Here is a 71,754-nt window from a genome sequence, read left to right as displayed (position 1 = left end):
TGAATTTGAGTTCTCTGAGGTTTGTTGAATTTCTGGAAGAAGGAAGCCTGTCAAAGAGAAGCAGCATTATGATATGCAATCAGCCCTGTGCCCTGTAATTCAATGCTATTCTTTTCTCTAATTCAACATTTAGAGTAGATTTCTCTCTACCCAGGGACATGCAAAACTCCTTCTCTCACCTTATGTATTTATTGGCTCGATTACAGAGGCCAGCTCGGTAAGTAAAAAGGAATAGCATCTTTAATCAGAGACCCTGATTTTCAAACAATTTCTGCCATTGCTGTGTGACCAGAACATTTTCTACAGCTGCTTGAGCCCATTTCTGGCTATGAAATCAGGATAACAAATTCTCTCAAGCATCTACTAAGGATTAAATGAGATGAATGTAGCAAATCTCTTAGACTGGGGCAGAAAAACATGAATATGAAACATGAAGCGGGGTGTACTATAAAAATCACACCAAAAGGCAGGGAGCCACCAGCCAGCATTAGGTTCAAGCAGTTCAGATACTCCTAAGCTTAAATCGTTTGTTATTCTGATTTCTCTAACAAGTTTCCAGTCATGAAGTGATAGAACCCTCAACCAGAAGTTTAAAAAGAGGTCATTTGTTATGTATGGAATATCCCTTTTTTTTGAGTTATTTGTGTGTGTGTGAGTGTGTGTGTGTTCATTGAGTGCACATGACACAGAGCGTTTGTGGAAATCAGAGGACAACCTTCAGGTTGTCCTCACCTCCCACCTTGTTTCCCTGGATTTCATTGTTCATTTTCTGAGTTTGGGGGAAAAGCTCCTTATCTCGGCCTCCTCTCCTCACACAGGCACACTGGATTACAGAAGCCGGTCACAGTTTCCAGCCTTTACACGGGGACTGGGGATCGGAGCTAAGGCAGCAAGACTTGTGTGGCAAGCATTTTATCGACTTCGCCATCTGAAAGCAAAGCCTGAGGCTGGAGTTTCTGTACAAGTGATATAGTTGGGAGATGTGCTAAGTCAAATTTTAAAAATGATTTCCAAATATTTCTTTTTTAATGTATTGATAAATACTTATTACTTTTTCTCTTTATTATTTAGCTTTTCCATTTTTGACATCTTTCCTGCAGATACGTAATGTATCTTGATCTTAGTCCCCACAAGTACCCTTTTATATTCCCCTAAATCCCTGTTTTCCACAAAGACACATCTCTATAAGAGCCCCAGTAAAACAGTATAGATTCTATATTTCCATTCAGAAGACAGTATACATAACAGGGCTATACATATCAGTTTATATTCCAAAACAATTCTTAGAAAGGTCTCCAGGATGAAATGGCTTCCCTCCTTCAAGTATCCATTAAACTTCAAAGAGGTCAGAGTGTACAACCTCATCTGAAATTATCTATTTCAATGGAATAGACAGGCGCCAAGTCCTTAGCCATCTCTATGGCCTGCCCCTTAGCCTCACATCTGGCTGGCGGAGAGATGGCCACAGTTGGGAGGGGACATGAAAACACCAGGTAGCTTTTTTTTTAAAAATTATTTATTTATTTATTTGAGAGTGACAGTCACAGAGAGAAAGACAGATAGAGGGAGAGAGAGAGAATGGGCACGCCATGGCTTCCAGCCTCTGCAAACGAACTCCAGATGCGTGCGCCCCCCTGTGCATCTGGCTAACGTGGGACCTGGGGAACCGAGCCTCGAACCGGGGTCCTTAGGCTTCACAGGCAAGCGCTTAACCACTAAGCCATCTCTCCAGCCCGGGTAGCTTGTTTTTTAAACTTCTATCACACTGTGTTCATTATAGTATAAAGGGTTTATTTATTACGTGACCCTTCAGGAATGTGATCATGTTTCTGTCCCATTAATTCCATCTCCTCTCCCCCATTCCTTAAGGACCATCATCTTTCAAGGCAATCCTTTCCCTGTTTTGTTGTTTTGCTCCTTTTGTCTTCCTCTGTCCTCCATGTTAAAATGTTGATAGGCTTAGAACCATGCTGGTCTTGTGGGGGTGTTGATAACCACTTTGGGGTCATGGATGCACCAACTTATGTCCCCAAAACAGGACTCCCCAAGATTTCTAACCCCAGTTTGAGGAACTGTGACAATGATGAGATGGCATGATTGGATTTATGCTGATACACATGGAAAGAAAAACTCCGTTGGTTTTGAGTTGGTCCGAAGGGTAAGATTATTCAGGCTGGTTTAATCTAATACCAAACCCTTAATGGCAGAAGGATTTCTGTAGCTGGTGCAGAGATGTCAGAGAGAGTCCCAGCATGGTGTTGACAGGCCACCACAGGCTTGAGAAGGGAGAAGGGCAGAGACCAGAGGCGTGGAGAGGAGGGTGGTGGCATGTATGTGACAGGGAGGCAGGAGGAGGGACTACTTGGGAGAAGGAAGGGGACCAGAACGGGACGGAGAGAGTAGGAGAAGGGGAAGAACTGGAGAACGAGGTACTGGGGGGAAAGAACAGGGAGGGAAGTGGGGGAGGGGAAACATAAGAACAATTTCATAAGGAAGCCCATAATTGTATATGAAAACTTGAAGACATGAATTTTTTTAAATTTTATTTATTTTCAGAGAGAGAGAGAGAGAAAGAGGGAGAATGTGCACACCAGGGCTTCCACCCACTGCAAACAACTCATGCACAGCTTCATGCATCTGACTCTACATGGGAATTAGGGAATTGAGTCCAGATTGTTAGACTTTGTAGGTGACTGCCTTAGCTGCTGAGCTCTCTCTCCAGCCCAAGAAATTCATTTTTTTTTTTTTTTTAAAGAGAAAGAACCCTAGGATAGTTTCCAAAAGCAGCACTCATCCCTAGCTGAGAGCCCAGCTTCGAGGACCTGCTGGAACGGGTGGCACAGGCCTGGGATCCTCCCGACTTGAGAGGCTGAAGCAGAATTTCAGGTTCAAGACTTGCCTGGGCAATTTAGTGAGATTCTGACTCAAAATATTAAAAAGGGCTGGGCGTGGTGGAGCACACCTTTAATCCCAGCACTCGGGATGCAGAGGTAGGTGGATTGCCAAGAGTTCGAGGCCACCCTGACACTATATAGTGAATTCCAGGTCAGCCTGAGCTGCAGTGAGACCCTAACAGGAAAACCAGAGATGTAGATCAGTGACAGGACACTTTCCAAGCACGTGCAAGGCCTTAAATTCAATCCCAAACATGGCAAAATAAATTGATCGATTAATTAAATTAAATTATACTTCAAGGATTTCAATCCTACAACTGCAGGAAAATAGATTCTACCACCAATAACCCGGATGAGGTCAGAAGCAGGTTATTTTCCAAAGTCTCCAGATAAGTACCCAGCCTGGCGGACAACTTGATTGCAGCCTTGTGAGATCCAACGCAGAGCGTTCTCTCAGTGCCTCCCCATCTCTGATCTGTGGGGTACGTGATGTGCTTACTACAGGCAATAGAGGTGTGTGTTCCTGGTAAGTGGCAATAAATCGGACCTCAGGAAGCAGGAGTGACGGAGTGGAGGGGGAGGAAGGAGAGAGGAAGCCGGTGTAGGCGTGATCTCAGGAGCATCATGGCTCTACCCTCCTGCAGCGTCCTGTCCTGTACGCAAACCCAGGATCACCGGTCTAAAACCACAAGACCACGACATCTACCTGCTGTTTGGATGTGTGTGGGGGTAGGCGAGTGGGGGGAGTGCGAGCTTCCTTAGGGGATCAAAATTACCTTTGTTTTTAGGCTGTACTTGGAGTGTAGTCTAAAGCAGGGGAGCGGAGCTCTGTGACTAAAGGCTGAAAGACAGAAGCTCTCTGCGGTAGAAATCTGGCCCTTTGAAGTCAGTGGGAGGCCTGGAGAGATGGCTCAGTGGTTAAGTGTGCTTCCTGCACAGTCACGAGGGCCTGAGCCTGCCTGTCTAGAACCTATGTAAACAGCTGGCCATGACCACGCACGCCTATAACCCCTGTGCTGTGGGGAAGTGGAGACTGGAGACGGAGGATCCCCAGGGCTCCTGCCCAGCAAACTCCAGAGTCAATAAAAGACTCCAGTGCAGGAACAGTCTTGTGGGACATGGAGGGGGACACCGATGCTTTTCCTGCTGCAGCAGACAAGCGCATGCGGTGCTGCATCAGCAGATACACGTGCATGCACCACACCACACCACACCACACCACATTGGTGTGTTTGGTTTTTGAGGCAACGTCTCTCACTGAAGCTGGAGCTCATTGATTCAGCTGGGCTAACTGGTCAGCGAGCCCCAGGAACCCAGGGGTCTTCCTGTTTCCTTTTGGCCAGCAGCGGGATTGCAGATGACCACCAACCACTGCACCCGGAGTTTACGTGGGTGCTGGGAATCTGAACTCTCCTCTCCAGAAACATCTACAAGACGAGCCAGCACAGCAAGCCCTTCACCAAGCCACCACTTCCCTAGCCCCAGCTTCTTGTATTTCTCAAGACTTGCTTTATGACTTCAAATGCAATATGCTTTATAAAAGTTCCACATAAAAATATTTTTTAAAAAATGGGCTGGAGAGATGGCTTAGTGGTTAAGTGCTTGCCTGTGAAGCCTAAGGGCCCCGGTTCGAGGCTCGATTCCCCAGGACCCACGTTAGCCAGATGCACAAGGGGGCGCATGGGTCTGGAGTTCATTTGCAGTGGCTGGAAGCCCTGGCGCACCCATTCTCTCTCTATCTGTCTCTCTCCTCTCCCTCTCTCTCTGTCACTCTCAAATAAACAAATAAAAATGAACAAAAATATTAAAAAACAAAGTTCCACATGGCGGTGAAAAGAATTGGCTTGGCCACTTTGGGATGTAATATGTTGTAAATATCCGCTAAGTATGTTTGACTTATAGAAAACAGAGAAGTATGTAACAGAGAGCCTTCCTGCTGTTCTCTGCTGTCCCCATGGCTCTCAAATGAGTGACCTTAAACAATCCTCTTTTTAAATTTTTAAAAATTGATTTATTTGCTTGTGTGCATGTGTGGGAATGGGTGCATGTCACACATGTACCACTTTGCATTCAGCATTGTGTGGGTGCCGGGGAATTGAACCCGACTGACAGACAGACTTGTAAGCAAGTCCCTTTAACACTAAGCTGTCTCCCCAGGCTCCTAAAAAGAAGCCTGTGTTCCTTCACAGTCAAATCCAAGCTAGTGTAATTGTAGCCAGGTCTCGTCATTTGCCCACCTTACCTTAAAACAGCACCTCTGCCATTTTCCAATACCAAATCAGGAAATTAAAACCAGCTTCAGTTTCCTTTGGCTTCTGCACTCTAAATGTTTTCTGTGTGCACCATATTGAAGTGCCTCACAATTTGCTATTTTTAGTATGTTATGTATATTCTTTCTCCCTGTGGGAAGTACAATATTGTCACCGACCCCTTGGCTCCCGCAAGAAAGCCCCGCGTGGTTAGACTGCATGCTGGAGCCAAAGGAAAAGCACAGAAGAATCTTTACCCTGCGCCCTGCCTTTCATCCAGAGAAAAGAAACAAGACACGTACTTACCAATACAGAGAAAAAGGCAATGGAGAGCAGAAATGTCACTAGCTGAGCTCCAGCCAAAACTGGTTTGCTAAATGAGGGCACAAGTGGGTGAGGTCAAGAAACTGACGTGAGTGGGTGACGGGAGGCAGTGGGAGACAGCTGTCAGGCTGGGTGCATGGACATACCGACAGGTGACTGAAGCAGAGGGTGCCAGGCTTGGAAGAATGGGCGTGGGCAGGACTGGACCCCACAGGCATTGACAAGGCTGTTGTGGGCAAGCAGGATTCAGGAAGCCCTGTGTATTTTGTTGCTTCAAGATCTGGGTCCTAGCATCAGGTTGAGTCGGTGCAGGTAGAATCAGGAAAAAACCAATCCAATCCCTTACCCTACGTCCCAATAATCAGTGTCTACTTAGACTCCCAGTTCTATTCTTGTAACCACAGCATTTGTTTTTTAGGTGTTGAACTTTAAAAAAAAAAAAATGTTGTTAGCTAGACATGGTGGCGCACGCCTTTAATCCCAGCACTTGGGAGGCAGAGGTAGGAGGATCGCTGTGAGTTCGAGGCCACCCTGAGACTCCATAGTTAATTCCAGGTCAGCCTGGGCTAGAGTGAGACCCTACCTCGAAAAACAACAACAAAATGCTGTTTATTGATGGATTGATTTATGACAGGGAAAGAGACTGGGCGTGCCAGAGCCTTTTGCCACTGCAAGTGAACTCTAGACACATGCGCCACTTTGTGCACCTGGCTTTACAGGAGTCCTGGGGAAGCGAACCCAGGTCGTCAAGATTTTCAAGTAAGTGCCTTTAACAGCTGCGACATCTCTCTAGCCCCAAATGATGAACTTTTAAATCAGTCCTCAGGACTGAGTGGGTAAATAAGTTGGCTTTGAGGAAATTTGCTGATTTGCCACGCAGATACATGTCTGGAGAAGAGCTGAGTGAAGTCAACTCTGCTTCCAAACAAACATACGAAGAAAAATGTGTGACAGTAGGTAATTTAGCATAATGTAGCCACCACAGAAATGGGGTGCTTGCATAAGCTCTGAAGAAACAATTTTCTCACTAAAGATCAGTCAGTCCAAGCGGCTCGCAAAGGCAGAAGCAGAAGATAGAGAATGGCCCCACCTGCTGGTAGTCTTCTGGTAATTTTCATTTTCCCTCAAATAGAGATTATGTAATGTAATTTTTTTATTTTAAGAATAACAGTTGAGCATGTTTTCGAATGAAGAATAATGAAAGAATTCATAGCAAAAGCATAGGCTGCATTCCCATTCTTTTCTTCCTCTTCCTATCGACTTCTCACAGTAAACTTTTTCACCTTCTAGGTATTTTCACATATTTTATTCTTTTCACATCATTCGGTTAAAGCCTTAAACTGATATTCGACCATCAGTTTTAGATAGTATCTGTCGATCTCATGCTCCTGTAAATGACTACTTAGCTTTTCTTCATCCCTCCACCTATGAGATTAGGTACCCACTTTATAAACTTTAAGTCAGGCTAGGATCTACATTGCTGCATTATGATATTTCAGCATTACATGACCCTAAGCCTCTTAAAGTGACATCATTTTGATGTCTTGTGCTTTTTGCGTTTCCTGAATTGCTTCTTGCTTTCACTTGTGTAATTTCCTATCAATTTTGTCTCATCCATTTCCCTTGGTGCTCTCATGTTCCTGTGTGCCGGGTCTCTCTAAATGTTCATGCACATTGGATCTCCATCAGGGACATGCTTTCCTGGAGTCCTGGAAGCCTTCCTCTGGCTGCTCAAGTGGGAAAGTGTTCTTGGGCCACCTCAACATCTGCCACCCAGGTGCTATTCTGGGTCCCTCTCCACCCCATCTTGGAGAGTCTCTCCTGAGCCCCATATTTTCCTCCTCCTCCTCCAGCACATGCTGTAATATCTTTCTAAGAAAAGTCGCACAGCTTCTCCAGAGACAAACACACCTATTTCTGACAAGGCAACTGTCCTTCCTAAATCAGAACTGGAAAAGTGGTTTGGAGTATCTCCGTTCTGCATATGAAAGGAAACATGCTATGGTTGTTTTTCTGAGACTGGCTTATTTCACTCAAAATAATGATTTCTAGTTGTATTCATTTTTCTACGAAAGATACAACCCCCTCCTCCCACCAGAATGTGTCCTGAAACTCTCATGACCTAGGGGTGGTAGTAAATGGTACAGCTTCAAAAAACTGTTTGGCAGCTTCTATTCTATTTCTAAACGTCACATGGATACCCTTCAGTCATACACACAAACATATGCTCCAAAATACATGGCTACTGGGCCTGAGAAATGGCTTATCAGTTAAGGTGCTTGCCTGCAAAGCCTAAGGTCCCAGGTTCAATCCCTCAGTGCCCACATAAAGCCAGATGCACAAGGTGGCATATGCATCTAGAGTTCGTTTGTAGTGACTAGAGGACCTGGTGTACCCATTCTCTCTTTATCTGCCTCTCTCTCTATCTCTCTCTCAAATAAATGAACAAAATACTTTTAAAAATATATGGCTTCCCACAACATCCCCAAATTGAGCCTATCCAGAAGCATACAGCAGTAGCCAAGGCAAACTGTGATCTGCTCATCACATTGAACATTGCACTGGGCTTGTCAGTGAGTCCATCTGCTCCCATTCAGCTTTTGTAAATTAGTGTCCATGGGATTCAGTCATGGGCATCCATTTACATGTCATCTCTGGCTGCTGTGCACTCTGATGGAAGAGTTAAACAATTGTACCAAAGACTGAGGTCTAGACTCTGGAAAACTATGTTTTCTCACTATTTAGACATTTATAAGTTTTCTATGAATACAACATGAATGAATTTTACCAATCAAAATGTGGGAGAAGAATGATTATAAAAAATTTCAGAGGGCTGGGGAAATTGCTTAGTGGTTAAGGCGTTTGCCTACAAAGCCTAAGGACCCTGGTTCGATTCCCCAGGACCCACATAAACCAGATGCACAAGGGAGTGCATGTAGTTTGTTTGCAATGGGTAGAGGCCCTGGTGTGCCCATTCTCTCTTTCTGTCTATCTGCCTCTCTCTCTCTCAAATAAATAAATAAAATATTTAAAAAACAAACAAACAAAAGATTTCAGAAGACTGCAAATAGACTGCGGTGTTAACTGTGCAAGTGATGGACAGCTTTTGGATAAGAGAGTTTTATAGGACATGCAGAAGTCATCAGTGATCCTGATATGATGTGACCATTGAATATAGGACTGGAATAAACTTGCTATATACCCATAGTTTATACAACTTTTAGTATTACATTTTATGTTTACTTTAAGAAAACTCTCATATGTTAGACTGGGGCAATAAAATATTTTCTGAAGTTTAGGAACATCAGAGAGTGTACGAGAGCAAGAAGTTGCATTAGATAAACATTAATTAAACAAAGAATTTAGGTTTCCCAAGAAGGGATGTCTTTCTTCTATGTGATTTTTTTTCTTATACATGTCATGTTAGGTGTATAAATCTATTATGAGAAAAGAACATTCAGAAGCTTTGTAATTCTTTTCTTTTTTGTTTATTTTTATTTATTTATTTGAGAGCAACAGACAGAGTGAGAAATAGGCAGAGAGAGAGAATGGGCACGCCAGGGTCTCCAGCCACAGCAAATGAACTCCAGATGCATGCATGACTTGGAGCATCTGGCTTATGTGGGTCCTGGGGAGTCAAGCCTCAAACTGGGGTCCGTAGGCTTCACAGGCAAATGCTTAACCACTAAGCCATCTCTCCAGCCCAGCTTTGTAATTCTTTGAGGTTATTAAAATAACATAAATGAATTAGCAGCCCAAGGTACTTTCATTATATTCTAAATAATATCCCAGCATCTAAAACTCCCTAAGTTACTGTCACAGAGAACCTCAGTACATCTGTAATAATGTAATCATTCTTTCCTGAAAAAGAAACAGTGGGTCTGTGAGCTACAAGCAAGACTTTATAAATGCTCACACAAAATGTATCCAAGAGTGAGGTGGATATAGTTCTCAGGGTTACAGCATTATAGTTTAACTCCATGGGTAATCTTAGCAAATAGTATTCCTAAATCATCAACAAAAAGAAGAAAATATTAATCCTGAGTTTTTTGTTTTCCTTCCTTGCTTATACCCAACTTCTCCTATTCTGCTTTTTAAAGATTCCCTTAATAACTTTTCCTCTGAACTGTCTCTTAATAATTCCACAGTTTTCGTATCTTCACCGTGTGAGGTTGCATTTATGTATGTAGCCTTTTTTGAGTAAAAAAAAATTTTTTTTTCATGTCACATTATTGTATCTCATGAGTTAGGTAGGCATCATTCATTCACTCATCCAAGGAGAAACAGTCCTAGGTCTAAAAAGAGAAGTGCTTTTACCTGAGAATCAGGTCATAGTCTGGCAAAACTTGAGGAAGTTCCTTGAGGAGAGAGAGCGTACAGCTGGGACTATGCCATTGTGCTTAGTTGTGTGACCCTCTTACTTCTACACCAGAGCCTCACGGGTCCCTCCTTATCTGGATAAACTCCAGCCAGGTATTATGCATGGATAGTGTTGCCACCTGCAACCTAGAAATGCCTTGTAAAATATTTCATGCTCTCTGCTTCTCTTTGTCTCTCTCTCTCCCCTCACAACTAAATAAAAAGATTTTAAAGATAATAAACAGAGCTGGGTGTGGTTGCACGCGCCCTTAATCCCAGCACTCGGGAGGCCGAGGTAGGAGGATCGCCAAGAGTTCAAGACCACCCTGAGACTACATAGTGAATTCCAGGTCAGCCTGGACCAGAGTGAGACCCTACCTCATAAAAAACCCAATAATAATAATAATAATAATAATAAACAGATATAACTGAGGGATGGAAAGGAGTTTGTAGTCTACATGTCAGAAGATTCTGGGATTAGATAGGTTCTAGAAAGAACCCAAGGGGCACTTTATGAGACATCATGTCAATATGTGTTTACACCATCCAATGGTGTTTGGATTAACATGAAATGGACACACAACACATAAAGTTTGACTGACAGGATGGTCAGGGGTTCCCTGGAGAGAGAGCCCGAACTGACTGTAGTCACTGCTTTCACTGAAGATTCATCGATTGAAAACTACGGGGAGGTTGGGCCGCGCCGAAACAATGTTGGAATTACCAGCACATGACGGGTCACGAGCGGACTGACCCGCGTGCGTCCTCACAGACCACGAGTTTGCTCAGTTCAGATCACATCCACCAGTTGTTCAGTTCACGATCATTTTATCAGGAAATCTTTGGAGAAGTTGTGAGCTCTTGTCTTCAAGATGTCCAAGGTGTTCAGGTTTTCTTTTTTTATATATGTTTATTTTTATTTGAGAGAAAAAGAGGCAAAGAAAGAGAGAGAGAAAGAGAGAGAGAGAGAGACTGGGTGCACCAGGGCCTCCAGCCACTGCAAGCGAACTCTAGATGCATGCACCACCTTGTGCATCTGGCTTTATATGGGCACTGGGAAATTGAACCTGGGTCCTCAGGCTTTGCAGGCAAGTGCCTTACTCACTAAGCCATCTCTCCAGCCCAGGCTTCAGGTTCTATAATAATCACATTCAAAGCAGGCAAAGAAATGGGTAAATTTAGTCTTAGCAATAAATCTCTGAGTATTATGTCTAAAATGCTACCGCTTAGCATATAAGTAATATAAAACTTATTGCAATATTTTTATTCCTTTGACATCTGGCATATAATATGCACTTAGAGTAGACCTGAGTTAGGACAAGTCTCATCTCACATGCTCAGTGGTTCCTATGTTTAGTAGCTACTGTGTGTTGGGCTCATACACAGACTTGAATATTGGATGCAGAGGCTAGACCAGACACGGGACTTTCAGAATCCCTTCCAGACAAGAGACTGATTTATCCTTCCTGTTTTGGACAAGTGATTGTACGATTCGTTGTTCATTTAAAGAACAAAGTACTTATTTCATTGGTAACGCAGGTACTTGGTTTCTGTTTGTATTTCTAGTTTGAAATATTCATACAGTAGCTGCAAAGGGATAATCCTAAGTGTTCTCAGCTGCCTCCGCCAAAAGGAAAGAGGTTTAATAAACATGCCAGGCATGCATCCCATTATGTCTGCTTAGGAGACAATCGTCAATAGGAGCCAAGAAGTCCAGTTTCTTACTCCAGCTCTGTGGGGAGCCTGTGGTGTGACCCCCAACTTTGCTTCTTAACCTCAAGTTTTCCACGTGTCAAATTCTTGCTTGGATAATAAAAGTATATGTAATTTTGCATATTAATTAAAGTAAAAAAACAAGCATAAATTGTTACATGTCATTTGTCTAGTCTTCTCATCTCTCTGGCCTGAAAGAATGTCCTCAGGCAACCTCCATTAACAATCTCCCACCAGCTATTTCTTCCACTGACTGATAGGTGCCTAATGAGTAATGTTTTTTAAAACATATATGTTTGGCCATTAGAATCTTGCCTACTTAGTTGTGAATCAAATAAAGAGAGATGAATTAAAGGTGTCTAAATATAAGCTCAAACTAATGAGAAAATGGCTTAAAATCCATTAATTCTTTTCCCTCTCTCCATGAAACTGTTAACTTTAGTTTCCATTGGTCTTGCAAGGAACAAAGATGGCAATTTATAGGAACTTCTCTCCATAGAAATCATGGTTTGACTTTTAATTGTGAACTAAAAATACTTTATAACTTTGTCTTCACTTCCAGTAGGTATGTATCTTTGAGGGAAGATGATTAACGTGTCAGTCTGAAATTACATCCTGCCACTCCCATCAGTTTATGTATGCTAGAAAGGGGCAAAAGGGAAGCTAGCAAAAGCCATATCTTCCAGTTCAAAGAGAAACATCCAATGCATAAATTCTCTAAATGCAAACCCTTGCCCTTGCTTTGTGTAGCCTGTTTTATGTGCAGGAGAGCAATTGTGGGATTTTTAGATAGCCTAAAATTCTTCAGATATCTTTATGAGGCAGAGGAGAGCTGATTTATTTCCTAAGATTTATATAAACAAAAAATAATAAATACCAGAATATGGTTCCTATGGTATTAAACACTGGATTGTATCTTCTCAAAATGCATGTCAAAATCTTACACCCCCCACCCCCGCCAGTCTCTCAGAATTTGACCTTAGTTAAAAGTAGGGTGGTTCCAGATGGAATCATAGTTAAATCTATAATGAGAGTTAATTTTCGTATGATTTGCTGTGTGCTGACTTTAGCTTGAGCCCTCCTGTCAGCTGAAGTGCTTTTCTGTGTCTCAGGAAAGCGCCATTCTCGCAGAATACGTGAGGGCATTGCAGCAGAGCTCATTCAGGGGCCGGATGTAGAAAGGGAGAATAAGCGGGCAATGGACAGGTCACCCAGAGCCCACCTCCTCCCCCTGTGCTTTTGCTTAAAACTGCCGAGGTGTGAATATTATCTTGCCATGATAAGGCATCACCACCGTGCTGAATCTGTAACAAAACTTTTATCGTTTCCCATTTATAACTGTCACTTTTTCTAAGAATGTTTTGGGTCTGCTAAGTCCTTATACTGCCACCTGCTGTGGTTTTAGGTGCCCTGCTGACAGGCCCAGAGCTGAAATACATGTATCTTTTTTTTTTTAACTGTATTTTCATTTTTATTTTTATTTATTTTAGAGAGAGAGAATTGGTGAGGCAGGGGCTTAGTCACTGTAATCAAATGCCATATGCTTGCACCACCTAGTGGCCATGTGCAACCTTGCATGCTTGCCTTATCTTTGTGTGTCTGGCTTAAGTGGGATCTGGAGAGTTGAACATGGGTCCTTAGGCTTCACAGGCAAGTGCCTTAACTGCTAACCCATTTCTCCAGCCCTGCTGCATCTTTAATAAAAGGGCAAAGAATTAAATTTGGGGGGAGGCAAAACCTCAGGAAAGCAGAGGCTATACAAGGGAAGGTGGTTCTGCGTACACACAGGGTCAAGCGGAGTTTACCTTTCTGGTTCTTGCTCATTTCACTGAGCACAAATGTCCTCCAGCTCCTCACGTAGCTCCGTAAGGGCAGATTTCTTACTCTGAATAATTTTCCATTGTAGTTACACCTTCATTAACTCAGCCATCCAATTCACAGAGAGTGGAACACTGGGCACTAGGGACTTGGGGGATTACTACTCAACAGATACAAATCTTCAGTCATGCAAGAAGAGTGGCATCTAGAACCTGATGCACAACATTGTTGTATTAGCTTCTTGTTGCTGGCGGAAAGCACCAGACCAAAAGCAGTGTATGGGAGGAAAGGGCTTATTTTGGCTTAGACTTGAGGGGAGGCTCCATGATGGGCAGGGGAAAATGTGGCATGAACAGAGGCTGGACACCACTTCCTGGCCAACATCAGGTGGACAACAGCTGTAGGACAGTGTGCCAAACACTGGCAAGGGGAAGCTGGCTGTAACACCTGCAAGCGTGGCCCCCCAAATACACTGCCTCCAAGGGCCTCCAATTCCCAAATTGCCACCATCTGGGGACTTAGCATTCAGAACACTTAAGTTTATGGGAGACACCTGAATGAATGTACCACACTGTGCCTACAGTTAACGACACTGTGTAATGCACTTCAAAATTCAGGAGGGTGGGTCTCTTGATGTTGTTGCAGTGAATGGTGGAAGGAGAGGGCAGGGGAGAGAGAAACTATCCTGCTGGCAATGTCATGCACATTCATGTGGGAGAATTTCAGACCACCGTTGACTGTGCCAGTGGAGAAAAGGGCAGACAAAGAAGAGAGGCCTCCCACTCCTTTTTTGGTAGCAAGACCGATTAAAAATTTCAACAAACATCAGTCAATGTCCTATTTTGATGGTCGGGTCCTTGACAGTGGGTGCGATTTGTCCCCTACCTCCTACGACATACACCATGGAAACGATATTGCCCACTTTTGTTTCCATCTCTTTGGAAAGGGTGCACAAGCACAGAATTCTGCAAGCAACCGCGAAGGGCGGAGACAAAAATGAAATGCGTGCACAGAGACAGCAGAGCACGGAGGAGCAGTGACGTCTGCAACATCCGACTGCGCGTCACTGTCTAGCTAGCATGAGCTGTGTTAGCTTGAGTTGTTTTTACACAGTGAATTCCACAGCACTTTTGTTTTGGATCCCATGCAACATTTGAACGAATTTTTAACACACATGTTTATTTTTGGGTATGTGCAAGGGGGGGGGGGTTGAATTTAGTAATCCAAACCAGAGAATTAGATTTAACAAGAAAAATCCTTGCATCTGTTGGCAGATACCTAGGTGGAGACCCAAAGGGTACCCAGAAGTCTTTGGGAGGGAAAACGAATGTTTGCCCTTATTAGAAAACACTGCCAAACGCCCAAGTCTAAAAGCTTATAGTACCTAGAAAATGTAACTCTACTTGCTGTGTGTGTGCATGTACATACGAACACGCGTAAACACGCACACACAGCCCTGGTCACACAGCAGGTGAGGTGTGGGGTGCACTCAATGCCAGGCTGCGTTGTCTGGCTCCAGAGCGTGCTGGACGCGACGCCTTGGTGAGCAGCCAGGCCTCTTGAGGCTCGGGCTGAGTAGGCGACGCACCCACCTATCCACCTTTGCCCTGCACCTGCAGGCTTTTCCTCCGGAGGACTCTCGGTGGCAGAGGACAGGCTCAAGTTCAGCTCTGCATGCAAGAAGTAGAGGGTGCATGTGCTGACGTGGAATATTACCAAACCTGGCTGCAGGACATACAATCTTGACGGGGACGGTGGGGGAGCTCAGTGGAAGAGTGCTAACTACAGAAGACGCAGTCCTGAGACCACGCGGGCACATTAAGACACCTACGTTTCTACATAACAAAACCTATTCACCCATTCAACTGCACTGCGCTTTATCCCCCTGCTGGACACTTAGGAAAATAGGAGAAAATGCACTCTTATTTAGAAACTAAAAACAACTTTTTAAAACTTCAGATTTTAGAATTTTTTTTTTAATTTACAAAGCAGATTGACTCATGTCCTATAAAAATTACAAAACAAAACAAACTCTTAAAAATAGAATTGACTCCTCATACTCTTGGAACGACTTTTAAGTGGCCCCAGGGGTTAGAGCGCAGGTGCTTTTCCTGGTTCTGGGCGCTGGCTGAGCCACGTTCCTCAGCGCTGTGACTCCCCTCAGTGGCCCCCAGCTGCGGCCACCTCTGGCCGTGATGTCTCAGGCCAGGGTCTGGAGGAGCAAGATCTTCTCATTGATGCAGAACCGATGCAGCACCACCGTCAGGTTCTCACCACAGCGGGAGACCTGGCGCTCCATGGCCAGGCGGAAGTCCTCCTTCACCCCTTTGGTGATGCCCCGGGTGACCGTGTGGTGCCTGAGGTCAGCGACAGGGAAACAGAGAGAGAAGGGGGTTAGCAGCGGCACTGACTATCAGCTACCTGGGTAGGAGCAAGCCCTGCCTCTCAGCTAAGTGCAATGCGAATGAATTTAGACCAAATTTAAGAGGAAAGCTGCAACCAGAAGCCTTCCACTTGTCTCAGAATCAAAACTAGGATGCCATCTTCCCACCCTAGACAAAGGCAGCTTAAGCAACACATGGCTGGTGAAATGGCTCGCTTTGCTTCTGCATTCCTGACGCTCACACACCAGTGACTGGAGTGTCCTGGGTCCCATCCTGGCTGGCCACAGGGTGCTGCGGCCCTGCCAGGACAGCAGGCCCCGAAAGCAGCTGGAGGAGAACTGCAGAGCCCCTGCGCCTGGCGCGCCCGAAAGGCTCGGGCTCTTGCCCAGCCGCGGGGGTCCTGAGCGCCTCCCTCCTACCCGTGGCACCAGAACAGGGCAGCTCCTGTGAGCACAGTGCCCACCTATATGCAGCTGTTGGGGGAAAGGTCAGGGGGCAAGGGACTGGGAACCCTGAGATGAAAATGTGGCATGGGGCAGGACAAAGGCACAATCACTGCCCAAAAGTTAATGGCCGGATGAGTCCGGGGAAGACCAGCTCTGTGCGGTGTCTGCACGTCTGTGGAAGGGCTCAGCGGGAGCAAAAGCCAAGAGGTGTCTAACTGTGCCCCAAAAGCTGTGCGTCAGGACAGGAAATGACGGACAAAAATCCCAGAGAACTAAGGACAACAAAATGAACAGAGGAAAAGAAAACTCCAGCAAAACACGGTGGGCTCTGCTAATGAGGAAAGGAGTTTTGGCTGCTAGTCTGGTAATGTGACAGATTTAGACAAACAAAAGCTCCCTCTGCTCCCTCTGCCTACCGCCTAGGCCCCCCTGGGACAAACCACAAGGCTTGGTCACTAGTTTTCTGTGCCGGGCAAAATAAAGCAGTTGACATTACTCTATAAGGTTTCTGCTTCGAAAACACATTAATAATGGTCATACAAAATGTCCATCAAGAGTTATAAAATTGCAGTGCCACTGGAGAAAAGCACCAGGCTCAGACCGAGAAAGAGACGGGACAATGGCCCTGTGAACATCTAAAGAACCATGTAGTAAGAAGGGTGGCTGGCCAACTCAGCAAGGTGTCGCCGAGGTTGAGGCCGAGCCCTGCACACGGTTTTACACTGCCGGGAGGTACTGCTCTCCTGGGCCCTCGGAAGCAACCTCAGTGGACCAAGCACAAATCCCTGCCATCTAGAGGCCGAGTGTTAAAGGGCAACGTCTCCCTGGATACTACCACTAACAGTGTCAGTAAATGGCACACGGATGGTCACGGTCCAGGGGCACTGGTCCCATACATCAAGAGCAGCACAGTTCAGTTCTATTTGCATTAGACCCTCTATCCTTCCAGTAAGTGTGGATGAAGATGGGAATTACAGTCATTCTCCACACAAGCATGCGTAGGTCAACAATGGACCACGCTGGCCCCACACAGTGTAGGTGTGTGGCAGATTACGCCATGTGCACTTGGGTGAGAATACTCTATGATGTCTGTGCAATGCCCAACGGTATGGCAGACAGACCTCTGCCATTAAGTGGGCTGTTACAGTGCACGAACAAGAAAAACTAGTAAGGACCATGGATGGCATCTCTTTAACTATTAAATATATCCAATTCAGAAAGGCAAGGTCTGAAAAAACCAGCATGAGGCAAGAAAACACTATAAATGCCAGTTTATAACAAAAACCAGTGCTGTCATTAATATGGAAATGCACAAATAAAAATTTACTTCAAGTATACATCAGCATCCTTAACTATTCATGACCCCAGGCCTTACGCTTTAACAATAAAGAATCATAGTTTACCACTTAATCTGGTAGATGCTCAGTCTAATACAGTTCTATAAAACTTAAGGGTTTTTTTTTTTTTTCCTTCCCCCAGATCCATAATGATTTTTAAATTCAACACAAACACACTGGCAACTCATGGAAAAAAAAAAAATTAAGAAATGTTACAGTATTACAACCGGATGGTTTGCCAAGGAATGCGGAACAAATTGAGAAAATAAATAAAGCATGGCAGGAGTACTGAGAACACAGGGCTGAGACCATGGGCGGGCGACATGTGGACAAACAGCACACTATGAGCAGGTGTCGTTCCACTTGGTACCTGTCAGCAGTCTGCATGCTGGGCTGAAGCACAGGTAAGAATTCCTGCTGCAGCAACCCCATGGGAGGGCTAGAAGGCCTTTAAAAAACAGCAAACAGCAGCATTCAAACACCCACACCAGCTCACCCTGCACTGCAAAAACAACACTCCGGAGAAGATACACAGGACTGAAAGCGGACTGTACAGAAACCTTAGCCCTGACAAGCCTCTGGCCGTGGCGCTCTCTGAGGGGGGGGGGGGGGGGGGGCTGGGCAAAGCTAACGAGCCCCACTGCACCTGCTGCTGGTGCCACGGCGCGGCCCACTTGTGACCAGGGGTGGAAGGCCATCTGCGCGGGAGCGGTGGCACAGGGGCTGGGGTGGCGCGTGGGAGGGCACGACCACGCCGCGCTCCTCGCCTGCCCCCCGCTGACCTCAGAAACAGGCCTGCGACACTGGGCCAGCGCCTCCGGCAGGGCTGAGCCTCGAAGTGCGACGCCCTTCCAAGAGGACTTGGGGGTTGGGGGCTGGCAGAGTTTTTGGTAAAGGGTGACTGGGGTTCAGGAAATTACTAAGAAAAGCAACTGATGTGGGTGAGGGAGAATCTGGGGCCCATGGTCTGCAGAACTCTGTAACAAAGATTTAGTTTATTAGCTGGTAGTCACTTCACATTTTTGGTTCCGTTTTAATCCAGTCTAATGCAACCATGATACGGCAAATATCAGCACAAAAACACATTTCTCTGTTTCAGAACACGTCAGAACAAAACGTCTTTACGGTGATTGGAGCGCTTGCCCTCCTTGCTGGGCACAGGTGCCCGGGTTTGTACCGTACCTGCTTGCATCCGACATGCCACACTAGGGCGGACTCACAACCTTACCCCAGGGGGAGGATCTGTACACTGCTCACAACATCTCTGCCACTCATCTGGAGGGACCACCCAAAAGGTCTGCAATGGCTTCAGAGAATTTGTTTGAAACCCAAAGGGAAAAGGAATATAGATAGTTTTATTCAAGAGTCTAATCATACCTTAATTAGTCAAAGCTCTCTCTGTCTTATGCAGTCTGAGTCTGTTGGTGTCATTTAAGTAAAAATTAGCTGAAATACAAGGTTTCACGTGCGCTTTGAGACCCACACAGAGAACACACACCCGGTGAATTCCTACGAGGTCTAGTCACCAAGAGCTCTTCCTGCTCCTGTTTGTAAGCTGAGAAAACTGAGCTTTCCCAAGAGGTCAAGGTGGGGGAGCCTGCCACATGCCACGGCTGCCCCCTCGTCGTCACTCTAAAGGACAAGCTCCAGGACTGTGTGCAGGCACTGTGACACCGTTCATCTCGGGACACACGGGGGAAAGAAGGGCCCAGCCCAGTGACGTCTGACAGAGACAGCCGGTGGGTTTTGACCATCATTTCCTCACGCTTCCACAAACAGCTAAGCATTACCTAAGTCCTGTGACAGCTTTTGTAGGTGTAGTTTGGCTCTAAGGCTGTCGAGATTAATGCAACTTATATGGTGGTTTCTAGTTCACCGCCTTAACACTTGGCCAGGGTCACAGGTGTATGGTGATTTCTAACTAAAAAGCTTCACTAAAGGTTTATATATTCAATTTCAGAACCTACAAGTCAAAAGAGAGAGCGGGCTCCCCTATCAAGAAGCAATCTTTATTCTCACACACTATGAAGGACACTTTGATCCATGCAGGCATCCTCCCCATGATTTGGGTTCAATCGTAGGACGGTCTATAGAGGCATGCACATCGGGGGTCAAGAGCCCATATGGACTGAGCAACTTCTCTAAAGGGTCTCAAGCTTTCCAAACCAAAAAAATAAAAAAGTATGTTTGCTTTATCTTTTAAATGTACACAACACTTAATATCATTGACAGGATAGGAGGAGGCATCTTAAGCCTGCCATTCTTTTTTATTTTTTTAAATTTTTCGAGGTAAGGTCTCACTCTGGCTCAGGCTGACCTGGAATTCACTGTGTAGTCTCAGGATGGCCTTGAACTCATGGCAATCCTCCTATCTCTGCCTCCTGGGTGCCAGGATTAAATGCGTGCACTAACCGGCTAAACCTGCCATTTTTTTTTTAAAGCCTGCCATTAAGAGGGATTCCCCCCAGGACCCTATTGCAAATGTGTAAAAAGGGAATGTTTGGTGTGGGCCAAATGAGAGGTTCACTTAAACCCAGAGTGAACATTTCTTACTACCCTCCCTTGACATTTGTAAGAGCACAAAGACAGAGCAAGAAAAGTGGTCTGCTTGCGATAACGACAATGCGTCTCTGCCACCACAGGGGGGCAGCGGGAAAGTTTTCAGCCTTAACACTACATTCTTCCCGCTCTGGCCTTCAGTCTCTTGCAGGACCTGCCACTGACTTCCAGACACACCCAATGTTCAGGAAAAGGGAGGAGAAATGGAAAATAAAACTGCAAGGGCATCTGCAGCACGGGGGATATGTTAACCAAGCCACAACGGGGGCTGAGGGTAGAAGCAAGATTTATGAGCTCTTTAAAAATCATAAATGGCCACTAGCTTGGTATTCTCATCTGGGATTTCAGAAGCATCTATGAGTTTGGGGCACAGTGGCAGTGAACACTTCCAAGGTCGCTTCTTGAATCAGGCAGATTCGTGGAGGCACTGGACCGTGCTAAGTCACAGTGGGCCAGGCCAGGAGGACTGCATGGTCAGTTTCAGGTTCGTTTATAGATAAGACCTGCAGTTGTTTCTAATGGACTTTCCTAACTCAGCACGACTTTAAGCTGCTTTTAAATAAAAGCATCATAAAGAAATATCTACCTAGTGAAAAAATTTCCAAAGCAGCAAAACTATCCTAATACGAGCATTTCCCACCTCCCCCAGAAACTGAGTTAAGGAAATACAAGTTTTTTCCAAAGGTACCCAGAATCAAACTGACCCTTGACAACAAAGACTGGGTTTGGATTCCTTTCCATTAAATTTCTGGAAGGTCCAGAAATTTACAAACAGTCCATGCGAGCACACACAAAACAGGGAGCACCTAGCTGTGAAGAGCCCGGGGTGCTGCTTACTTGATGAGCATGCCTTGATTGGGGAGTAACTCCAGGTGAATCTTGCCTCCTTCCTGGGTCCGTAAGTATGCAAACTCCTCCAGCATATCAATGTCTGCAGGCCAGTTCAGGTCAACGAGCACGTGGAACGGCAAGGCTCTTGGCTGAGGACACAGGCTCTCAGTGGCGGAGCCAGCCATCACCATCCCACCAACCAGCACGGTTCTGGAAGCCCACGCTATCTGACCCTGCCCCACCAAGAGGATGCCTGGCCAAGATCTGCCAGGCTGAGCAGAGGATGTAACTCAGTGGTAGAGTGCTTGCGTGGCATGTGCCAGACACTGGGTTCCATAGCAGAACCGCCAGGCTCAAGGACACGAGGACAACATGCTTTTCCTGCAATAATTACCTAGAACCTGCGTGATTACTACAACCACACAGTCTATGTGGCTACAACGGCAGCTTTTTCCTTAATAATAAGTAAAAAAAAAAAAAAAAAAAAGGCAGGTGGTAGTGGAGAGAATATTTTGGTTTGCAGGTAACAAATCATAAAAATGTGGTTATTTCTTCATATTTAAGGGCTTTTAGAATGTTCAATGAAGGAAGTCTCCAAATCCAGAAAATTTCTTACACAATGTTGATGGTATTTATATGCATGTTTGTTTTTTTATTTCTGGAGACGTTATGTAACTGTCATCAGACTCTCAACAGTGTCTACAAAATGCCACAAGTTACTGCCCTGGGCACTTGGACAGATGTGGCATCTACATCCGAAAATACAAGACACTGGCTTCAGGTAAGCGGCAGGATGAACAGAGCCTAGCTGGTCTGAGGGCCTTTCCCTAGTGAACTCGCGAAGTCAAGCGCTGCCGCGGCTGGAGGTCCGTGGGCATTGTGTAACGTCTTTGGCGGCTTCTCATGGGTAGCGGCGACAGCTGTGACCTGGTGCTAACAATGGCTTCCCTGGGGACAGCCCAGGTCCCAGGAGAGGCCACAGGGGACTCTTTCCATAGGTGAAGGCCAAGAAGACTGTTCCATTCTGACTAGACCAGCAACTCTAGGCTACTGGGTCACGTGGCTGCCTCCTTAGAAGTCAGCTAGAAGCAGAAAACAGAGCAGGGCTGTCAACATTCCTGCCTCCTTGAGCTGTGTCTGTGACACCTTACTTGACATTTACAAGAGCAACTGCCACAGCTCTGTTCATCGCCATTCCTTCTTCCTTTCCCCCCAAATGGTAAAACCTGCATTTCTACTCAGGATGGTTCATTTTCCTACGATGCCCTCACGCTGAAGACTCAAGTAGTTCTGCGTAAACAAGAAAAAGGATACTTGTAACGTAATTGAAAAAGTTCTCATACTGGAAATTCCCTTGCTGGCAGATCTTATTGACAGCTTTCAGGAAAAGGTTCTCTCCCCGAGGCCACTCCTGCTGAAGCAATACAATCACATGCCCCAGCGCCATGTCGTCTCTGATGTCTGCGAAAGCCCTGAGCTGCGGGAGAGAGAGCCATGGAGGGAAAAGAGACCCCGGGACAGCCTCCTGCCTGACCAGCGGCTCCAGGGCCAGCGGAGCCCTCTGCTTGGCTTTGATATCTGGCATGCAGGAGGAGCTGATAAAGCTCACAGGGGAAGGGGAAGGAGAAAGGCAGGGAACAAAAACTGTTAGTAAACATCACACCCACCTTCTAAAGTGGGTGGGTTCTAAATATACCTAGAGGGCTTGGAGGGATGGCCTTGCGTTTGTTTGCCTGCGAAATCAAAGGACCCAGGTTCGACTGCCCAGGGCCCATGTTAGCCAGATGCACAAGGGGGTGTATGCGTCTGGAGTTCATTTGCAGTGCCTGGTCATTTGCAATGGCTGGAACACATAGCGCGCCCGTCCCCCTCCTTCTCTGTCAAATAAATAAATAAATAATTTTAAAAAACTAAAGATGCTCATGGTTTCCTTTGCACATTACATAGTGCTTACAGTGGACATGGATATAACAAGGTGAGCCAGCTTACATAATACGTAGCATCTAGTTATTTTTACGAGAGAGAGAGAGAGAATTGGCACACTAGGGCCCCCAGCCACTGCGATTGTGCGCATGTGTGACCTTGCACACTTGTGTCGCCTTGTGCGTCTGGCTTACATGGGATTTGGAGAGCAGAACCTGGGTCCCTAGGCTTCGCAGGCAAGTGTCTTAACTGCTAAGCTATCGCTCCAGCCCCTGACCTCCAACATTCTATTCAGCTAAGGTTAGCCTTGAACTTTTCGATCTTCCTGCCCGTAAGTGCCGGAACTACAGGTATGTTCCACCAAGTCTGGTTTACGTGGTCCTGGAAATGGAACCCAGGACTTTGTGCATGCTAACCAGGCGCTCTGACAACGGAACTACATACCCAGACCTGGGCAACTGTGCAGAGAAAAGATGGGCTTTTTGCCACCTGTGAGGGAAGTGCTTGAGCTGGGAAGATGGTGAGCAACAAGTAAGTGTGAGCTCAGAAAAGCAAAGGGCTTTTTGTCTTAAATAAGCAAGTCTGCATAAAATCACACTGCAAATTGCTTCTGTTGTCCCAAGAGGTTCCACTGATGAGGTGCATCTGGGAACAATGCACAAAGCAGTAACCAGTACTGCTGCCCATCTGCACACACACCTGCCTGAAACAATCAAGCCTCTCTGCTGAGGTGCTACTCCACCACACACAGGGACTGTGGTGAGCTTTCTGAAACTGATGGCCATGTGCTGGTGCTAATCTTCATGTCAAAAAGGCTTCCGTTCGCCATATCTTTTAACAAGCTGACTGTCCGCCTGTGACTCAACGTCATCTGGCTTACCATACTTCACAAATATTTATGGCATACTACTATATGTAAGGTGACTTGCACATCTGTCCCAAGAAAGGGATCGTTTTCTACTCATCTTTACCAAGTGCACCTGTCAGTTGGCAAAGGTTTGCTCATTCCTAGCCAGGTGTTCCTCTCTCTATATACCAACCTGCCTCGTAAAAGCAGCAAGCTGTCAGTTGTTAGCAAGGCTCTCAAGTCCTGCCAGCTCACTGGACGTTACTTCAAAGGCAGTGCTTTCATGCTAATCCACCTGAAGCTTACCTTAAAGCATGCTAACATCAAATGCAGACAGTATGGCATAATCGCCTTACTGGTGCAGGGCAGGAGCTTCAGATCCGAACCTGCAGAGGCCACAAGGTTAGTAACGGCTACCATGAAAGAAAACAGCTTTGAAAAGCAAAGGACTGAGATCCCCCCGCAAAAAAAGACGAGTAACAATCACTCACTCACATGATTTCTGGTTTTTTTCTTGTCTGTTTTTCAGTTAGGGTCTCACTCTACCCCACTCCAGTCACAGGCAGGCCTCAAACTCACAGCAATCCTACCTCAGCCTCCTCAGTGCTGGTATTAAAGGTGGGCACCACCACACCCAGCTAATTATTTCTAATATAGTAAAATAAATTATACTTTGAAATCATGATGGGGGGAGGGTTTCAAGGTAGGGTCTTGCTCTTGCCCAGGCTGACCTGGAATTCACTAGGTACTCTCAGGCTGGCTTTGAACTCACAGCAATCCTCCTACCTCTGCCTCCTGAGTACTGGGATTAAAGGTGCTTGTCACCATACCCATTGTAAAAGTGATTTTAAAAATATTTTATTATTTATTTGAGAGAGAGAATTGGGAGCAGCAGGGCCTCCAGCTGCTGTCAATGAACTCCAGATGCATGTGCTACTTTATGCATCTGGCTTACATGGGTCCTAGGGAATTGAATCTGGGTCCTTTGGTCTTCCAGGCAAGCCCCTTAACCGCTAAGCATCTCTCCAGGCCGCAAATGTGATTGTTGATGGCCTCCAGATCTCACTTTCCAAGCTTCTTTCCTAAACTCTATTCAATACTTATTCCACATTTCAGTGTACCGAGCACTCTACACAGATTCCTGCACCCGGTTCACTCGCCACTCAGTCTTATGAGTACTGATATTAGGCTTCAAGTTTTAAAGCTTTCTATACAAATCAGTACAAAATCAGCAGAAGCCTGTTTGGTTTTTCTATCTGTTATGTTGGATTTAAAACAAGCCAGGCCCTTCTCCATTTCTAAAAGTATCCGTGGGAGAGGTATAATGAATTCTTAAATTCTTGATAACATTCACCAGGGACGGTATGTGGACCTTTCTTTGTAGGAAGGTTTTTAACATCAAGTTTAGTTTATTTTTAGCTATAAGAATACTCAGACTTTTCTATTTCATTTTGTGTCATTTTCTATAGGTTGTGTTTTTCAAGAAATGCCTCTGCCACTTCTAAGTTGTTAAATTTCCTGGCATAACTTTATTCATAACTTGTTCTGTCATTAAACCTTTTGACTTCACTAGAATCCATGGTGACATTTGCCTTTCCATTCTTGACATGTGTCATCTGGATTTACTTTTTTGATCAATCTTGATAGGAATTTATGTACTTTATGCATATTTTTCACTAAATAACCTTTGGCTTTAATTTTATTTGTTTTCTATTTCACTAATTTTGCTCTTGGTATTATTTTCTATCTTCCACTCTCTTCACATTTGATTTGTTTCTGTTTCTAACTTCTGAGGTAGAAACAAATTATTAGTCATATATTTACTTTTTCAGGCCATGCATGTGAAACTCGAGGTGAAGTTCAAAATGGTCCCAAAAGCATGGCTAAAGACACTTTCTAATGAATCCATCTATACATTTCCCTAAAACCAGCCAAGATAAAAAAGAAAAGAGATGTTGTTCAGAGATAACAAAGTGAGGAAGGAAGTGCACTTTGGCAGAAAGACAGCTGCTCCTGAGAGCATAGCCCACAGAAACCCCGGGAAGGGCTCATGTCTCACTCTGCGACTGCCCAGCCCAGCCGATCACCTTCAGGGGCTAGGACACGTTTCTCAGCCATGGTCCCAAAACTATTTTGACAAAACAGAAATGAAACTTCTCTGGCTGGAGCGATGGCTTGGTGGTTAAGGCACCTGTCCACATAGCCTAATGACCTGAGTTCAATTCCCCAGTACCCACATAAGGACAGATACACAAAATGGCATATGCACCTAGAGCTTATTTGCAATGGCTGGAGGCCCTAGTGTGCTTCTGTTTCTCTTCTATCTCTCTCTGCTTGCAAATATATAAATAACATTAAAAAAAAAAAAAAAAGAAGAGAAATGAGACAATGAGACTTCTCACCATACCTTTTCTAAGCTTGGGCTTTGCTTTCGAGGGCTCTTCCTGCGACTTGCCTCCATCTTGAGTGGGGAGGACCACGTAGCACATCAGGTCGAGGACTTTCTCACACGTCATCTACGGGACACAGCACCAGTGAGGACGAACCCGAAGCTTTGGGCTGAAACCCAGTAAACATGACCGCAGATTTCTGCAGTGACCAGGCAGGCCACAGCGCGCACGGACGTCTGGCCCTGCCTCGGAATGGCATCAGCCCGTGTGCTCCACAGTGAATGATGCAGGCTCGTGAAGGGCCCGCCCCGCCCCAGGACGACGCGGTCAAGAGCACCTGTGCGCTCAGCGACTCAAAGGAAGCGACAAGAGGATGAAACCCAGCCTGCAGAGGCAACCCTAACTCAGTCTTCGCTGTTAACAGAACAAACTTAAAAATTCAAATATTAAGTAAACTATCAAGATGTTCCAAAGTATGGTGGCGGCCAAAAAAAGAATGCCCTGCCCGACAGACTTGAGAAAGACAGACAGCGAAGGGGTTCAGTACAGAGCACAGCGTTACAGCCGGTGGGAACACACACAGGAAGTCAGATGTGCGGCTCGCACCCACAATCCCAAACGTGGGAGGCTGAAGCAGGAAGACTTCCATAAACTCGAGGTCAGCCTGGGCTGTTCAGAAAGTTCTGGGTCAGGTGGATTCCAGACTAAGACTGTGTCAAAATACCCCGCGGCCTCCAAGAAACAACCAACCTTCAAGGCAAACTACGCATTATATTGTATTCCCAGTGCACATTTTTTAAAATGTTGGGATTCTTAAGCACCGAATAATCAATCTATAAAGGGAGAAGAAATCTGGACTTGTATGTTAAGCTGTGGCTTTACATTCGCACAGCAGCTACACGTAGAGAAAGCACGCTCATCGCCTCGACTGAATCAACCTGTATCGTGCACGCGGGCTGGCACGTCAGTGGCCCGCGCTACAAGTGGCATGAAGGGAGTAGCGGACTCAGCCTCACAGAAGAACCGGTGCTTTCACAAGCCCACGAGCGTGCTCCTGTGTAGAGAGAAGCTGAGGTCTAGATAAGCTAAACATCAACTTGCCGTTTGCCACTTCAGAAAGGGCTTCTCTTCCCAAGCACAACAGAACCAGTTATCCTTTAAAAAAATACCAGGCATGCCGGGCGTGGTGGCGCACGCCTTTAATCCCAGCACTCAGGAGGCATGGTAGCAGGAAGCTGTGAGTTTGAGGCTGTCCTGACACTATATAGTGAATTCCAGGTCAGCCTGGGCTAAAGCGAGACCCTATCTAAGAAAACCAGAATAAATAAACAAATAAAAACAGAGCTGGAGGGATGGCTTAGTGGTTAAGGCGGTTGCCCTTGAAGCCTAAAGACACGGTTTTGAATCCACAGCGCCCATGTAAGCCAGATACACGTTGTGACACACGCATCTGTAGTTTATTTGCAGTGGCAAGAGGCCCTGATGTACCCATTCTCTCTCAAATAAATAAGTAAATATATTTTAAAAATATAAATGAAAATACAAAAGAAAAGCCAGGTAAGAAGCTGAACTTTCCGCCCGGCATGGCGGTGTACAAGCACTTGGGAGGAGAGGTGGGAGGCCTGCCGTGAGTCCGTGGCCAGCCTGGGACTACAGAATGAGTTCCCGGTCAGCCCGGGCTGCAGGGAGAGCCTGCCTTGAAAACGACGACGACGATGACAAAGTTCCAGTAGAATGGAATAAGGAACTGGCCGCTTAGAAAGTACTGAAGCCGGAGCCACGTACAGGCACGGCAGTGCACGCCTGGAATCCTAGCACTTGGGACGTGGGGGCAGGAGGAATAGGAGTTCAGCTTCATTCCCAGCTCTCAGTTAAGCGCGAGGCCAGCCTGGGCTACGTGAGTCCCCGTCTCACTGAGGCTTAATATGAGGGGAGAAATAATTACAATGCAGAAAAAGCGGTGTAAAATAGAGCCATTGTGATTTCGGCACCAAACGAAGCCCCAGATCTAGCTGGTGAAGTTCAAGCCAACACACCCCGACACGCAACGCCTTTCCAGGGCACCGAGAAGCCGGGGTGGTCGGGCGCTGAGGGGGCCCTGCGCCGCCGCCAGTACTCACTCTGTACTCCCCAAGGGCACAGTGACACGTTGCCAGCTGGATGAGCGCCCGCTGGTGCTCTAAAGTGCCTTGTCCTGTCACCTGGGGCTGAGCAAGGGATCCCTGGAGGGCTGCTAGGTGATGCAGGCTGGCTATGGCCTTCTTGTACTGACCCTTGGAGAGACAATGGCAACGTTAAAGTTTACACATGCAAGCCTTCAGAGGTTACTGGCGAAGAATCAGCAGCCACAAGCAAGGCATCTCTATAGGATATCTGAGGAGGAAAAGGGGGACTTAGCAACAGAACGAAGCTGAGTTTCTTAAAGCTGAGCGGTGTTCTTCAGGAAGGAGCTTTGTAAGCAGCGCCACCTCTGGAAATCCTCAGAGGATTGCCTTCAGGACCCCCAAGAACACCAAAAGTTACACATGCTCGAGGGTCTGATGTGCCGTGATAGAGTATTTACACACGGCCTGCACACATCCTCCTGTATACTTCAAATGCTCCCGGATTACTTATAACACAATGCACATGGCACACAGACAGCTGTCACCCAACATTTCTCAGGGAATAAAGGCACGGAAAGATGCATGTGCAAGCTTGGTAGAGCCACAGTTGGTCTTCCCACTATTTTTACCCACAGTTGGTTCTATTTGCACGTGAAGAACCGATCACAAAGTGAGCCAACCGTACAAAGATTTTTCTTGATTTCGAGTCAATGAAATGGCACAAATTCTGTCATGTGACGGAGTACAGTTTGCGGTATTTTGCCCATGGTTCACTGCTAATGCCACTTTCCCTCTGAAGGGCAGACATAGCATCAGGCACACTTCAGCACCATGGGGCAGTGGACCGTCTGCTCTCTCCACGGCAGGTGAGATGCTTCTGGAGCCGGCAGCGAGGGCTGAGCAGTACGCATCTCCTACTGAGGAAGAAAGACTCCGCTTGCCTTCACATGGAAGGACGTGTGATTGGACATGCCACGTGCCGTGAGAGGCGTGTCACTTTTGAGTTGTGGTGTGACAGTGAACGCTCATCTCACGACCACTGGACACTCAAACGTGTGCGCGGGCAACGGGCACAAAACCCAGCCCGCATGCTGAAGCCCGTCTCTGCTGATCACACCCTGGGCAGACGCAGCCACCCGGGGCGCCTGGCGCTGTACCTGGTAGATGATCATGTCGGTGAGGAAGATTCTGAGCCACAGCCAAGTGTCGGTCTTCCATGCCAAACAAATTCTCGTAAATTCTAAGAGGGGATTCGAGAGCAGATTTGCCAAAAATAGGTAAACAGAGAAAATGGGAGACAAAGCTACCAACCCAGCAAAGGAGAACAGACAAGAGCCAGTAAAGATGAAGAGTTACTAGAGATCACTACTTCCACGACAATGGCCTGGAATTTCAGGTCCAGGAGGAAGTTAGAACAGGGCCACTGTCACTTCTGCAGAAGCAGAGGTTTTATGGCCCAGTGCTGTTAAGCACATACTAAGGGCTTCAAGAGCAGCTCTTGTCATATATCACTCCACTCATCTCTTAAGCTACCTTGCCTTCCTCAGAAAACGTCCCACAATTCTCACCTGTTAAGGTAAGAAACAGACTAAGGTATTATTCATTTTTTAAAAGGCTGATGTATAACCAAAGACAACATTTCTTCTAGAGTAATCACACAGATGTTCAAGCTTCTAGATACAACAAACAGAAACTGTCTGATGTTATACTGACTTAGAAAACCCTGGGCTGGAGAGAGGGCTTAGTGATTAAGGCACTGGCCTGAATCACCTAAAGGACCCAGGTTCGATTCCAACAGGGTGGTGCATGAGTCTGGAGTTCATTTGCAATGGCTACAGGCCCTGGCAGCCCATTCTCTCTTTGCCTCTTTCTCTCTCTCAAATAAATGAGTAAAAATAAAAATATGACATGCACATCTGACCATGGATGGTGTGTCAGGAGGCCAAGGGACAAATACCCACTGGCTAAAAGGAAACTAACAGACCCTTGTATTGGTCTGAGTCAGGCGTCCCCCACACACTTAGGTGTTCTGACTGCGAGGTTCCCAGCTGATGAAGATTTGGGAATTAACGCCTCCTGGAGGGAGTGTATTAATGGGAGTGGGCTTATGGGTGTTATAGCCAGTTTCCCCATGCCAGTGTTTGGCACACTGTCCTGTTGCTATTGTCCACATGATGTTGGCCACAGGGTGATGTCCACCCCCTGCTCATGCCATCATTTTCCCTGCCACCATGGAGCTTCCCCCTCGAGCCTATAAGCCAAAATAAACCTCTTTTTTTTCCAGAAGCTGCCTTGGTTTGGTGATTTCTACCAGCAATGCGAACCTGACTGCAACGCTGATTCCAAAATATAGTACAAATGCATTGCTCAGCAAAGAGGTAATGATGCCGATAAACATGGCATGTCTATATTCGAAAGGAAACGGTGTCTCTATGCCTTTTGAATTTTGATTTTTCCAGGCAATGGACTTGGCACAGAGAAAAACTATACTTCCTTTTGTATTCTTTCTCTTTGGTTTCTCAAGGTAGGGTTTCACTCTAGTCCAGGTTGGCCTGGAATTCACTATGGAGTCTGTCTCCCAAGTGCTGGGATTAAAGGTGTGCATTACCACGCCCGGCTTCCTTTTGTATTCTTAAAAACATGCAATTTGAGGGCGATAAAATTTGGGAAAGAACAATTAAAAAGAAAACTCAGGAGGATGAGGTGGAAAGATTGTAAGAGCCACAGATTGAGACATCAAGCCCAAAGGCATTCCCTCCCCCCAAACTAACTTAAGTCTGCTCCTATAAGGCATAACCCACAACCCCATAGGGGATCCCTGTAACTCCACTGAAGCATTCCCAACAGAATGGGGACAGGGATGAGGGAAAAGAGGGTACCAACACATGATTTATCCACATGAAATATGTTGTTAATAATGATAAAAAAAAAAAAAAAAAGAAAACTCAGATCCAGGTGTGGTGGCACGCCTTTAACCCCAGCACTCGGGAGGCAGAGGTAGGAAGATCACCACGAGTTCAAGACCACCCAGAGATTACATACTGAATTCTGCTCCAGGTCAGTCTGCGCTAGAGTGAAATCCTACCTTGAAAAACAAAAAAGAAAACAGCAACAACAAAAATCTCAGGTGGAAACAGAAGACAGACAGACAGTGTATGAGTAAGTCAGGGCCTCCAGGCACTGCAAACGAACTCTAGACACGTGCGCCACTTTGTGCATCTGGCTTTAAGTGGGTACTGGGGAGTCAAACCCAAGCTGGCAGGCTTTGTAAGCAAGTGCCTTTAAACTCTGAGCCATCTCTCCAGCCCCATGAATTAGTATCTTGATCCAGAAAGAATACTATAAAATGTGTGAGCTAATGAAATCACTTCAGTGAACTATGAGATGTGGCATCTCAAGCGTCGTAATTATTTCTGAGCACAATAACTTTATATAAAAAATTACCCAAGGGCTATAATACAGATAGCTCAGTGAGTCAAGTTACCATGTACTATGAGGACCTGACTTTGATTCTCAGAACCCCTATGAAAAGAAAAGCTGAGTGTGGGGGGAAGGTGGAGTCAGGAAGATCTCTGGCACTTGCTGGTCAGACAATCTGGCCTACTTGGCGAGCTCTAAGCCAATGACAGACCCTGTTTCAAAAAGAAACAAAGAGAGAGAGGGAGGGAGGGAGGGAGGGAGGGAGGGAGGGAAGGAAGGAGGGAAAGATGAAGGAAGGAAGAGAAAAAAAAAGTGTTTCTGCAGAACAATTTCCAAGGCTGTCCTCTAACCTCCACATGCATGTGCACCGTACACACCTGTGTGCACACACATGAATTAACATCAACATGGCAAGTACATTCTTACCTTTGTCAAGGAATTCCAGGGAGTAGAGCAACTCCCAGCTCTCTCGGGCCAGTTTAAAGCTTTCCAACACTTCGACGGAGTTGGTGAGCTCGGCTTTATTGACTATGATGTGCCGGCTCCGTCCTTTGGTGGAGCAGTCCTCCTCATCTGAACTCTGCACACGGCACGGGAAACAAGATTCCCTTAGAAGCTACACACAAGCGCTTTCTGCAACATTCTGTTAATGACTCCCAACTCAGGCTACTATGGATTTTGTATCAAAGATTACTAGATGAGTATACCTTTTCAAATCTAATAACTTAGCTTTGGTAATATATGATTGTCATCATGATATTTTATACATTCATTTTTTTATGATGAGACATTTTTAAATTTTTTTGTTTTATTTTTATTTATTTGAGAGTGGCAGAGAGAGAAAGAGGCAGATAGAGAGAGAATGGACACACCAAGGTCTTCAGCCCCTGCAAATGAACTCCAGACACGTTCGCCCCCTTGTGCATCTGGCTAACGTGGGTCCTGGAGAATCGAGCCTCGAACTGGGGTCCTTAGGCTTCACAGGCAAGCGCTTAACAGCTAAGCCATCTCTCCAGCCCAAGAGACTTTTTTTTGAATCTTGATTTTATTTATTTATTTTACAGTTTATTTCTTCCTTTATCATGTGCCGTTATTGACTTTGCTTCCACACAACAGTCCGTCACGGGCTCTGTTCTATACCAAGCAGTGGCAAGCTAATGCCGTATTCTACTATCATGAAAATGCGCGCGTTAGCGTTGCAACCTATAGAAAACATCCCTGCCTCCAAATGAGGTGCAGGGAACTGGATGAACAGTGAAGTTCCAAACAGTTTGCAAAATTCTGAGAAATCGAATTTGAGATGCGTAAGGATGCCGAAGCTATGAGGGAACAGTAGTAACTTCAGGGAGCACACTGGCCCAAATGAGCCAGTGGGGGAGGATGGGTGGAGAGCAGATAGATGCCTAACAAACCTGATTCCAGCTGTGTGCCACCATCAAGAGAGTGGCTGTCTAATTCACGCTTCAAAAGATCACTCCAGGCCAGATGTGGTGGCACACAAATAAACAGGAAAAAAAAAAAAAAGTCACTCTGCCGAGAAGAGAAGCCACAGGGCGCAAGGGCTACCGCCCTGATGGTCTAGAAAGAGACGACGGTGGCCTGGACTCGCAACGCAGAGGTAAGGAAGGCACAGCGCTGTGGGACTGAGGCCGTGCGGTAGCCACGAACTGCCCGGGGGCAGACTGTTGCCTTTAGTTACTACTAGCAACGCACACACAGCCTGTTACCAACAGCCTGTTACCAACAACAGCAGCATATCTGAGGCTCTCATGTGGAATACCCGGATGAGCCAGGAACAGGCCCAAGGAGGACTTAGTCTACCAGGGAATGTCAGGAAAGAAGGAAAGAGCACCCAGGCATCTGAGGCAGACTGGTAAACTGAGGCCGGTGGATGGGCTTCAAATCATCTGTTGATACCTGAAAAACTCTGCAAAATTATGCAACTGAGCACTTCTGGGAGGAAACTTATCAAACAAAGGGTTAATAACTTATTAAGCAACCAGAAGTTTTTTTTGGGGGGAAGGGGTTTGAGGTAGGGTCTCACTCTAGCCCAGGCTGATGTAGTCTCAGGGTGGCCTTGAACTCACAGTGATCTTCCTACCTCTGCCTCCAGGGTGCTACCACAGCTGGCTCAGAATAGTTTTTATCTTCCTGGTTCTAACCTATCCTCTACCCTGCAGGGCCTACGAGTGTGTGCCAAGTTAATCTAATCATGGGGAACACTGTTTGCTGTGCCTAAAGTGGGAGTGAGCACACTGAATATAGGGGAGCAAAAACAACACAACACGGCGAGGTCCCAGACTAAGTGTTCGGTGGGCATTTAGCTAGAGGGGGGCCAATGACAACGAGCAGGCCGAACCCCACCTCTATGGACAAGTGTCACTGGACGTGGCCACGACAGCTGAGTGCACGGTTGGAGTGTGTCACCCGGTAGCAGAACCGAGTAGCTGCAACACAGACCACACGGCCCGCACAGTGGGAAACACTGATCTCCGGCCACTTTCGGAGAAAGGTTCCCTGAACGAGGAGGACACCCTATCCTCATGTTCCACTCTCGACCTCCACTGAGGATTTCTGCCCGGCACACCCTTGCTGCATGGCCTTATGAATTTGTGTAAACTGTCAACTCTCAACAAAGCCTCCCCGTCACTCCCACTGGCAAAACCCTGTTGAGCTTCTGGGTGCATTTCAGGCACTGCTGCCCTCGATGAAAGCTGCCTGCCACGTCCTGGGCGCTCCTGGCCGCCCTTTCCACTCCAAGGTCAGAACCCACCAGGCTACCCTGCTTCCAATGGCCAACACGCTTCTGGCTTGTTTTGCAAATTTAATCAATACCATTCAATCAAACATGATTAAATTCCTCAAAACAGGGCTGCTCGGTCTTGCCAAGATTGGTCTTCTGGGCTGTTCTATGTGTTCTCAGATGTTTGGCACGATCCCCGGCCTCTAGCCACCAGTCGGCAATTAACAACCCATCTCACAAAAGCCCAGCTGTGGCAATCACACATCTCCAGATGCTGCCTAACATGGGGTGAGGGGGCAAACTGCCTCCACTGAGATCCACAAACTATATATACTAATTACACTGTAATTAAAAAACCCAGTAGTAGGACTGCCGAGAGTTTGAGGCCACCCTGAGAATACAAAGTAAATTCCAGGTCAGCCTGTGCTAGTGTGAGACCCTAACTCAAAAAAACAAACAAACAAAAAACCCCAAGCTTTATCCACATTCATATGATACACAGATTCCTCTGACAAGCCACAGCACGTGATGTGGAAATGATTAAATGAGCCCGTCTGGCAGGCCAGGACTACCATGGTCTTCTCTCTCCCCTCGGCCAGCTTCCTCTTCTTATGGATGTGTTTATTCCGATCAATCTCTACGTCACCGTACACATTTGCTACATCTTCAAGAAGAACCAGAGGCACCTGGCTCGGGGCGTTAGGACCTAGGTTGGGGAAAACACTAATGTTAAAAATGCAGAAGGAAAAAAGAGCACTTAACACCAGCAGGAAGAAGTTCTAGTACACATGGAAAGAAAGCCACTTAAAAATCCTGCACCGTAGTCTAGGGAGATGGCTCAGCCATTAAAGGTACTTGCTTGTAAAGCCTGCTGGCTAGGGTTCGATTCCCCTGTACACATGTAAGCCAGATGCACAAAGTGGTGCACGTATCTAGGGCTCATTTGCAGTGGTAGGAGGCCCTGGCACACCTATGCTCATTCTCTTTCTGTCAAATGATAAAATATTTGTTTTTATTTATTTGAGAGAGACACAGAGAGAGAATGGGTGTGGCAGGGCCTCCAGCCACTGCAAACAAATTCATGTGCCAGATGCATGCGCCCCCTTGTGCAAATGGCTTACGTGGGTCCTGGGGAATCAGGCCTCGAACTGGGGTGCTTAGGCTTCACAGGCAAGTGCTTAACCGCTAAGCCATCTCTCCAGTTCATAAATAAAATACTTTTAAAAAATGCTACACTATGATTGGAAGTATATGAACAAGTAGGCATAGGTACTTGACGGTTCGTCCATTTATTCCTATGTATCTGCCATGTTCAGTCATGACAAGGGCATGTAAAATTACATGTGCATCATGGCTACATACTAAGCAAAATCTAAATATAGGAAAGACTATAAGTCAATCACATTACAGAGAGTGTATATTTTACTTAAATCTATGCCTATGTGATGTCTCCATAACATATTTTTCTATTCTTTTTAAGTTTTTTTTTTTTTTGTTTTTTTGAGGTAGGGTTTCATTCTAGCCCAGGCTGCTTTGGAATTCACTATGTAGTCTCAGGGTAGCCTCGAACTCACAGAGCTCACTCCCTCTACCTCCTGAGTGCTGGGATCAAAGGCATGTACCACCATGCCCGGCTTGAAGTTCTTTTTTTGAGATAGATTTTTACCCAGCTGAGGCTGGCCTTAAACTCCTGATTCTCCTGCCTCAGCTTCCTGAGTGCTGGAATTACAGGTTTAAGTCACTGTAAAATCTTCCTACTTTGCTATATATGCTGTTTTATTTCAAAACAGAGGCATTCAACGTTTGTGTGTAGTTTCATAGTACCAGTGTAGCCCTTGATATAGAATTCTTTTAAGTTTAGATTTTATTTGAGAGCAGTTATTGATTAGAGAGCAGAGAGAGCTATAGAGACAGCATGAATGAGTGCACCAGGGCCTCTTGCTGCTGCAAACAACGTTCAGACACATGCACCACTCTGAGCATCTGGCTTTATGCCCGCACTAGAGAACTAGAGAACTGAACTGAGGCCAACAGGCCAGCAGGCTTTGACATAGGAATTCTTTTTTTTTGTTCATTTTTTATTTATTTGAGAGCAACGGACATAGAGAGAAAGACAGATAGAGGGAGAGAGAGAGAATGGGCGCGCCAGGGCTTCCAGCCTCTGCAAACGAACTCCAGACGCGTGCGCCCCCTTGTGCATCTGGCTAACGTGGGACCTGGGGAACCGAGCCTCGAACCGGGGTCCTTAGGCTTCACAGGCAAGCGCTTAACCGCTAAGCCATCTCTCCAGCCCAGGAATTCTTAATGAAAGTATGTTTACATAAAAACTACTAACTTTGACTACTAAGTTATCAGCTACAAAGAGTCCTGGTACCACCCCACAATGTTTACCCAACAGTGACAGTACACATTACTATCTTGTTTACCATCCCTACCCAACAACAGCCTGGGGCCCCGGAACGAGCAAACCCACCTTGGAAGAGAGACGGCTGGATGCTGCTGACATACTGGAATGCATTCTTAAAGAAGACCAGCATCGTGGAATAGACCACCTGGTTTTTATATTTTGCGTGGGCTTCACTGTCGAAGTTGTTCATGTACCTGCAGAGTTCCCTCATCCTGTGCAGGGTGTCGCTATAGCTCCTGAAAGAGGAAGAGGAAAAACTGCAGCCGCATGGGCGCGTCAGCAGGGGGCTAAAGAAAATCACTCAAGGGTTTACATTAAGTTTTAAAAATTATGTTTTAACTTTTTAAAAAATTTATTTGACAGAGAAAGACAGGGAGAGAGAGAGAGAGAGAAAGGATGGGCACGCCAGGGCCTCCAGCCACTGCAAACGAACTCCAGATGTGTGTGCACCCTTTTGCATCTGGCTAATGTGCGTCCCAGGGAAATTGAACCTGGGTCTTTGGCTTTTCAGGCCAATACCTTCACCGCTAAGCCATCCCTCCAGCCCAATTTAAAAAATTATCTTAACTGCACAAATTTACATGGCACATTGTGTCAATCTGATCCACGTGTATAGTGTGTGAGAGCAAGTCAGAATAGCTAACATTTCCATGTCCTCAAACATTTCAAAACATACTTTAAGATACATATATACATCCATAAATGAAATATTTTAATAAATGTATACAAAATGTAATGAACAAACCAGCATAATAAGTTTCTCCTTTTTTTTTTTTCTAGGTAGGGTCTTGCTCTAGCCCAGGCAGAAGTGGAATTCACTTCACTATGTCGTCTTAGGCTGGGCTGGAACTCAGTGGTCCTTCTACCACTGCCTCCCGTGGGCTGGGATTAAAGGCACGTGACCTATGCCTGGCTCAAACTTCCTACCATTCCTTGACGTTTGGAATCTTTCAGTTTCCCTGTTCTGGTTATGTACATCTAACGCAGAGTGGTGAGGGCGGCGGCGTGACTTCGGTAGCCTGAGCGAGGCCCTGGGGCAATCCCAGCACTGCACATGGGAAGTGCTTCATGGACGGCCTTGGCCAGCTGTTCAGGAGAATGCTAGAGCCCATTAGTTCTATGCATCAAGTTTGGGATCCTGTTATCTTCCTCCCATCTTCTCCCTTCCCTCAACTTTCCCAGAAACAGACTACATTCCAACTGGCTTTTTTTTTTTATTCCTAACACCCACAGATGAGAGAGAATGCGCAGAATTTGGGTTTCTGTTTCTGACTTACTTCACTTAACGTAACATCCCATCCATTTCAAAGCAAAGGACAGGCTGTGCTTCTCGACGGCGGGATAATACTCCCCTGTGGACATTCGCGTTTTCTTTACCGGTGACCCACTGGTGGGCTTCTAGGCTGAGTCAGGGTCTTCGCCACGTGAGTGGTGCAGCACCCAGGATGCACAGCAGGCGCCGCCTTGCTGTGCTGGTCCCATTTCCTCGGACAGCCAGCCAGAAGTGGGACAGCTGGGGCAGACGCTGACCTCTTTGTAGTTCCTTGAGGAACCCCCACACTATTCTCTCTCGATGCTGCTAATTTACATCCCCATCAACACGTGGTGGGGTTGGCTTTTTTTCTCACCATCCTGATCTGTTGTTGTCTTTGGAGAATGGCTACTCTGAGGGAAGTGAGATGATGCCTCACTGTGGCGGATTTGTTGTAGTCAATGAAGGCAAGCATTCTTTCACTAACGTGCTGGCCATTTGAATAGAAGTGTCTTCTCATGTTCAAATGACTCTCAACTGTCTGCATGTGAGTGGAAAATGTACCTTCCCACTTGAAGGCAGAGATTACACACAACTTCAGGACAGACACATGCCAAGGTAACTTCTCTTTTCTCTGAACTACTCAAGACAGGGTCAAACTCAGTACCATCCTAACAGTTCATTCTTCAGTTAAGAATCTTCCCAGCCCTGTATTTTTTGTTTTTTTTTTCAAGAATCTTTTGGCAAAATGAAAAACTACACCCTTTTGTATAAATTGACTGTTACAAAAGTTGCCAAGATAGAAATGTAACTATATATTATATTGGTTTAAAAAAATAATTGGGCATTAATAATAATAATAATAATAATAATAATAATAATAATAATAGAGGGCCTTAGCGGTTAAGGCAAGTGCCAAAGGATTCCCCAGTACCCACATAAAGCCAGATGCACAAGGTGGCATATGTGTCTGGGGTTCGTTTGGAGTGGCTAGGGGCCCTAGTGCATCTATTCTCTTTCTCTCAAATAAATGAATAAATTATTTAAAAAAATAATACTAACTTAAGGGCTAGGGAGATGGCTCGACAGTTAAAGACTCTTGCTTGCAAAGCCTGCCAGCTTGGGCTCCATTCCCACATGAAACCAGACGCATGAAGAGATGCATGAGTCTGGAGCTCATTTCATTTGCAATAGCAGGAAGCCCTGGCACATCCACTTTTTTTTCTTTCAAATAAATAAAAAATACTTTTTAAAAAATGATTTTGTTTTCTACAAAGATTCTGCAATTAGACAACCAAAAAGTTTAACAAGTAATTCTAGGAAGAAGTTATTTCTTACCGTCTTCCTTTATCCATCTGCCATTCGCACCTCATGCCAACAACATTCAAAATCTTAAACAGCCTATCCCAGGGGTCCACAATCTGGGAGGATTTTTCAGTCAGCCCTTCTATTACGTACTTCTGAGAGCTACGTTTGCTAGGTGACATTAAATCAGATGCATCTTGGGTACCTGAGGTGAGAAAATGTACCTTACAATTAATATCGCTTATTATTTGTTTGGTGCTTGATTAAAAACTCCTCGAAAAAGTACTGACCCCCAACGTAGCGCAGTCATGCACTGCACTAAAAATATTTTCTTTAATGAGGTGACTCCTACCCACGGTGGTCCCACAAGATTGCAACAGAACTGCAAAGGTCCTGAACCCAGTGAGCGCGGGCATGGGGGAGGAGAGAACAAGAGGAGCTGCAAGCAGGGCGTGGCGGCTCAAGCCTTTAATCCAGGCTTGGGCGGCTGGAGCAGAAGGTTCAAGGCCAGCTTGGAGCTCGGGAGTATCTTCCAGGCCAGCCTGCCTCAAAAATAAACAATAAAAAAAAGGAAGCTGCAACAGATAGAAAAGAACATCCCCAAGGGAATTCAGAGAAGGGTTAGCAAAGGCTTTTGCAGCCGGGTATGGCGGTGCCGGCCTTTAACCACAGCACTTGGGAGACTCAGGTAGGATCGCCGTGAGTTTGAGGCCACCCTGAGACCACAGCGTGAATGTTAGGTTAGCCCAGACTAGAGCAAGACTCTACCTCAAGAACACCAAAGGGAAAAAAAAAAAAAAAAAAAAAAAAAAAAGCTTTTTTAGACCTCAAATAAGTGCTCTACAGTTTGGAAACATGGGCACTAATACCCAAAGGTTCCCATTAATGCAGAGTAAAACTACCTATAAACATATTTATGATGAAAACCAGTAGCAAACCAAGAAAGCCACCACGGACACAATTCTGAAAAGGAACATTCCTCAGAGGAGGCCGAGGCAGGTCCCCAGGGAAGGTCCAGGTGTGACGGTAGGGTGGCATCCCTGATGACCTTCCAGTGGGATGGTTCCCAGAGGCTCAAGAGTGATACTGATGGTGCCTCCACGTAGCACAGGCTCTTGCTATGTCTGTGTCTTAGATTTTAGCAAAACGTTTGAAACGTGAATAAGGAGCCGGGCATGGTGGCGCACGCCTTTAATCCCAGCACTCGGGAGGCAGAGGTAGGAGGATCGCCAGGAGTTCAAGGCCACCCTGGGACTTCACAGTAAATTCCAGGTCAGCCTGGACCAGAGTGAGACCCTACCTCAAAACAAAACAAAAAAAAACAAAAAAAACATGAAAAAGATAAATAGAATAAAAAGGTAAGAAAAGTATAAAGAAAACATTTTTGGCCAGTTATACAAGATGGTTGTGTTTGTTTTAAGCAAAGTGTTAAGTTTTGTTTTTTTTGTAAATCAAAAAGTCCATAAGGTAAGAAAGTTACAGTAGCCAGGCGTCATGGCGCCTGACTTTGAAGCAGAAGCAGGAGGGGCTCTGTGAGTTCTGGGCCAGTCTGGGCTGGAGCCTCCAAGAAAACAAAAACAAAACAGGAGTTACAGCAGACTATTTTATCAGTGAAGAAAGAAAGGTATTTTTTACGAATTTTGTGCGGCGCAAGTGCACCGTGCTCCTCCGGGAGAAGTCACTGCCGCCCTCACCTGCACCAGCCCCACCGGCTCTGCTCCTGGCGCCCGCGGGCGTCGCCCCTTCTGTAACGACACCCAGGACTCCGCTTACTGTAATCGGTACAGAAACGCAGGGCACAGCTTTGTATCGGAGCAGGACTACGTTGCCCGTGCAACCCCAGGACGGCAGGGCATACCTACCAAGGTTATGCCAGCTAGGTTTACGCAAGTGCGCTCTATGATGGTCGCACGATGAACTCGCCCACCACCACCTATCTGGGGATATATCCCACCACTAAGCTAAGTGTGAGCGCACACGTGTTGCTCAGGGACCCAGGGTGGGCCGTGGGTCAAAGCCGGAAGCAGATTTTGAGCTGTGTGGGACGTCTGTGAGGTTGGCGCACTCACTCATCCACTGTAACTCAGCTAGGCTGTCTCAATCAGGGATACATAAATGGACACAGAAGAGTTTCACCTCTTCACTATACATTTATTTTTCCTAGACACGATCTTTTAGAAAAACCACCAAGGTAGCACAAGACCAAGAGAAGATTCAATAGAGCAAGAGATTTCTGAACTTACAACTTCACCAAAACCAGTCTTAAAAAGAGTTTGGACTGCGGGGCACTCCCACTTACCTGGATTTTCTACTTGCGTCGACCTAGTGACGTAGTTGATGTAAAATTCTGCGGCTTTGTTCAAGTATTTATACAACAAGTTGGCGGGCAAGCGCACATCGTGGTTGTTAATGATCAGAGGAAGGACGTCGCAAACTGGGGCAGGGGAGAACAGAGAAAAACCCATCAGGTGTCTAGGCGGGGCTCGAACAGGCGCCCGTCCATGCCAGAGTTCACTCAGAGCACTTCTAAAAGATACAGGAGGACAGTGCCTTGTGGGACATGTCTTTAAAAGCGGCTGTGCACGTGGACAGGACGGGGGGGGAGGCAACGCACCCGCACACCCACGCCGGGGTGGAGGAGCGACGGCACTGGGAGCGGATTCGGGGGCTCCTCACTGTGCTCCGCTTTCAGATCGGGCTACGCGTTTGCTCTCAGTGGCTCCAAGCATCACTGATGCCACTGTTAAAGTGCCTTCTGCCCAGGAAAGTAAACCAGGACTTCAGTTCCAGGGTATCGGGACCTCCTCAGCTACCTCCTCATGGCCTTACCTCGGAAATGATGCTTATTCTAGCACATTCTGCTCACCTCAAGGAAGTGGCAGGAAATCCAATTTTTCTTACCAAACAGTTTTCTAAAGCAGTTAACAGGCGACTCCTGTTCTTCAATTGTTTCGGCTTCTAGTAATGCCTCCCCCAGGCCGACCTGTGTCAAGAAGAATTCATCATTTAAATGGAAGACGTCAGGGTTAACCTGAAGACACAGGGAATCCTCTCAGGGAAATACATAATCCCACTCTACGGACTAGGAAACACCAGCGCAAGGCCTCGAGGGCCAAGTTCTCTTCACCAACTGTCCACTCTGATCTCAGTTATGCTCTTCTGAACTAGAAAAATGAAAAGGCTAAAACGACGTTTTTGCAGAAGGCCCAGTGGGGTGCTGGAACTAGAGTAAGATTGATACAAATGGACAGATTTTCAAGAAATGCAGACACATAATTCACCGGCTGTGTCAAGAAACATGAGGGCTGGAGAGATGGCTTAGCGGTTAAGCGCTTGCCTGTGAAGCCTAAGGACCCCGGTTCAAGGCTCGGTTCCCCAGGTCCCACGTTAGCCAGATGCACAAGGGGGCGCACGCGTCTGGAGTTCGTTTGCAGAGGCTGGAAGCCCTGGCGCTCCCATTCTCTCTCTCTCCCTCTATCTGTCTTTCTCTCTGTGTCTGTTAATAAATAAATAAACTTAAAAAAAAAAAAAAAGAAACATGAGATGAGCAAAGTACACACACAGTCTGGGCAGCACGGGATAAATATATCTGAACTTCCTCCACTGATGTCCCAGCCTTGCAGAAAGGCCACCAACATGCAAGGTCATCCTCTCTGCAACCCTGCAGGGAATCTTTTTGGTAGGGGTGGAACAATGCAAATGACCACATTACACAGAAGGTCCAAAGCAACTGCAATGAGCTGGGTGTGGTGGCGCTCACCTTTAATCTCAGCACTTGGGAGGCAGAGGTAGGAGGATCTCTGAGAGCTTGAGGCCACCCTGAGACTACATAGTGAATTAGGTTAGCCTAGGCTAAAGAAGAACCCTACCTCAAAAACACACACCCACACATACAAAATAAAATAAAAAGTTAACTGCATGGGGCTGGAGAGACAGCTTAGCAGTTCAGGCAAAGCTAAAGGACCCAGGTTCAATTCCTCCAGACCCATGTAAGACAGATGCACAAGGGGGCACATGCATCTGGAGTTTGTGTGGTGTGGCTAGAGGCCCTGGCATGCCCATTCCCCCCATCTCTCAAATAAATAAATAAATAAAAGTATAATTTTTTTAAAGTAACTACAATGGTCAGGAAGTATGCTTGGTTTGATTAGTGTCCCCTATGCACCCAGGACCTCAGAATGTGACGTCCTATAGTCATGTATTGCTCAACACCAGGAAGATGGTCTGAGAATACATCAGCAGGCATGTCTGCTGCGTGAACACACCAGGGTACACTTCCCCCAGCTGGCTGTGCTGAGAGTACAAGTCGTCATCTCATGGAGGGAGGCCTTGGTCATGTATGCAGTCCATGACTAACTGAAATTTATGATGAGGTGCAATGCTACCTGGTTCACCTTTAAAGAAAACAGTGTCAGCTGGGTGTGATGGCACCCACCTTTAATTCTAGTACTCAGGAGGCAGAGGAAGGAAGATGGCCATTAGTCAAGACCACCCTGAGACTGAACTGAATTCCAGGTCAGCCTGAGCTAGAATGAGACCCTATCTCCCAAAAATAAAAAAAAAAAATAAATAAATTGGGCTGGAGAGATGGCTTAGCGGTTAAGCGCTTGCCTGTGAAGCCTAAGGACCCCGGTTCAAGGCTCGGTTCCCCAGGTCCCACGTTAGCCAGATGCACAAGGGGGCGCACGCGTCTGGAGTTCGTTTGCAGAGGCTGGAAGCCCTGGCGCGCCCATTCTCTCTCTCTCCCTCTACCTGTCTTTCTCTCTGTGTCTGTCGCTCTCAAATAAATAAATAAATAAAAATTAAAAAAAAAAATTGCCCGGTGTGGTGGCGCACACCTTTAATCACCAGCACTAGGGAGGCAGAGGTAGGACGATCTCCATGAGTTTGAGGCCACCCTGAGACTACACAGTTAATTCCAGGTCAGCCTGGACCACAGTGAGATCCTACCTCGAAAACCCAAAAACGAAAAAGAAGAAGAAAAAGAAAGCACTGTCTACATATACATTATTTCATAGGACGTTAGGCCAAAACCTAGCAACTGCTATCCTTACACAAATGCCATGTACACATGCGCACAGAGAGAGAGAGGGGAGGCAAGGTCCAGGTGAGGATGAAGGCAGGAACTACAGGGATGCAGCTGTCAGCCAAGGAACAAGGAAGAGCGCTCACGCCCATCAGGAGAAGGAAGGAATCTTCCTTCCCTAGAGCCACCGTGGGAACACAGCACTGTTTATATTGCTTTGAACTTCCAGCTTCAGAACTGTGAGCAAGGCTCTGCGTTATAAGCTGCCCATTACTGGTTCATGATGGCAGCAGGCCTCAGACACTAATGCAAGGAAGGACAAAGAAGGGTGACCAGACCATGGACAGACAAATGGCATGGGGCCAAAACAAGGAAGAGGCTTTGAGTGAAAAGAATGGACAGCCTGAATGGACTGCTCACCGCCTAGGGCAAAACGCTAGACATTTAAGACTCAGTTTCTTCGGGAGGCAGAAGGGACTCAGTAACTGTCATAGATGTCGGGAAGAGGCAGGAACAGAGGAGACAATCAGGTAGACGGATAGGAAAACACGACCACCTGTTACGCACACAGGCTGATTCATTTAAGTTCACACACGATGAAAACCGCTTATAATTTACTGTAAAGACTGCAAAGCAATACCACCGCATCCGGATGACTGTTTCCTTACGCTGATGAGCCTTCTCCTATTGTGTGTGATTCCACAGCTTTTTTTGCTTAACTGACAGTTCCTGAGAACGTTGGTTGTAACACACGCTCCTCATCAACACTGACTCGGCTACTGACAAGCGGTTCTGTTCTCTCCGAGGGAAGGGCGACTCGACCCACCCCGTGCTGGACCACCGTCTCGGGGAAGCGCCTCAGGAGCAGCAGCAGCATCTCGGAGCGCTCGAGCGTGTTGAAGCACTGCTCCGTGACCTTCAGTAACATCTCGCACTGGACCCGACCCGGCAGAGTTTCGAACAAGCCTGTCAACAACACATTCCACCTTTAAGTTTTGTTTTTTTTTTTTTTTTTTTAAGATCATCGTATTTACTTATTTACTTGAGAGGGAGTATGGGCATGCCATGCCAGGACCTCTCGCCACTGTAAACAAACTCCAGACCTATGTGCCACTGTGTGCATCTATCTTAATGTGGGTACTGGGGGAACCAAACCTGGGCCAGCAGGCTTTGTAAGCAAGCGACTGTAATCAGTGAGCCATCTCCCCAATCCTGAAAGTTCTTTCACTAAGAAAATACTGACCTGAACATCTTAAGTATGGCACATTTCATGTACAAAGCAGTCGGCCATCACCGTGGTCAGGTTTCACCCATGACAGGCCGTCTTCCGATTCTAGACTAGGTGGTGCGCGGTGACTGCAGGCTAATCATAAAGCACACGGAGGCCTAAGGGCTCCAGGGCTACGCTGTGTGAGAGCAAGCGCCACGGTCCTGCCTGCTGAGATACCGCGGAGCACTTGCCCCAGCTGAAAGGATCTCAACCATCTACTTTCTGATTTAGTCAGAACTTGATTCTCTCTGATTGGCTACAGCAACCAACACAAAAGCTTAAAGAGAAGGACCACAAATTAGGAAAAGTTTCTCTGTTGTTTTGTAGAGATCTGGTAGATCTACATGTTTTCTGGTTACTATGAAATGTGTCATAAATGCATTCAATTTTCTGATGTCACTGACAGGTCCACATCTTTTAAGGAATCTTAAAGGGTTCTAAGTAAATGTGCAAGGGGCCAAGGGATATTATTACAGATTTCAGTTGCAGAGAACCAAACGTGGTGGAAGAGGAGCTGGCTCAGCAGTTAAAAATGCTTGCAAAGCCTGCCAGCTTGGGTTTGACTTCCTGGTACCCATGTAAAGCCAGACCCACAAAGTAGCACATAGGTCTGAAGTTCATTTGCAGCGAGGCCCTAGCTTGCCTGTACTCACTTCCTCTCTCTCTCATGTAAATAAAGAATATTTTTAAAAAAGAATGAATCAAACATATATATATACACACACACCCATCCATCACAGGTGTAACTTCTTAGTAAAATTGCTATAAATGATTTGGCATTCCAGAAATGGCAATTTATACCCTATCAGGGTATCACTCCATACTTACTTCTTAAAAACTGGGTGTGCTTATCCTGTGAGTCATTCCTTAATGCCGATGTGATGACACTGATTTCTCTCCACACCACTGGCTGGTCTGGGAAACTTACAAACCTGTTTTTTAAATGAATGTATTAAATTAAAATTTCAGATCCTTGGAAAATTATACTAGAATTTAAATAAAATCACATATCTTTAGGTGGATGCTCTTAGATATACCAGAAAAAGCAAAATAAATACATAAAAAATAACTGATGAGGTGAGAAGAATACACATAAGTCTTTAGATATTTCATTTATTTTATTTTAATTAATTTATTTATTTGACAGAGAAAGAGAGAGAATGGGTGCACCAGGGCCTCCAGCCACTGCAAAGGAACTCCAGATGCATGCTCCCCCTTGTGCATCTGGCTAATGTGGGTCCTGGGGAATTGAACCTAGGTTCTTTGGCCTTGCAGGCAAACACTTTAACTGCTAAGCCATCTCTCCAGCCCTCTTTAGATATTTTTGTAAGTGAAAAAACAGCCCTAACATGTGAACTCCTCAAAACTCAACAAATAAAACAAGCTTTTTGTGATGGTTCATCTGCATTGTCTACTTGACTGGATTTGGAATCACCAGGAAACACAACTCTAGGTGCATCTAGACAGCTTTTCCAGAGAAGTGTCTTTTTGTTGTTGTTGTTTTTTTTTTGAGGAAGTGTTTCACTCTAGCCCAGCCTGATCTGGAATTCACTAGGTAGCCTCAGGATGGCCTCAAATTCACAGTGACCCTCCTCCCTCTGCCTCCTGAGTGCTGGGATTAAAGGTCTGTGGCACCACGCCCAGCCAGAGAGGTTTAGCTAAGGAGGGAAGATTCACCCTGACTGTGGGAAGCATGGGCTAGAGTGCTAGACCACAGAAAGAGAAGGAAAAAGGAGAAAACAGCTGCACACCAACAGTCACCTCTCTGCTCCCTGACTGTGGATGTAACACGACAACTCACCTCACATCCCTGCAGCCACACCTTCACTGAATCAAAATAAACTCTTCCTGAAGTGGCTTTTTATCAGGTACTTGGTGAGAGCAATGAGAAAAGTAATATATCATCCAAAAGATAAAAAGAAAACACAAATCCAGCACACAAATAGCCAGAGAAGAGCTGCAACGGTATTCAATGTTGTTACTAGTATATATCGTATACAGTACATTTAGGATAGTATGCACACATTTAAAAACATATATAGCAGGCTGGAGAGATGGCTTAGCGGTTTAGCTCTTGCCTGTAAAGCCTAAGGACCTGGGTTCAAGGTTTAATTCCCCGGGACCTGTGTAAGCCTGATAAGGCACATGTATCTGGAGTTTGTTTGCAGTGGCTGGAGGCCCTTGCACGCCCATTCTCTGTCTGTCTGTTGCTCTCAAATAAATAAATAAATAAAATATAAAAACAACATATATAGCAAGATATCATTTTTTCCTTGTCACACTGGCGGAAAAAAAAAAAAAGAAGCTGATAAGCTAGGCATGGTATGGTGGCAAAGGACGTGTCCCATCTACACGGGATCATATTAGCTCATGAGCTCAACAGTAACCTGACCAAGACAGGGAGACTTTTGCTCAAATAAGAAAAAATAAAATAAAATCTAATAACATCAACGCTGGTGAGAGTGTGGGTATGACACTTGTGGAAACAGGAATTTTAGATTATTTTGAGAGTGAATGAGAAATTTAAGTGCATATACCCTTCAGCTATGAAAACATGTATCTTAAGAGAAAAACAGCAAAATATGGATACTGAACTACTGACGTTCCAAGAGTCACCTAACATAACTGGAAATACGTAAGTGTCCACCGAGAAGGGACTAGCCAAGAAGAGCTCTACAGTCATGAAGAAGACCACTACCTCTACACAGTGACGTGGAAAAGGCCATCAGGGTCTGACAAAAGCGAGCTGCAGAGTAAAAGTAGTGTGGCCTCATTTTTGTCATTTCCGCCCAAACATATTTACACTTACTATGTATAGATGCACACCACATTTAACTCCGGATGACCGAGGAGAGGCTTTCCCTACTTATTCGCTACCAAGCTGAATGCAACAAACACATTGATGTCCAAAATTTAAAAAAAAAAAAAAAAAAAAGCACTGGATCCAAATGTTGAGAAGATAAAAATGTATCAAGGCCGAAGGCGTGTCGGCAAATAGGGAAAGCCTAGCCTAGCTTCATCAGTACCCAGGGATGCAGATGGCTTCACAGACAGAAACAAACGCTCCCCCTCCCCCCCCCCACCTGTACCGAGTGGAGGATGTCACTCACATGTCATACAGCAGCCTTCCAGCGGTGGCGGTCCGCTCTGCGTTCCGCTCGATGGTGTACATCTCATACTGCAACGACAGGAACAGGTCAGCTCACCTGCCCACCCGGGGTTGCTCGAGCTCCAGGCTCCCCTCCAGCATCCCACGGCGAGTACCTGCCACGCGCCAGAGCATCACCTGGCGGCACGGGGGCCAGCCCACAGCACCTTCCCGAGCTCGGCAGCTCGCTGCCGGACTCCCTCCCTCCCTCCCTCCGCAGGGCTCCCGGGATCAAGTCTGCAAAGTAGCGGGCGCTGGGCAAACGGGCTGCCGCCGTGGTCACCGAGCAGGCGGGCGGCCCTGGCGTAGCGGCGATGCTGTAGAGGGCATCTAAATGGTGCATCAGGGCCCTGGGCAGGAGAGGCGTGGGGGGACCGAGTGACCAGTCCAGCAGGCAGCGGGGTGGGGGGGGAGCAGCCGAACCGTGGCCAAAACCACGCGGGCTGCTCGGGGTGCAGCGTCCGCCCCGGGGCCTGACCTCACCTGGATGTTGAAGTCGGCCGGGTAGAGGCTGCGGGCGGTGATGAGCCAGGCCTTGGCTGCCCACAGGTCCTGGGGCACCAACTCGCGGGCGCGCTGCACCAGGAACTCGCAGTCGCCCTGGGCCGACATGACCCGGGAGTGAGGCAGCCCCCAGCCCGCAGCAAGCCCGCCGTCCTTCCGGGCCCGAGACGCAGCGCCTGCCGACGCCGCCTCTGCGCATGTCCCGGGGCGCGCCCGATCCGCGTCATCCGGGCTCTCCGGGCTTTGCGGGCAGCCGCCGTTTCGCGCGGCCGCGGCGTCTAGGAAAAAGCCCTCCAAGGGCTCCCGCCGGGTCAGTCGGAAAAGGCGGACGAGTGGATTTCCGTCCCCACGGACTGGAGCGTGACGCCGGCCGAGCCGGGAGCATGCGCTGGATCCGGCGTGCCTGGCTCCATGCGCCCTCTCCCGGCCACGCGCCGGCATTGCAGGCGCGGAGAGAGGTCTTGGTGCTGGGCCCCCCCCAAGTGCCGTGACCCCCCTACCTTGAACAACCAATAAATTAAGTAAATAATACATACATACATACATACATACATACATACATACATACATACATACATACATACATACATACATACATACCTTTGCAAGGGAAAGGCAGGCTCTCTGACCACTTCTGATCTTCCAGCTGTGTCTGAGTTTTTCCCAAAGCTGGACCTGGGCCAGTTCAACCCAGGCCCAACCGGGTTGTGCTAAGGGAAGGGGCCCCTAGCCCTTACTTTCCACGTGAGTTCTTTATCCTGCCCCTAACCCCAGTTCCCCTCAGGGCAGGAGCTCCTTGAACTTTCTTTTCTCTCTTTTCTTTCCATGGTTTTCCTAGGCCACCCATGTAGGATCTCTAGCCTTTCCTTGACTCTGTACTTCCCTCAATAAATATGATAATTTTAATAATTATCCTTCTCAGTCTTGTTTTATTCATTTTTTGTTAAAAATTAAAAATAAGCCTAGGGTTTGGGGTTTAAGGACTTTCCTGGACCCCAAGGGCCCCATTAAAGATTCAAACAGAGAGACATCGCCAAAAGCCAAAAACAAGCATGAACCGATGGAGCACAAACTGCTCTCTTCACACCACTGGGCTACAATTTAGATCCACCGATTAACATACCTTAGTGCTGGATTCTAAGATTTGCCCCCAGTGACAGACGCCTCCTGCAGCTGGGCAGCTAGAGACCCAAGATACAAGCTTAATTTTAGTAAGACGCCTGAGTCCAAGGGGCCATACATTTGCATGATCACATTCAAAGTAGCACATTAAGTTTCCTACTTAAGTCTCCAACAGGCTGAGCCCTGCTGGAGGAGGAGTGTCTTGGCAGGGGACCTTGAGTGCAGCCGTCAGGTGTGTTCTGAGCCACCTTGAGCTCTGGCTGCTCCTCTGTCTCTCGGCTAAGGACACACTTTGAGTGGGCCAGCCTCGCTGTCCTGACCGAGCTTCCCCTGGAAGGTGGAAGCCTGGATTAAACTCTTTCCTCTCATGAGCTGCTTCTGCTTGGGTGTTTGTCCCAGCAGTGAGAAGGTGTGAAAAAGTGTTACCTAAGAATTTCCAAGTGTCAAAAATAAAAGATCCCGGTGTGGTGATGCATTTCTGTAATACTGTACTTGGGGGTAGGGGATGCCTGTAATCCCAGCACTTGGGAGGTGGAGGCAGGAATCAGCAGTTTGAAGCTTGCCTATGCTACAGAGTAATTTCAAGGCTCAGTTGGGCAATTTAGTGAGCCCTTGTCTCAAACTCAAGATAAAATAGGGTCTGGAGGGCTGGAGAGTTGGTTTAGCGGTTAAGCGCTTGCCTGTGAAGCCTAAGGACCCCGGTTCAAGGCTCGGTTCCCCAGGTCCCACGTTAGCCAGATGCACAAGGGGGCGCACGCGTCTGGAGTTCGTTTGCAGAGGCTGGAAGCCCTGGTGCGCCCATTCTCTCTCTCTCCCTCTATCTGTCTTTCTCTCTGTGTCTGTCGCTCTCAAATAAATAAATAAATAATTTTTTAAAAATAGGGTCTGGAATGTCTCTCAGTGGCAGTACATGCTTGCCTGCCTAGCATCCATCTAAGTTCATCGTCCAGGACAACAATACACCAATCTGTGCACTTTCCCCTGAATCCTGAATTCTAAAGTGTCCTATCAAATAATAATTCTATTCTAAATTCAGGGCCTAAATAAGGGGACCCTGGATGTATTTTTGATGCAACCAGATGAGACAGACTCTGAATTTCCCAAAATATAGGGTAGGGTTCGTGGCTAGTTTCTAGCCATATTCTTAATTTTGAGTGCTGTCTCTCCCACCAGATATTGGTGCCTCTTCAGCCAGAGGCAGAGCTGGTGTCTCAGAGTATAGACATATGCCACAACAAAAACATTCATACCTGTTGGCCTCCTGGCTATGCTCTTAAAGGTTGCTATAAGTCTGGGCACATAACACATGCTGTTCTCTACAATATCTAAGTATATAAAATGTCCAGCACCCAGCACTCGCCTCAAGTTCCTAAACCCAGTCCAGTGATTTGTGGTTAGTTTTCCCCTTCATTTCATAGTCCTCCAACCTTAAGCTCTTTGACACATCTTAACCTTCTTTCCCTCTCTCTTTGGTCTTTGATAGCAATTTCCTAGTTTCTCTGCTAATTTTAATTTAATTAATTTAATTAATTTATTTGAGAGTGAGAAGAGGAGGCAGGTAGAAAGAGGCACACTAGGACCTTAAGCCAATGCAAATGAACTCCAGATACATGCTCCCCTTGTACATCTGGCTTACTTGAGTCCTAGGGAATCGAACCGGGGTCCTTAGGCTTCGCAGTCAAATGCCTTAACCGCTTAAGCCATCTTCCCAGCCCTCTCTTCTAATTTTACTTTCAAGAATGTCTATTCTATTGATATCTACATTTTTCTCCCAGTGTATCTGCCTTCCCATGACTTATCCCTTTCCTACTGACTTCAAGCTATGCTCAGACAGAATGTTCAATATCCTTGCCTTTCAACCTGCCTCTGGATGCGCTCTTGAACCGACCAGCCTTAGATCCACCTCACGGAGCGTCTTCCCACTTGTTGAGATGGGCTGAAGGTTGGTTCTTCAGTGGATGCATGCTCAGTGAGCACAGGGAAGCAGAGTTCTATTGGAGAGGAGTATACAGCTGTGCAAATTGAAGCTACTTCAAATTCTAGATTTATGCCAATGTTTTTGTTTGCTTTTCTCAAGGTAGGGTCTCACTCTAGCCCAGGCTGACCCAGAATCCACTGTGTAGTCTCAGAGTGGCCTCAGATTCACAGTGATCCTTCTACCTCTGCCTCGCAAGTGCTGGGATTAAAGGTGTGTGCTACCATGCCCAGCTATGTCAATTTTATTCATAACTGCTACAAGTCAGAAGCAAACAAGATGACCTTTAACAGGTAATTAAACTGTGATAGATCCAGAAAATGGAATATTATTCAGCACTGAGACGTGAACTATAAAATTATTCAAAAACAAAGAGATATCACATCGGCTGGAGTTCACACCTGAGGCCGAGGAGTTCTGGGGCTCCTACCGTCTCTGCCTCCCTAGTACCGGGATTCCAGGCACGCATCACTGTGACTAGCAATTTCACCTGTATTCTAGGGATCAAGCTCAAGAAGAAGCAAAAGGCCAATGATACAAATACTAGGGAGAAAAAAAAAAACCTGTGAGATCATTGTCTTTCTTAATCTGGCTTGTTTTTCTTAACATGAAGATCTCTAGTTCCATCCATTTCTTGAAAATACTGTGATTTCCTTCTTTGTAGATGAAGGCAAAGTTCCACACAGGCTGATAACAAGAGGATGGAAACGGACACCCAGCAAACAGAGGCTAAAAGCCATCAGCAGCAGCTAGCCTCAGGTCTACCAGTAGTCTTCATGCCCACATTGCTCAGAGAGATAAAGAAGTCCCCTCTTGTTAGTAAAGGGAACAACACATCAAGAAGATGTTATGATAGTGGCTGGGAATGTAGCTCAGGTGGTAGATTACTTGCCTAACATACCAAGCCTTCATGGCTTTGATCCCAAGCACTGCATAAAACTGTGCTGCTGGGCTCATACCTATAATCCCACCGAGGAGATGGAGTCAGAAGGATCAGAAGTTCAAGATAATCTTTGGTCACATAGCATGTTTGAGGCCAGCTTGGGTTGCATAAGACTTTGTCTCAAAGAAGGAGAAAATTTAATAACTGTAAATATATATGCACTAAGCATTAGTGTATACAATTTCATAAAACAAATACAGTGTAAAATAAAGGGATAGATAGATGCAGATTCAAGAATCAAGTGTGACTTCAATGCCTCACTATCATCAGTACATGGATCATATATACAAAAAAGACAACAAAGACTCTTCAGAGCACTGTAGATCACACAGACACAAGAGATAGCTGCGGAATATTACATCCAACAGCTGAGAAGTACATGTTTTCCTTGCTAACCCATAGAATTCTCTCTACTAGTTCACACTTAACATCCGAAACAAAGTCCCTACAAAACAGAAAAATGAAATAATTTCTTATATCTTATTAGACCATAATGGAATACAACTAGAAGCCAATTGCAAAGGAAATTACAGAAGCTTTATAAGTCCACAGGTATTGAATATTACACTTCTGAATGAATGGTGGGTCATGGAAGGAATTTGGAAAATTCCTTGAATCAAATGAAAGTGAACACTCAACTTACAGAACTTTACGGATACTGCAAAGGCCATTCTAAGAGGGAAGTTGATACTCACTTTAAAGCAACCCACTCAAGGGCTGGGAAAATAAATGGCTCAGTGGTTAAAAGCACTTGATTTCAAAGCCTGCAGGCCAGTGTTCTATTCCCCAGTGTGGCAGTCAGGTTCACATTGCTGGTAGAAATCACCCAACCAAGAGCTGCTGGCTAAAAAGAGGTTTATTTTGGCTTTCAGGCTTGAGGGGGCAGCTTCACAATGGAAGGGAAAATGATGACATGAGCAGAGGGTGGACATCACCCCCTGGCCCACATAAGGTGGACCATAGCAACAGGAGAGTGTGCCAAACACTGGCATGGGGAAAGTGGCTATAACACCCATAAGCCTTCCCCCAACAATACACTGCCTCCAGGAAGCATTAATTTCCAATTGTCATCAGCTAGGGAACCTAGCATCCAGAACACCTAAGTTTATGGCGACATCTGACTCAAAGCAACACACCCAGTATCGGTATAAAACCAGATTCACAAAGTGGTGCGTGAATCTGAAGTTTATTTGTACTTGTAGGAATTCCTGGCACATGCAGTCTCCTTTCCTCCTTGCAAATAAATAATAACTGAAAATATTAAAAATGAATTCTGATGGAAATGAAAACAAAAATTTTCCTGGTTATAAGAGCATTACTGTTATAATTATTGCCCAAACTTCCCCCATAGCTTTTATTTTTGCTGTATCCAACTTGAAAGATATTAATAATTCATTGGCCTGTACATATGTTGATAACTGGATGTTTTAAATTTGATTCTCAGTCATTAAACAAAATAAATAAAACCTTCAAACTGTAAAAGGCCACTATTAGTCATTTTTAACTGTAGAACACCTTGTAATAGCTTGAGAATCACTCCCATAAATCATCCAAATATCCCAGAAATTTAACAGTTCACCATTCAAACTTTATTCCCTAGACTGTGCCTTTTTCAAAAGCCATTGCATTTATTAAGTAGAACTGTACAAAGCTTAACATTCTGAAAATAATGCATAATCATTATGGGAAATTAGAAAGTGCAGAAAAGCTCAAGGAAGGAAATCTAATCACTCTTAATTGCATCATCCAGAAATTAGCATTATTAATTTTTTTTATTTATTTGACAGAGATAGAAAAAGAGAGAGAGAGAGTGCACCAGGGCCTCCAGGCACTACAAATGAACTCCAGATGCATGTGCCATCTTACGCATCTGGCTTAGGTGTCCTGGGGAATCGAACCTGGGTCCTTTGGCTTGGTAGGCAAGCATCTTAAACTAAGCCATCTCTCCAGCCCAGAAATTACCATTTTAATTTGCTTATTTGCAAGGAGGGATGGAAGGGTGGGGGGAGAGAGAGAGAGCTTGAGAGAGAACGAGATTGGATGTGCCAGGAACTCCTGCCACTACAAACAAACTCCAGATACATGCACCACTTTGTGAATCTGGCTTTACATGGGTACTGGGAAGTCAAACCTTGGTCATTAGGCATTGAAGGCTAGCGCCTTAACCATGGAGCAATCTCTCAATGCCAGAAATTAGCATTTTTACCAGTAGGAAATAGCCACCCAGTCTTAAAAAAATAAAAAGTGGGAATGTTGGGCGCAGTGGCACACACCTTTAATCCCAGCACTCTGGAGGCAGAGGTAGGAGGATCAACGTGAGTTCAAGGCTACCCTGAGTCTAATTCCAGGTCAGCCTGAGCTAAAGTGAGACCCTACCTCGGAAAACAAAAAAAGAAAAAAAAAGGGTGTGTGTGTGAGGAGTGAGTCAAGCCCTCCTGTAGCCCAGCCTGATTTCAAACTCATCTTAAGCCTTCTGCCCCCACCTCCCCAGGGCAAGGCACAGGCACACAACACCACTCTCAGACCCATCCAATCTTAAGATGTCTTTTTTCACTTATGCTCTATACTTTTAAAGAGAGAGACAATTCAATAGAAAAAAAAAAAGGGCAAGAAATCCGAACAGCCGTTTCATAAAAGATTATTTCTAAATGATCAATAAATCCATTGGAAATAAAAAAAATGCAAATTAAAATCTCAATAATGTACTTGTACATAACTATACAACTCTTAATATTTCAAGAGGCCAACAATAAGTGCTCCTAATGAGGATATGACAATAAGGGACACTTTTGCAACACTGGGACATGTGGCACTTCGGAAAACTTTTTGGCACTATTAAAGTTGAAAAACTAAATATCAGTCCACCTCGATCTTCTACTCCTAAATATTCATTCAGCAGAATTGTGCACCCGTGCATGATTAAAGACATATAGAAGAGTGGTCATGGCGTTGTGTATTAAATGTTGCCAAATCACTGTTCAAACCAGTTGCGACATACTGTATTCCCCTCAGCACTGTGGAGGGGAGGTATGAAAGCATGAGGAAATGGCTCTGACTGCCTGGAACTTAGTAGGTAGTTCAGGCTGGTCTTAAACCTATGGAAATCCCCCTGCCTTGTCTTCCAAATTCTGGGATTACAGGCATGAGCCACCAGGTCTGGCTTTCATGTGCCTCTTGATGAAATAATACTCAACCTTCTATGAACTTGCCAAATGCACCAGACCCAGTCTGATTGACTTTCTGGGTACAGATGCCAGTTTTCAGAAATGTCGCTTTAAAATTCATCATGAGCTGGGCATGATGGCACATGCCTAGTTGGGAGTCTGAAGTAGGAGGATAGTCATGAATTCAAGGCTGTCCTGGGCTACAGAATGAGTTCCAGGTCAGCCTGGGCTAGAGTGATACCCTGCTTCAAAAAAGTAAACAAAAAAATTATCATGAATATATACTCAGCAAAACCCAAGTTGTGGCTGAGGTCTACAGTAAAATAGCCTGGTTAATAGATCAATTGTTCAGAAAAGAATGAATCAGAGAGCATTCTAGAATTTTAAAAAGACATGCTACTATAGTGAGGGCTGGCAAGGACATTGGGACTTTATATGTTGCTGGTGGGAATATAAACTGGTGCAGCTGCTGTGGAAAACAATTTGGCAGTCCCCCAAAGAGTTAACCATGGAGTTACTATGCAATCTGGCAAGTCTATGCCCAAGTGTGTACCCCAGAGAACCAAAATATATGCTTACATAAAAACTTGCACGTAAGTGTTTGCAGCAATGTTGTTCAGACTAGCCAAAAGGTAGAAATAACACAAGTGACCAGAAATCGATGACTGGATAAACAAGATGTTAAGAAGTGGCTACATACACAGTAGAATAGTATTTGTCCCTCAAAACAATGAAGTACTGGGGGCTGGAGAAATGGCTCATCACTTAAGGCGTTTGTCTGCAAAGCCAAAGGATCCCGGTTCGATTCTCCAGGACACACGAAAGCCAGATGCACAAGGGGACGCATGCATCTGGAGTTTGTTTACAGTGGCTGAAGGCTCTGGTGTGCCCCTTCTCTCCCTCTCTCTTTCTCTGTATCAAATAAATAAATAAAATGTATTTTTTTAAAAAAAACAATGAAGTACTAACACATGCTGTATCAAGGAGGAATTTTGAATAGTTATACAAAGGGCAAAAATGATGGAGACAAAAGCTACATTTTGTACGTATGATTCAGTTGATATGAAATGTCAAGAATGAGAGAATCCATAGGGACAGAAAGTAGACTCGTGCTCACTAGGGCTTGGGGGAAATGAACATAGAAGGATTGCTTATGGATGATGAAAATGAACCCTGGGCTGTCAGGCTTTGCAAGTAAGCACCTTTAACCACAGAGCCATCTCTCTAGCCCAGAAACTATTTGTTGTTGTTGTTTTCAAGGTAGGGTCTCACTCTAGCCCAGGCTGACCTGGAATTCACTATGTAGTCTCAGGGTGGCCTTGAACTCTTGGTGATCCTCCTACCTCTGTCTCCCAAGTGCTGGGATTAAAGATGTGCACCACCAAGCCCAGCCCAGATGCTGTTTTTTTTTTTTTTGTTTTTTAAAAAAAGTCATGGGATGCGGGCTGGAGAGATGGCTTAGCAGTTAAGCCATTTGCTTGCAAAACCAAAGGACCTCAGTTCCATTTCCCAGAACTCATGTTAGCCAGATGCACAAGGGGGCTCATGTACCTGGAGATCGTTTGCAGTGGCTGGAGGCCCTGGCACACCTATTCTCTCTCTCTCTCTCTCTCTCTCTCTCTCTCTCTCTTTCTCTCTCTCTCTGCCTCTTTCTCTCTTTGTCTGTCACTCTCAAATAAATAAATAAATAAAATATTTTTTTTTAAAGAGGGATAGAGATAGTGATGGGCATAGGAAGGGACTTTTGGAGAGACACAGGGTCCTATTTCTTCACCCCAAGAGTAGTCACACAAATGCTGGCCTTAGAGTAATTCATTAAGGTATGCTTTTGTTTCATATCATTCCAATCCACATGTTTCTCTTTACAACAAAATGTTATTTTTCAAACCATCAGAAGCAAAGTGCAAAGGTCCTCCAGGAGAAGCACACACATGACAGCCAAATACGAACACTCCCACATTCTAACAACCTTTCTAAAACAATCAGAACATATTTAAATATGAGTTTAACTTTTCTATTTAAATTTGAATATTTTTAAATGGGAAGAGATACTTCTGAAAAATTCAAAATGGCCAATACACATAATTTTATCTATTTATTTTATTTTATTTATTTAATTTTGATTTGGTTTAGGTAGTGTCTCAGTAGCCTCAGGCTGGCCTCCTACTTCTGCCTGTGCTGGGATTAAAGGCATGCACCACCACAGCTGGCTTTTATCTCTTTAAATATTTGTATTTACATATGGGTGTGTATGTGTGTGTGTGTGCATGTGTGTGTGTGTGTGAGAGAGAGAGAGAGAGAAAGAGAGAGAGAGAGAGAGAGAGGGAGGGAGAGAGGATGGGCATTCTGGGGCTTTTGTTGCTATAAACAAACTCTGGACACATGTGCCACTTTGAGCATCTCGTTTTATGTGGTTACTGCGGAATCATATCTGGGCTGGAAGGCTTTGTAAGCAAGTACCTTTAACTGTTAAGCCGCCTCCCAGTACAGTGTACATGCATTTTTAAAACCTTTTTATTGACAGCATCTATTTATGTAGACAACATATCATAATCATAATCTCTCACCAGACTCCCTTTCCCCTTCCCCAATTGCCCCTCACTGAATCCCTTGTTCTTTCCAAATATTTTTTTAAGTTTTTTTTTTAATATTTTTTATTTATTTATTTGAGAGCGACAGACACAGAGAGAAAGACAGACAGAGAGAGAGAGAGAATGGGCGCGCCAGGGCTTCCAGCCTCTGCAAACGAACTCCAGACGCGTGCGCCCCCTTGTGCATCTGGCTAATGTGGGACCTGGGGAACCGAGCCTCGAATCGGGGTCCTTAGGCTTCACAGGCAAGCGCTTAACTGCTAAGCCATCTCTCCAGCCCTCTTTCCAAGTATTTTGATGTCATTATTTTCCCTCCTATTATGCAGGTCTTATGTGGACATCATCCGACACTGTGAGGTCATGAATGCCACAGTCACTTTGTGTCTGGAAGACACAGCACTTTCTTTTGACTCTTAAATTCTTTCCTCCACCTCTTCTGCCTTGGTCCCTCACCCTGGGGGATGTGGCAGAGACGTCTCACTTAGTGCTGGACACCCCACTGTTACTTCTTTTCAGTACTTTGATACATTTGATTCTCCACAGTGGTCACCACAAGTGAGGGCACCATCAATATGTGGGCATAAACATAAGTATTCAGAGGGCATTTTGGTGGACATCCACATGTCCATTTAGCCAGTGATTCCTCCCCTAGGGCTTATGACTTTCCAGGACAGTGACTTCTGATTAAATTTTCAGTATCAGACCTTTCCATATTCCCTCCCATGGAGCAGGCCTCAAGCCAAGTCAGAGAGCAGTTGTTCCCCTACAGCAAACATGCTGCCGTTGTGTTCGTTGGAACATTTGGCCTGGCAGGCTAGCAGCCATAAGCCTTGTGGGTTCCACCGCTGATTAAGACCATTGATGACTTTTCTCCCCCAACAGGCTGCATAGCTATTTACAGCAGCTTGACAGCTAATCAAGAGGAGGAGGCTTCCAGCTCAGCTCCATTTTCTTTTTCTTTTTTAAAATTTTTATTAGCATTTTCCATGATAATAAAAATATCCCATGGTAATTCCCTCCCTACCCCCCACTCCATTTTTTTTTAAAGTATTTATTTGAGAGCTACACAGAGAGAAAGAGGCAGAGAGAGAGAGAGAGAGGGAGAGAAAATGGGCACGCCAGGGCCTCCAGCTAGTGCAAACAAACTCCAGATGTGTACGCCCCCTTGTGCATCTGGCTAACCTGGGTCCTGGGGAATCAAGCCTCGAACCAGAGTCCTCAGCCTTCACAGGCAAGTGCTTAACTGCTAAGCCATCTCTCCAGCCCATCAGCTCCATTTCTTTTTAAAAAATATTTTACATTTATTTATTTGACAGGGAAAGGGAGAGAGAGAGAGAGAGAGAGAGAGAGAGAGAGAGAGAACGAGAGAGAGAGAGAGAAAGGGAGAGAGGGAGAATGAGCATCCCAGGGCCTCCAGCCACTGCAAACAAACTCCAGATGTGAGCGCCCCCTTGTACATCTGGCTAACGTAGGTCCTGGGGAATCGAACCTGGGTCCTTTGGCTTTGCAGGCAAATGCCTTAACCACTAAGCCATCCCTCCAGCCCTCAGCTCCATTTCTTGATTTCTCAGTGACCTGCAGCCTGAGCACGATACACCTATTTTTAAATGTTCAACAGAGAAGTCTACTTCGGCGAACAGTTCGAGTGGATTCAGTCCGTCGTGACAGCGGCGGGAGGCGTGGTGGCAGGCAGTTCTGGGGGAGCCAGAGCATGCTTTGTGTGGCCAAGAAGCAGAGAGATGGGGCGGCGACTGGACTGTAAACTCCAAGACCTGCTGACCCACGTCCTCCAGCTAGGTCTACTTCGCAAAGGTCCCACAAACTCCCAAAAGAGTGCCGCTGGCTGAGGCCACATGTTCAAATACAAGTCTGTGGGACATTTCACACCTAAACTATAAGGTTTTGGTCGCAGCTATATTCCATGGAAGTAGTTTTCCAAAGTAGAAGTGCTAATGTGTGGTGGAGCTGGTCATCAAATCCAAGTCAGACGCAAAAACCCGCCCTTGGCTCACACCTGTGGTTTTACACTTTGAAGGCCATTGGACCGAGAGCAGTTACACTGGGCTGTCATGAACTCACCACGTTCACAGAGGGAAGCCCTAACGTGGGGAAGAGGAGATGGAGCTGGAATCTGGACAATTTCAATGCTTGGTAGGCCACTTATGGGGCTGTACATTTTGTAATGATCTATTATTTCACTTCAGTGATGGTCAGATTTCTTGATAGCAAGGAAATTCACTGTTTCTGAAGGCAGTTTGACAATTTTTGTTTGCACACCTGATGGAGACCTTTTTATTCAGAAATTCTAAGCTGGCTGGATTTGGTGGCACACGCCTTTAAATCCCAGCACTTGGGGTGCTGAGGTAGGAGCATTGCTATAAGTTCAAGGACAGCCTGAGACCACAGAATGAATTCCAGGTCACCTTGGGCTAGAGTGAGACTCTACTTAAAAAAAAAAAAAAAAAAAAAAAAGATAAAGGAAATTCTAACCTGAAGCCAAATTGCTAGGAAATTTAAAAATTTGTGTTAAAGAAATAATTAAGAACTTACTACCTAAAATGTTGACCCTTGAACTTCTGATCTTCCTACCCCCACCTTCTCAGTGCTGAGATCACAGGTTTATGCTGTCCACATTATACATTTTGATGTGAAGGAAGTATATAACATGTATATTGTGTGTGTGTGGGGGGGACTTGTCCCTGCCAGGAAATCTGCACACAGCTATGCCAAGAATGTCCATGGTGTCTTTCTCCGGGCCATTGGGTCTTGTGTTCATTTTCTTTTCTCTCTGTCTTTGTCTTGTTTCTTGTTCCTCTCTCCCTCTTTTTTTTTTGTTTTTGTTTGTTTTTTTGTTTTTTGTTTTTTGAGGTAGGATCTCACTCTAGCGCAGGCTGACCTGGAATTCACTATGTAGTCTCAGGGTGGCCTCGAACTCACAGCCATCCTCCTACCTCTGCCTCCCAAGTGCTGGGATTAAAGACGTGCGCCACCACGCCCGGCCCCCTCTTCCTCTTTATGGTCATTCTCCTCCTCCTCTTCTTCAAGAGGGAAGACCAGTGGACATATTTGGTTTGGTAACAAGAAAACGAGCGACAGCTGGGTGTGGTGGCTCACTTACTCCTCTAATGAACCCAGCTCTGGGATGGTGAAGTAGCAAGATTGCTGAGTTCAAGGCCAACCTGGAGCAAATAGTAAGTTTGAGGCCAGCATGGACTAGAGTGAGATCCTGTCTTCAAAACGGAGAGGGAGCCTGGAGAGATAGCTTACCGGTTAAGGTGTTTGCCTACAAAGTCTAAGGACGTGGGTTTGAGCCCCCAGTCTCCATGTAAGCCAGATGCACATGTGTCTGGAGGCCATGGCATGCCCATTATCTCTCTCTCTCTCTCTTTTTCTCTTTCTCTACCTGCCTCTTTCTCTTTCATAAATAAATAAATTTTAAAAAGGGCTGAAGAGATGGCTCAGCATTTAAGGTGCTCACCCGCAAAGCCTAATGATCCAGGTTCGATTCCCTAGTACCTATGTAAAGCCAGATGACCAAAGTGTCATAATCATCTGAAGTTTGTTTGCAGTGGCTAAAGGTCCTGGCACACCCATCACCCATTTTCTCTCTGTCTCTCTATGTCTGTCTCTCTTCTCTCTGTTTCTCTATACGTGCAAATAAATAAATAAATAAATAATTTAAAAGAGAAGAATAAGGGAGGGAGGAAGAGAAGAGAAAGGAAGATATATCAGTTACTCAAAAAATAATGCTGTTTTTTGCTGTTGTTTGTTAACTATTTGACCCTGAGGATATCTCCTTTTCAATTGCTGATATTGTGACCTTTTTATTTATTTATTTATTTGAGAGAGAGAGAGAGAGAGAGACATAGATAGAGAGAAAGAGAGAATGGGCATGCCAGGATCTCCAGCCACTGAAAATGAGCTCCACATGCATGTGCCCCCTTGTGCATCTGGCTTATGTGGGTCCTGGGGAATTGAACCTGGGTCCTTAGGCTTCGCAGACAAGTGCCTTAATCGCTAAGCCATTTCCCCAGCCCTGTTCTGACCTTTTCCTAGCTGGTTTATTGATTCATTAAAAATCTTTTCACTGTGCTAGGCAATTTGGTGAATAGAAGAAGAAAAAAGTAGAAACATGACCCCTGACTGTTTTACACTCTCAGCGTCTAATAAAAAACAGTCGACATGTCCAAGTCTGGCAGATCCAATGGCTTGGAACAAACCAACTATCTAATCCAGCCAACAGCCACCTGTACCTATTTAATTGTCCCTCACCAGTGGAATGTGGATGGTTGACTGTAGCCAATCCGTTTCAGAAAGCTACGGCTGGACACACAGGTACTTTGTGACAGCCTATTCTGCCAGCGCAGCTCTGTAGCATTCCATGAATACAGTTGCTCCAAGTCTGTTTCTTGATTAGATTATCTATGCTTAACCTTCCAGTTTTGAAAGCAGACTCCATTTAGAAGGATTTATTCCACGAAGTCCCATTCTTTGCTCTTTGTAGCTCTCTCCAGTGAAGTTTATTCCTTCATGTTGGCACCTTTGGCATTAGCTACCAGCTGGACAGACTTGGGGCCTGTTGCGGATCGTTCATATGACTGTACGAAGGGGTTCGATAACCCTCTTTGCTGTTAGGCTTCCATCTCTCTTGTTCTTTATTTTGGATTCTGTTGTCTTCCTTGCGTCCACTAACATTTCTTTAAATGGCTCATATTTTAGGGAGATTAAGGGAGATTAACTATACCCCTGGCACATAGGCTTTCTCATTTGAAAATTTTCTTTCTGGGGAAGGATTGGAAAATAATAAAAACAGTTCACACAGCTGCCTCGGTATCCAAGACAACGGAGCGATGACGTAGCTGGCCACTTGGATGTTTCCCCTTTTCCTGAAGTCCTTGCCTTCCGCACACAGCGATCTGTGTCCTCAAGGCTGGATGTCTTTTTGAGATCACTAGTTATTGTTGTTTTTCCTCAAGGACCTGTGTGCCTTGATTAAGGTTTGAGAGCAAAGTCAGGTTTTTGTTTGCTTGCTTTTCTTCAATTTTTCTTTAAAGTTACTTAAAAAAAAAACTACACAAGTAAGTATATTTATACAAGTAGATGTATTTGAGGCTGAGGTAAGCAGAAGATTCTTATGAGTCCCAGGCCAGTCTGGACTATAGAGTGAGAGCCTACCTCAAACAAAAGTTGGTGTTGGTAGTGGGAACGGACACCTATCATCTCCTCATCCAGAAGCCTCGGGCAGGCGGATGGCCACAGTTGAGGACCGCTGGGCCACACAGCAAGTGCCAAGACTGCTGGGCTACAGAGAGAGGCCCTGTCTCATAACAAGTAAAAGCAGAGACCAGTGTAGGATAGGTGGCAGAAAGTCTACGTTGGTGGCCTCTCTGGTTGTTATTCTTGGTAATCATGAGACTGTGACCCAAGAAAAGCAAATTGGCAGGAGCCAGGAATGGTAGCACATACCTTTAATGCCAGCACCAGGGGAGCAGAAGTAGGAGGCTGGCCTTGAACTCATGAGTGATCCTCCTGCCTCTGTCTCCCAAAAGCTTGGATAACAAGCATGAACAATCAGACCCAGTGTGATGTAGTTTGATATATAATATTTTAATTAAAATTTTTTGGTTCATTTTTTATTTGTTTGAGAATGACAGAGAGAGAAAGAGGCAGATAAGAGAGAGAGAGAGAGAGAGAGAGAGAGAGAGAGAGAGAGAGAGAGAGAGAATGGGCATACCAGGGCCTCCAGCCACCACAAATGTGTGCCCCCTTATGCATCTGGCTAATGTGGGTCCTGGGGAATCGAGCCTTGAACCAGGGTCCTTAGGCTTCGCAGGCAAGTGCTTAACCGCTAAGCCATCTCTCCAGCCCAATATTTTAATTTTTGAAAAGTTCATTTTATTATTTTCATTTGTTGCTTGTGGTTTTGGAGTCAACCAGAAACCATCCAAATCCAGTTATGGAGATTTTTCTCTCATTTTCTTCTGAGATTTCTTCTGCCTTGGCTCTAGGCCTTCGATATATTTTGAGATACTGTATCTATGGTGTAAAGTAAGAGCCTAACTTCATTCTTTGCATGTGAACAGCAAGTTTTACTTCTACCATTTGTTGGAAAACCATTCTTTCCTTGCTGAATGGCCTTGGCACCCTTGTCAAAAGTCAACTGAGCAGTCTCGACTGTTGGGTAGCATGACAAAGCAGCCTAGGGAGGAATTATCACCTCAGCAGAGAAGCAGGAGAGACCCGAGCTTCAGCCACCACACCAGTGGCCAGAATCAGCTCCCTCCATGGGGCTAGTCCACGAGCTGCCATGGGGAGGCACACGAGTGCCAGGCTCTGCCTGTGCCTCAAAAGCCAGGTGAAGGGATTTTCCACTCACACCAGTGTGATGATTTGATTCAGGTGTCCTGTATAAACTGAGGTGTTCCAAATGCTAGCTTCCCAGCTGGTGGAGATTTGGGAATTAACGCCTCCTGGAGGCAGTGTTTTGTTGGGGGCAGGCTTGTGGGTGTTGTAGCCAGTTTTCCCTTGCCAGTCTTTGGCACACTCTCTTGCTGATGCTGTTGATGAGGTAATGTCAGGACCCCACATGAATACCGGTAACCTCACCGAGGAGGGCCTTCAGTGAAATGGGGGCAGAGGGGAAGTGATATAAGAGTGTAACCTTGAAAATGAAAAGTTGAGCTAAAGCGATTTCTCAGTGGTTAAGGCTCTTGCATGCAAAGCCTAAGGACTGGGGTTCAATTCCTCAGTACGCAAGTACAGCCAGTTATACAAAGTGGCACATGCATCTGGAGTTCATTTGCAGTGGCTGGAGGCACTCTGCTTATTTCTCTCTCTCTCTCTCTCTCTCAAATAAATAAGTAAAATTTAATTTGAAAATTATAAAAAATTAAAACACAATGTATTTTGAATGAACATTGAGGCCTGACAGTAATTTTGCATTAGCTATTTCAGTTCTACCCTCTTTCTGGTCTCTCCGCTCCTGTCTGATGCTTCAGTACAGTGAATACCAGAACTCTTGGACACTTGGTGACACTGAAATGGCCCATGTGAGACTGTAGTCCAGAGGCTGTGGGAACACCCATTTTGTCACTGACGCTCAGTAGGGCTTTAGAAGTAGACTCAGATTCCTGTGTGAAAAATACATAGTAGATGTAAATTTCTGACACTTTGTTCAATTAAAAAAATTTGACATTCAAGAGTGATACCAATTTTTTTCCCAGCTTTTCAAAGTAGGGTCTCACTCTAGCCCAGGCTGACCTAGAATTCACTATAGAGTCTCAGGGTGGCCTCGAACTCACAGTGATCCTCCTGCCTCTGCCTCCCAAGTGCTGGGATTAAAGGCGTGAACCACCACGCCTGGCTTCCTTCAACCATATTTTTAATGACAGAAAGGATCCTACAGTATTTATTAGTAATGTTTAGATTTCTTTTGTATTTTCATTAGTTTTTTGAGAAAGAGACAGAAAAAGAGGCAGGCTGAAGGAATGAATATGGACAGGTCAGGGTCTCTTGCCACTGCAAGTAAACTCCAGATGCTTGTGCCACCTTGTGTATATGGCAGTATGTGGGTACTGAGGATTCAAACCTGGCCATCAGGCTTTGCAAGCAAGAGCTTTAACTGCTGAGTGATCTCTCCAGCCATTAGTATATGTATTTTATAATATTTCCATGACATTTTCATAGTATATTATGAAAAGTTTAAAATATCCTCAAAAGTATAGAAAATGATGTAATAAATCCCTGTGATCTCATTCCCAAAACGTTTTGTCAATGCTATTTTACTTACCTCCCAACTAACTTTTATTCCCTGAAGGATTTTAAAGAAAATCAGGGATATCTGGTCATTAAACTATTTATATAGTTCAGTATGCAAGTAAATCTTTTTAAATTTATATCTGTTAATCCTTTCTTACATCTACTCCCTTCTTATTGGATTAAGGAAGATTAAAGAAGAAGGGCAATGATTTGCCCAAGGCCATGTGATTGAGTGGCAGGAATAGAGTTAGAATTTCAGAGTTTTGTGTCCTTTCCACAGAAAAAGTTATCTTTGAAAATTACCTGTTCACTGCCCACCCACCTTAGTCCAGTTGGGCTGTTATAATAAAATTCCACAGATCAGGGTGTTTATCAGCAACATGAGTTCTTGTACAGGTCTGAGGCTGGGAAGTCCAGGACCAAGGTGGCCTCAGCATTGGTATCTGGGGCGGTCTTGCCTTCTAGAAGGTTCGTGCATTGCACCTTTGAGCTGTGTTTTCACTTGGAGAAAGGAGCGAACAAACTCGCTATGGCCCCTGAGAAGGGCACTAACCTCAGTCATGAATTCTGTGCTTGTGAGTTCATCCTGCCTCTTACCACCACCACACTAGGGACTGTGTTTCAACATACAGATTTTGTAGGGATTCAAACATTCAGACAACAGCACCAGCTAAAAGAAAGAAGCATACACAGTTAGATTTTTCTACCAGCATCTTCAAGCAGAATCATCTAGGGAGACTTTCAAAACACCAACTCCTGAGCCCCAGCCCCAGAGGACTTAATTTCTTAGGGCTGGATTGGAGCCAGCCATATGTTAAAGCCAATTTGCATCACTTCTTGAGAGCCAACTATTATACTTCAAAGAATTTTATGAGCTAATTACTAAAAATCATTAAAAATTAAATTATATAGACCTATAATTACAAAAACAAACACAGTAAGTATTCAAAACTCAGCACTTCCTCTGAACTTGTCTGTACCTTATTACTGTCATGAGCATGCTATGTCAGCAACACGGACAAACATGCTTGTGTCTTTCCACAGTGTCAGAATTTATTGAATAACAACAAACTCACAAGGCACAGAAGTTTCAATGGCAGCAATTTGCCAGATACTCTCACTTTCCTTGATCGTCTTGGCTCAGGCTAACCCAGCTGCTTTTATTCCAGCCTTAATTTCTAATGCTAACTCTCAAATCACACACTGCAGTCCCCCAGTCTATCTATATCTAATCTATACCGTCTATGTCTACATCTGTATGTTATGGGATGTATGTTAAGGGTTCAGAGGCCTGAGTGTCCAGAGCTGGAAGTGAACAGAAATGCAAAAATTGGGCTGGAGAGATTGCTCGGTGATTAACGGCGCTTGTCTGCAAAGTCTGATGGCTCTGGGTTTGACTTCCCAGTATCTATACAAAGCCAGATGTACAAAGAGACACAAGTGTCTGGCATTTAGTTGCAGTGGCAGGAGGCCCTGGCCCACCCATACTCACTCTTTCTCTTTGCTTCTTTCTCTGTGTGTGTCTTTCTCTAAAACAATCAAAAATGTTTTTTTTTAAATATTTTTTTGTTCATTATTTATTTATTTATTTATTTGAGAACGACAGACACAGAGAGAAAGACAGATAGAGGGAGAGAGAGAGAGAATGGGCACGCCAGGGCTTCCAGTCTCTGCAAACGAACTCCAGACGCGTGCGCCCCCTTGTGCATCTGGCTAACGTGGGACCTGGGGAACCGAGCCTCGAACCGGGGTCCATAGGCTTCATAGGCGAGCGCTTAACTGCTAAGCCATCTCTCCAGCCCAAAAACGTTTTTTGAAAAGAAATATGAAAGTCTCTGTGTTGCTAAGATGACCTTTCTAGAGAGGCTGCAGGAACTGCTGCTGGGAAGTCGGGCTGCAGGGTCAGGCTGAGCCGCAGGAGTGAGGCAAAGTCAGGACCAGCTCCCGAGACAGACAGACAGGTGGAGGGATGGCAGCTCAAGACAGGTGGACAGGCAGATGGACAGATGACAGTTGTGTAGGCTGTACACACCAGGGCGTCAGATGACAAGTTGGTGGGGGTGCCACCCTCACAAGGCTAGGTGTCCATGTCTGTAAGGGGTCCATGTGAGGGAGTTAGCATATGTCCTTGGGCTGGCCTATTTGGTGAGCTCTTCGGCATAGTTTTTCCCTATGACGTAACACGCCCTTGTCCTCCCACAGTCCTGGTCCACCCTGATTAAGTTTATAGGGTGGAACTCTTTCTACTCTCAGGAATGTCTTACCACTGCGTGTGTCACATGGGGGATGCCAAACAGATAGTGCCATTCACATGTCCATCCAGGGACAAAGTTACCCTCAGCACTCAAGACGGAGTCAAAAGCCACTTGTAAAGTGGAGTCCCTCAGGGCGAGGCATGGTCTGAAAAGCCAGCGTGACTCGCTATATTGAGTAACGTAGGGCAGAGTCCGGCCTGGTCTCAACTGCTCTCTATGCTCTTGAAGTCATGACCATTATGTCTTTACAGTGGAAACACTGTGCAGATACTTTTTTTGGTTGTTATTTTGTTTTTGTTTTATTTCTTTTTGGGACAAAGTCTCACTCTGTAGCCCAGACAGACCTGGGGCTCTCAAACTCATTGCCCAAGCTTCCCAAATGTGGCACCATGCTGGCTTTGGAAATGCTGCATAATGTACACTACCATGCCCTTTTCCCCTGCACCATACTCAGTGTAGCCTGGCATTGATCGAGTGGGAGTATTTGAAACATATGCCATGAAAATTGACAAAAGTAGCTACACTTGATTTATTGCTTTGTTGAATGTCTAGATAATTAAATTTTAATGATGTAAGTTAAAAAGCGTGTCATGCTTATGGCAATTGCATTATGAATAATAGACGATTGAGGAAGTAATTCAATATTCACAAACTATTATGAAGCTGGGCATGGTGGTACATGTGTACAATCCCGGCACTGGAGAGGTAGAGGCAGGTGGTCCCAGAGTTTAAGGTCATTCCTGGCTATATAGTGAGTTCAAGGGCAACATGACTACATGAGACCTTGTCTCAAATAAAACAAGCAAAATGAAAATTAATGTGTAATTCATCAAAGACGTCTCTCACATCATTGGTAAACAATGCAAGATGGACAAATGGGTTCATCTTGTTTTGCTCATATTGTAAACAAAAATTACTAAGCAGCATTGATGTTGAAACCATATTTCTTTTTAATATTTATTTGCAGAGAAGAGAGAGAGAGATAGAGAAAGAGAGAGGCTATGGCCCACACCAGGGCCTCCAGCCACCATGTGCATCTGGTTTTAGGTGGTTCCTGGGAAATCGAACTGGGATCCCTGGGCTTTGCAGGCAAGTGCCTTAGACACTAAGTCATCTCTCCAGCCCCAACCATACTTCTTTATCAATGCAAATGTAGTTTAATTAAAAGCCGGGCATGCTGGCGCACACCTTTAATCCTAACACTCGGGAGGCAGAGGTAGGAGGATCGCCTTGAGTTCAAGGCCACCCTGAGGGAACATAATGAATTCCTGGTCAGCCCAGACTGGAGCAAGACCCTACCTCAAAGCACCAAAAGTGGAAAAACAACAACAACAACAACAACAACAATGCCAAAAGAAGGCAAGGGGTGCTTTTGCAATACTCTCTTCCAGACAAAGTGACCGTGGTATACATGACCTCAAAGTGGCTGATGATACGTGCACAAGACCTGCATAATAGGAGAAAAAAAGAAAGAAGTCAAAATAGAGAGAAGTTAGAAGAAAAGAAAGAAGGGATTCAGTGAAGGTGGGATTTGGGAGGGGAGAAAGGGTGAGGATTATGATCATAGGGTATTTTCTATACATATGGAGGTTGTCAATTTAAAAAACAATCTAGCAAAAGTGTCTGTCAGAGTTCCAGACTCACATGACATAATAAAGAACATTTGATGTCATATTATTTGTGGATTGTGTGGTACATGACCTTATTAATCAGCAAAATATATAATGCTCTTATAAAAGTGCAAACTGAACATTTTGTTGGAGGGCACACTTCTGAAAGAAACCCTGGAATCTAAAATTCAAATATCTATCTCAGGTATTTTTAGATACCCTAACTTTGGAGAGCCACTGCTTTAGACATTGAGCAAAAAGACAAGGGTCACTTCACTAAGTCTCCTAAGATTTTGTCCCGATTCTTAGCAAAAGGAAAATAAAGTTTGTGCTCTTTTTTCAAGTATAGAAGTCTATTTTAATTTTTTAAGTTTTATATAGAGATATAGTTAATATATAATAAGTAGCACATTATAGAGTAAGTGATTTGCTAATTTTTAAAATATTTTACTTATTTGTTTTCTTAGGGCTGGAGAGATGACTTAACGGTTAAGGCATTTGCCTGCAAAGGCAGAGGATCCTGGTTTCATTCTCTAGGACCTGGAGTTTATTTGCAGTGGCTGGAGGCCTTGGCACACCCATTCTCTCACTCTCTCTCTCTTGCTCTCTATTTGCTTCTGTCTCTCAGTAATATATTTATTTATTTGAGAGAGAGAAAGAGGGAGAGAGAGAGAGAATGGGTGCGCCAGGGCCTCCAGCCACTGCAAATGAATCCCAGATGCATGCACCACCTTTTGCATCTGGCTAACGTGGCTCCTGGGGAATTGAGCCTCGAACAGGGGTCCTTAGGCTTCACAGGCAAGCGCTTAGCTGCTAAGCCATATCTCCAGCCCCTACGAATTATCTTTTATTTTCATTTATTTATTAGAGAGAGAGAATAGGTGCACCCGAATCTCATCAAAAGATACCAGATGCTTGTGTCACTTTTTGCATTTGGCTTTATGTGGGTGCTGGAGAATTGAACCTGGGCCAGCTGACTTTGCAAGCAAGTGCCTTGAGCCACTGAGCAGTCTGCCCACCCCCATTTGTTAAATTTAAAATTTTTGAGTGCTTCGTTTGTGTTTGGGTGTGTACGCATATGC

The 71,754-nt window shown here is 45.4% G+C and overlaps 1 protein-coding gene across 3 annotated transcripts; it reads right to left on the bottom strand.

The window, feature by feature from the left end:
• Positions 1-15,311: 15,311 nt before the first annotated feature.
• Ints10 (integrator complex subunit 10) lies at positions 15,312-49,400 on the bottom strand. 3 transcript variants are annotated; one of them, XM_045130939.1, is made up of 19 exons: positions 49,234-49,400; positions 48,713-48,780; positions 46,431-46,534; positions 45,159-45,298; positions 42,208-42,289; positions 41,606-41,740; positions 39,340-39,511; positions 36,816-36,985; positions 34,915-35,048; positions 32,026-32,179; positions 29,337-29,419; positions 28,195-28,347; positions 26,092-26,200; positions 23,991-24,070; positions 22,229-22,391; positions 20,921-21,014; positions 18,753-18,830; positions 17,895-17,972; positions 15,312-15,714 (listed from the first exon to the last, which is right to left on the bottom strand). In XM_045130939.1, the coding sequence occupies exons 1-19, from the start codon at positions 49,360-49,362 to the stop codon at positions 15,558-15,560; spliced, it is 2,283 nt and encodes a 760-aa protein (XP_044986874.1). In that variant the 5' UTR covers positions 49,363-49,400; the 3' UTR covers positions 15,312-15,557. The 3 variants fall into 3 exon arrangements, with proteins under 3 accessions (XP_044986874.1, XP_012806931.1, XP_044986876.1); XM_012951477.2 differs by lacking the exon at positions 18,753-18,830 and having other exon boundaries at positions 49,234-49,399; XM_045130941.1 differs by lacking the exons at positions 17,895-17,972; positions 18,753-18,830 and having other exon boundaries at positions 49,234-49,399.
• Positions 49,401-71,754: the final 22,354 nt, after the last annotated feature.

The sequence above is a fragment of the Jaculus jaculus genome, chromosome 12 (assembly GCF_020740685.1).
Source record: "Jaculus jaculus isolate mJacJac1 chromosome 12, mJacJac1.mat.Y.cur, whole genome shotgun sequence".
NCBI lineage: Eukaryota > Metazoa > Chordata > Mammalia > Rodentia > Dipodidae > Jaculus > Jaculus jaculus.
This window is presented reverse-complemented; position numbering and strand designations above follow the sequence as displayed.

Coding starts and splice junctions, on each gene's coding strand:
- Ints10 (XM_045130939.1), bottom strand. CDS start 49,362: ATGTCGGCCCAGGGCGACTGCGAGTTCCTGGTGCAGCGCGCCCGCGAG. Junction 48,781..49,233: donor CGGCCGACTTCAACATCCAG/GTGAGGTCAGGC, acceptor CTGTCGTTGCAG/TATGAGATGTACACCATCGA. Junction 22,392..23,990: donor TGATGTTAGCATGCTTTAAG/GTAAGCTTCAGG, acceptor TCTCTCCCGCAG/CTCAGGGCTTTCGCAGACAT.